This window comes from Rhamphochromis longiceps, linkage group LG5 (assembly GCF_057381845.1).
Source record: "Rhamphochromis longiceps isolate RC_006_pf linkage group LG5, R_longiceps_female_GT1.1, whole genome shotgun sequence".
Classification (NCBI taxonomy): domain Eukaryota; kingdom Metazoa; phylum Chordata; class Actinopteri; order Cichliformes; family Cichlidae; genus Rhamphochromis; species Rhamphochromis longiceps.
Genome location: NC_140561.1, coordinates 14,152,507 through 14,224,203, shown reverse-complemented (window position 1 = coordinate 14,224,203; position 71,697 = coordinate 14,152,507). Strand labels below are relative to the sequence as shown.

Here is a 71,697-nt window from a genome sequence, read left to right as displayed (position 1 = left end):
AAGAAAGACTGTAACCACAAAAAAGCAAAAATGATATTGGACGCATCGAGAGCAGTTCTATTAAAAAAAACAACAACAAAAAAACCTATCACTCAGTGTATGGTGCTTTGTCTTGACAATGGTGTCAAAGCATGTATGTAGAGTAAATCAAACATGGGAAAGATTTTGAATTGAAAAGGTTGCGGGATAGCGTGGCAGGTCTGAATGAAATTCAGTACACTATTGCTTTTCATGTGGTAAAAATGGTTCAAGCTAAAAAAAAAGAGGGCTGGTAAGTGTATACACGATTATGCCATCACTGCACACTCAGTGTACTTACCTGAAAGAAACTTACGAAACAATTTCTGCTGTACATGTAATTTATTTTTTCCTAGAAGGTTCTACATTTAGAACTTGCATAATTTCATCTTGGACAGCCACTACATAAAAATCCATTATTTGCTATATCAGTGTTTCCCAACCTTTTGGAGCCACGGCACATATTTCATTTTAGAAAAATCACACATGCTAGGGCCTTCATCTGGGTTGGAATTTTCTCCAGGACCCAGGTCAGATCGACTACTTTTCTTTTCAGATATTTATCGATTGCTATTCTCACAGCATGACTATTATGTAATTTCTTCTTGGTTTTCTTCTGTTTTATTCATAACACACGTGAAAAGACTCAGGAAAACAGAGTTAACAATAAAAACGATAACAAAATAACGCTGAAAACCGATAAAAACCCTGAAAACCATACATTTCACACCTGAGCCTCAAGTTTCGCGGCCCGGTACCAAACGACTCTCGGACCGGTACCGGTCCAAGGCCCGGGGGTTGGGGACCGCTGGCTTAGAGTACTAATCAGATGGAATCAGATCATCTTCCACGGCACACCTATGTGCCGCAGCACAGTAGTTGGAAAACACTGTGCTATATAAAGCATTAAGTTTCAATGAAAGATGTATTTTTTGGTGACATATCCAACAACAAAATAGTTAAGATAATTTAACCTTTACTGCCAACAATTTCAATTAACAGAGTGCGCTGGACAGTGCAGTCTCTCTTTATTTTAGTGCTTAAAACTCTTTGCCACTTTGAAGATGTGTCCAAAAGACAATACAATGTCAACAGATTGATAAAAAAAAGACACTCTGTGAAAATTAAAATGTCCACAGTATAGTTATTTAAAAAACAAACAAACAAAAACAAAAAAAAACTAAGAACACTGTCCCACCTTTCCTATTCATCCAAGCAAAGAGATGAACATGACCACACCCATGAACTGTGTGAAGAGGATGAGTGGAGTGAAGAAGGACCACACTGGCCATAATGCAATGTTAAAGCTGCAAGACAAATAATTGAGAAATGTTTGAGTATTGATCATTTGTAAAATATTAGTTGAATACAGATGCTCCCTGTTACAAAAAGATGTGAGAGGACAGGCAACAGAGCTGTTTCTCTATCAGATTCAGCTCCTCTGCCCCTTCATCATATACAGGCATTTTATTTTATTTTAGGTTTTAAACACCACATGCTATCAGTTGCTATAATGCAATATATCTGTCTTTAATAATAATAATAATAATAATAATAATAATAATAATCATCATCACCATTATCATCTTTTGAGAATAAAGACGTATGGGATAAATAAAGTATTATGATCTTTAATTTTTTTTGCACTCACAAACAAACAAAAAACTACTAAATAAATACTGTGCTGTATGCATTGTGGCAAAGTATTGAATCACCTCTTTTTTTCCTATTGAATCACATTTCTTTCTGTTTTTTCCTAAGGAAGCAACACGGTTTAAAAATGCTCCAGAGCAACATCTTTATGCATGCTCAATCATAGAGGTAAGGAAATCCCAAAAAGTTGATTCTGTTCATCTGGACGTGGTGTTTTCAGTGGGAGAAATGATTTGTCACTCATCCAAATGACTTCTTCAGTCTCAGCTGACTGCAGCTTTCCCCAACCTTTTAAACGGTACATTTGCATAATGAGTGAAAATACAACTGGACAAGTGGGTGAAAAATCTGTCTGACAGACAACTCACCCAAGCAGAGAAAAACATCCTTGCGAAAGGGTAGAGCTTTGCTGTGATACCGACACAAATATGGCTAGTGGAACCGATCACAGCCATAGAAACAGCAATTTGAAACAACAACATTGAAGATGTGGAAGCAGAGCAACTGCGGACAAAGGTTTCAGCCTGTCTAAACAATGCAAAGCTTTGAGGAGCATGGAGGAGAGCAAAGCACTCACATCCCTTAGTAATGACGAAAACAATATCATTCTTCCGGCAGACAAAGGTAGGTGCACAGTTTTGCTAAGCCAGAAAGACTATCATGAGAACATTTTGCCACAGTGACAAAAATACTTATGAGCCCCTGAAACGAGACCCAGGACGTGGTTACAGGAAGATGGTGTCTGAAGTAGTTAGAACAAGACAATGCCATTGACCAGACCTCATACCACAGGATATACCCAGGGGAAGCTACACCAAGTCCATGTGGTTTGCTAAAGATGCATAAACAGGGTGTACCTTTAAGACCAATTGTCTTTATGATCAACTCAGTCACCTATAACATCTCGGTTCTGGATTCGATCCTCAACCCGTTAGTAGGCACCTCTAAACACCACATCAAGAACACCTTGGATTTTGTTGAGAGATGTCATTATGTAGGCAGATGAAACCATGGTCTCGTACGATGTTACATCTCTCTTCACTTGCATCCCAGTCACTGAAGCAGTGGAGGTAGTTTGTAAGCGATTACAAGATGACCCCAACCTCAGCACCAGAACCAATCTCAGCACCAACCAGCTAGAGTAGGGCGATATGGCCAAAAATATTTATCACGATATATATTTGAAAATTTGCGATAATGATATAACTGACTTTACTAGTGCCAAAAAAAAACAAAAAAAACCATTCATGTATTGTCACTTAAACAAGCAGCTGTTTTTATGTGCATTAAAGCTATATAAATCCAGTGTGTAACCACTGAGAGCTAAAACTCAGGTGAGATTTCAAAGCTGTGCCGGTGATTGGACATCAGCCGCTGATCAAGTGGGTTCGCCTATAAAGTGCTCTGTAGGGAAAAAGCTCCAGCAGCTCTGTGCTCTGGAAAAAAACTGTATTTACTTATCTTTTGCAGAAAAATGCGCCAACATTGCGTTATATCGAACAACGACTGCCCAGCTAAACTGTGACTATCACCAGGTAACGTGTTTCTTGAATTAGCAGCAGGTGTTAAACAGCTGACATGTGAGGAGGGGGATGCATGCAGGTAAACTGAGGGCTTGTTGAACTGACTGATCGCTGGTGTCGTGAGAAAAATGTCAGCTCGTTCTGTATGTTACAGAAGCACAGAGACACAAGACCAGGCGGAAAGAGACGATCGTTCGGTGAAAATGAGAATCTGCAGATGCAACATGTGGAACACGGAGAGTGGAATATGTAAACAAACCGGTTAATGTAAAAAACAAACAAACAAACAAAATACAGTTACGATGGAACACCGGGGCTGTGAGCTCGGTGCACTCTGTCAGCTGACCGTTAGCAGAGCTAGTGACATCTCTGAAAACATGTCCTATGTTGACAACCTGACCAGACATGTAAAGATTAGGCCATGACATTCGCGGCTAAAACACTATTAAAAAAGTGTAGTTGGTGACAGAAAAATGGGGTATTTTAAAACTTTACACCACCACCATTGCTGCCTGAGATTTGAAATGCATTCTGGGATACCTGGCTGCCCCAAGTCCACACAAGCAATCGATTATCTAGGATCAACCTGTCTTGACTTACTTTGCACGGCAACCAAGAAAATGTTAGAGAAGCTGCAGTGGCAGCGTTAAACATTTGTTTAATTATATATTTCCAATTTTAATTAATTATTGCCACATTTAATTAATTATTTAATGGTGTATTTAATTATAAAACAGTGGGAACACCATCCCCACAGATACAGCGGCCAGGGAAGCTGAAGAACATATCGAGAATGCCCTGGACATTTATCAAAGCTGGGAAGACACCTAAAGGAAGCTCCAGGCGATCCAGGAGAGAAGAAGGACAAGAGCTTCCTCAGGAAAACCCCGTAGTGATCCCTTATGTGTCAGGAATATCAGAACAGCTGAGACGCATTTTCTCCTAACACCAGAAACACACTGCGTCACAAATTGGTCCACCCCAAGGATCGGATGTCCCGACACAGAGCAGTATAGTGTACGCTGTTAAGTGCCAGGAGGATAACCATGATTTATACATTGGGAAAACCAAACAACCTCTGGCTAAGCGGATGGCACAACACAGAAAAGTCAGGCCAGGAGTCTACTCACACCTACAGGCCAGTGACCACTCTTTCAATGATCCTCGACAGGGAGGAACACTGGTTTGAGCAGGGGGTCAAGGAGACCATTTACTTGAAAAGGGAAAGACCATCTCTTAATTGAAGAGGTGGACTATGGGTGCATCTTTCACCATCTTACAATGCTGTGACTGCAGCCGTTTCCCAACTCTCTGTGAATGGTACTCATAGCAACCACTGATCAATGGGCTTTGATCAATGGTTGTTGATTAGTGGTGATGAAAATTTGGATATTAATGATCAAGAAAGTGACCTCACGCCCATTGTTCGTCAGTGGTGCTAGTTTCAGTTATTGTGCAAATGTACTGTTTAAAAGGATGGCGAAACCTGCAGTCACCTGAGACTAAAGAAGTCACTTGGATGAATCAACTTTTTGGGGCTCTTGATCAATAGTTCTCAAGGTTCTCTGAAGGCCTTTCAAAGCTTTTCTTTGGACATTAGCTGCTTTTTCACTCAACTATTAGTCCAGTCCTTGTACCTGTCCATTTTCAAAGGATTTTGTTTTTGTTGTTTCTTGTCCACTTAACACTGACCTATGAATCATTGAAGCATAAAAAAGCACCCAAGTCAAGGGATGACCCAGTGTTGTGTCTACATATAACAGACAACTTAAAGAAAAAAACAAAACAAAAGCAGCCTGTCACAAAAAACACACAATTTATTTCTACTTCCTTCACTGGCCCTAGCTGTCAGGAAGGCATTCTCAAGGAAGAAAAATAGAGAGAGAGAAAAAAAAAAAAGCTGATTTATCCCAAATTAGACATGAACTGAAATGAAATATGTGGTAAGAGGTCTTATGGAACGATTAATCCAAATTTCAAATTTCTTGTTCAAATCATCACTTTCATGGTCAGAAGAGGTACAAAAATGAGTACCTACAGCCATTTGTAAAACTCGGTGAGGCTCTGGCATGGTTTGAGGCTACATTTCAGCCAATGGTGCTGGAAATTGTGTCGAAAATGATGGAATTATGAATGCAGAAAAACACTGGCAGATTTTGATCCACCATGCAATATGAACTGAAAGATGACTGACAGCTTTATTTTTCAGCATAACAATGATCCCAAACACACTGCCAATGAAGTAAAAACTTAACTGGATAGAGAAACCAAAAGTGCAACATTATCAGTTAGTGTTGTGCGATATGACCAAAAATCTCCTGATATAACCCATCTGTTATCCCGATAATGACACATATCACAATATAGTACATTTTCTGTAGATTTTGTGATTATATGTGTTGATTATATAAACAGAAGTAATATTTCTTGTTACATTTAAATTAAATCAAAAGTGAAACAAATATGACCCTCACATGGCGTTAACCACATGGCGTATTGACACAAACTAGATGACCCGTTGCACTCATGAAAGCGCTTCCCTGAGCCCTCCAGCTATCATTACTGTCCCTGTATGGTTGTCAAGAAACTAACCTCTGCAGACACTGACTGCAGAGTGTTCGGTTTCGGATGCAGTGCACCATTAAACTCTTACAAGGATGTGTTGTTCGGCTCACCCACATATCTGTTGTTCCAGCGTAGTATGCTACGTTGCTGATTTCCTCCAATACTTACCCGACACTCGTAATATAAAACAGGCAAATCGACTCGTGGTGAAGTGTTTTCGGCTGGGAGTTATGTACCTGGAATCGAATGTTTTGACCAGTGCACAAAATCATATAACGAGCTCCTAAATTTTTTTTGGCTGGTTCTTGTGTGGTGCCAATGAAAGAATATTTCAGTTAATACTGTGTTTTGTGATAGAGTATAAATATGAAACAATAAGCGTTTCGATATCATCCTCTAATATAATTCATCATATCGCACAGCCCAACTTTCAGTCATAGATTGGCCTCCCCAGTGCCCAGATCTCAACATTATTGAAGCAGTGTGGGATCATTTTGCCAGAGAATGGAACAAAAGTCAGCCAACATCCAAAGAAGAGCTTTAAATGTCCTTCAAGAAGCCTGGAGAACTATTCCTGAAGACTACTTAAATAAATGGTAAGAAGATTTGCCTAAGGGAGTTCAGACAGTGTTAAAAAATAAAAATGGTTATACAAATTCATTATACCATATTGATATTACCATATATACGCACGATATAGATTTTCCAGCTTTTGAGAACTGTACAAACTCTATTTTTGCCTTATATACTGCATTGCATATTGCAAATATGCAAGACAATATATAAAGAAAATAATTTGCTGCCCCTACTTTCAATTTCCCTAGAAAATTATAAAGAAATGAGGGTTGGTTCAACATCTTTTTTGCACAGTAGTATACACACAAACACCTGCAAGAAAATGTCTAAACCTGCTCCATTCCACTTTCACAAATAGCCTTGATTAAATACCAATATTTGTTTTTAACCTGCTATCAAAATGGCTGCCATTAAACAAGTCAATTATTACATATTTTAAATTGTGCTGAAATGCTAGGCACTTTTTACTGTTCATAACATTACACACATACTTTTAGATCAGTTTGAGTCAATAGAGGCTAGCTTTAGCAGCTTTCATTCCCTACAGATTAAGATCCACTTTGATTACAGTACATGCCACAGTAACATTTAAATCTTACTGGACAGTCAGTTGCCTACCATTATCTCTTACTATATACCCAAAAGAATATAAAATTGTTTATGCAAAAACATTTAAAGAAGAAAAGTACTATAGCCTTTGCTATACATGTTGTTGGCATATAAACCTATGGCTGCATTTTTTGTGTGAAAACAATGCTTTGGAGTTAACTTGTAATTACGCAGGATATGTCCCGTTTTACCTGCATGATGCAGCGATAAATGCTGCAGTGGTGATTGGAGGAATGGCAGGGTACTCTTGGTCATAGTGCTGGATGCCTTTGTACCACTCCAAGTACACAATGCAAAATGTGGCCAGAGACAAGCAGATCCCCAGGAGTAACAGACCAACGCTGAACCACCAACTGGCAAAACAGGTTAAAATGAGGATCAGTGTCAACATCTAAAGCTAGTCTATTCAAACAGAGAACATGCTGCATCATGAAAACATTCGCACGAGTATCATATAATCACAATGTCATTGAAAGAGAAGAAAAAAAAAACAAAAACAAAAAAAACACCTCTTGGGTTTTGATTTTCAAGCACCTTTCATAACGACAAAGTAGTGCTTGGTGATACAGTTAAAAAATAAAGAAAGAAAATGTAATGTTAAAAAAAGGTATTCCTTTATAACACCAACACTACAATTATGTAAGTAATATAAAAAAATTTTTAAACTGAAATACTGATTTGACAAAAATTATGTGAAATATATTAAAAAAAACAATGTGCACAGAGGAGGTGACGCCTTTAAGAAGATAATCCGTCACTTCTTATTGTGGGATGTTTTCTGTTATTGCAGTTATCAGCATCTAGCTATGATTAAGTTACAAAAGTATCTGAGTATGGCATTTGGTGGAATTGGTGCACCCCAGAAAAGAAAGACTCTTTTTATACAAGGGTATTGTGCTAATCTGCATCTCCTTATCACTGCATCATTAGAGTGCAGAGTAGAGAACAGTCACTCTATATGAGATAAGCTACAGTAAAGACATTAACAGCAGAAAATATACAAGCTAATGTCTGTGTGCACATGCACCAGCTAGTGAACCAAACAGCAGTACTGTTCTATAGTCCAGGCAAAATGCAACAACTAAGCGGACAGTAACCTGCTTAGCTAATAGAACTCATGTTGAGTATCATCACAAATTATGCATTTTCCACAAAATGCAATGAAATATACTGATGTTGATGATATTCAGAAAGAACTACAGCAAACACTTTAAAAGAACAATGTTTACTGTGATTATCTGAGAAATTTTAATAATAGTATAACGCGGAATGAGTGAGCAACAAAGCACATTCACCTTTTTATATCATCATTTTCCATGATGTGTCGGAGGAAGTCCACGTAGTATGTCACAACTACCGAAGCCACAATCCAGAAAACAGAGTGTTTATTGATGCGAGGGAGTGGTTTGACCTCTTTTTCCTCTTGACCTGAAAGATAAAAAAAAAAACAAAAACAAACAAACACAAAAGCACAAAAATTATTTGCATTAACTCAAGCCCTTTTTAAGAGCATACTTAATTACAGGACACCTCAGAAGAACAGACCGTACACTGTTACGATGTTTTACTATAAATTAGATGCTAAGTAAAGTTATTATATTAAACACCCTGCATTACTCAAAGAAAACTGAAGTTATAGCACCAGATGACATAAATCAAATCTAAGATTTGTCTCATCAGAAGGCATACGACAAATCTCTGTTGTACAAATTCCAGCCTTTAACGTTTAAGCAGCTTCTGAGGCAAAACTGATAGGTTTCCTTCAGACAATCTTCCCTCTCAGAGGGCTATTAATCTCTATAATTTAATGGTTGATTAAACGTATCAGAGATTGTTGTTGGCTGCTGAAGTGGCTTAGCGTGCTACTCCACTATACAAAGAGTTCACTATGAACTTGACGCCCTAGATAAGTAGCTGCTGTACATCTTAATCAAAGTTAAGCCTAATGGTTCATCCTTCATGTAACATTGGCATAGTACTATAATACATTATCTTGCCATAGAGACCCAGTGATGATAAGCAGGTATGGGTGTCATATACACAAAGCCATTCATAAGAAATCTCAATCTCGGTTATCTTACAGTTTACACTGGCAAAGGCACGACTGATAACTGTGTAGGGGTAGAGTGTCCCCTGTATTATGTTGCTGAGCTGACACAGAGTTTCTTCACAGTCTCACAGTCAAAACAATCAAGAATTGGTGGATTTCTGCCAGCTAAGGCCTCAGAGTTGGACAAGTGTCGGTTGTACAAGCTGCCTACAAGACACCATTACAATAAAAAGGCTGCAGTCACAATGACCAGCCGCTGTGTTACAGCTGAGGGAGTCTGCGTTTAATTACCTGTAGCTTAATACCACAACACCGGGACGAAGTAATGAAAAGAAAGAAAAACGTTAAATGGTTTAAAGAAAGACCAAAAAAAAGAAAGAAAGGTTACTTTTCTATCAACCTCTGCTCGGGTCAGCAGCTGTACCTGTGGCAGACAACCACCATTTGTACTCAAGTGACAGTTTGACACCTTTAAAGTCACAGACCGGGGTTAACTCTGTGGATAACAGTGACGGTGCTTCCAGCGTAAATGGTTCGTTCAGAAGAAGAAGACGAAGAAGAAATATTAGTTCAAACTGGCTAATAACGTTAGCCAGCATACATTTTCTAAACCTTACTCTTTTCATCTTCGGTACCCGAATCTGCTGGTCGCATAAGCAATTCTGCATCTCTTCTAAATCGATTCCGTAAGTTTGCAAGTTCACTGTCGTTCAGCATTTTACTGACGCTACCATTAACTTAACATGAACATTAAATGTTAGCTAGCTGTGTATCAGAAGGCACTTCCTGTGACACACTGAGTCGCTTTTTTATGACGCACTTGAACGAGACGGTTGTAGTTTTAAAACCCATTCTATAATAAAATGATAAGAATAACTAAATGTTTAATCATTTGACTTTAAAGCGATTATAAAATAGCTGAAGTAAAACGTAAAAACATAGAATACTTTCTGAAAGGTTAACGTCAGGTATATATTCAATTGGATCTTTCTAAGATAGAATGCTTAATTTAAAGTATTCTCAGTCTCTTCAATCTTTTAACTCAAGTGACAGATACGACTGTTTTTTCTTATATCTTTACACGTATAAAAATAGAATTTGGCAAAGAGGAATGGGCCGTTCAGAAATTTGTCGTTTTAAAAAGAATATCTATAAAAAACATTTTGTGCCCGTCTTTTATTAAGGAGCAGCTGGAAAGGTAGAGCAACAACCAAACTGGACCACTGGTCTGGAAAGAAATGCACGTCTAGTGTAACTGAGGATTAAGGGGAGGGTGGTCTGATGGGGTACTTCTGATGCCAACCCTCATAACATTTGCAGAATACATAGTCGCTGGCTTTACTCCAAGCCTAATCTTGAATGTGGATGTATACATTTACATAGCTCTGGCAGCAATCTGACACTTCTCTTATTGTTGCTTGTAATTGTGAGCCCTAATTTTTTTCTGTTGAGACTTGAGACAGATTTTTTTTTTATATACTTAATGGTTTGTCTATCACCCAGTTTAGCAGCTATAAATCCCAGAGTCCAGCTTTTTGTTGGAAGGTTTTTATTATTTTTGTAATATATGACGATTGGACTGACATGTTGCTAAAATTCTAATTATTTAAATCACATAACTGCACAACTCCTGCATTTCGTCATCTTTAGGGAAAATGAAATGACTCCTCTTATTAAAATACCTCACTGAAATAAAACTGTGTAACAGTGCTTAACTTCGTATAGATGTGACACTTACAGTGGGGCAAAAAAGTATTTAGTCAGCCACCGATTGTGCAAGTTCCCCCACCTAAAATGATGACAGAGGTCAGTAATTTGCACCAGAGGTACACTTCAACTGTGAGAGACAGAATGTGAAAAAAAAAATCCATGAATCCACATGGTAGGATTTGTAAAGAATTTATTCGTGAATCAGGGTGGAAAATAAGTATTTGGTCAATAACAAAAATACAACTCAATACTTTGTAACATAACCTTTGTTGGCAATAACAGAGGTCAAACGTTTACTATAGGTCTTTACCAGGTTTGCACACACAGTAGCTGGTATTTTGGCCCATTCCTCCATGCAGATCTTCTCGAGAGCAGTGATGTTTTGGGGCTGTCGCCGAGCAACACGGACTTTCAACTCCCGCCACAGATTTTCTATGGGGCTGAGGTCTGGAGACTGGCTAGGCCACTCCAGGACTTTCAAATGCTTCTTACGGAGCCACTCCTTTGTTGCCCGGGCGGTGTGTTTTGGATCATTGTCATGTTGGAAGACCCAGCCTCGTTTCATCTTCAAAGTTCTCACTGATGGAAGGAGGTTTTGGCTCAAAATCTCACGATACATGGCCCCATTCATTCTGTCCTTACCACGGATCAGTCGTCCTGTCCCCTTGGCAGAAAAACAGCCCCATAGCATGATGTTTCCACCCCCATGCTTCACAGTAGGTATGGTGTTCTTGGGATGCAACTCAGTATTCTTCTTCCTCCAAACACGACGAGTTGATACCAAAACGTTCTACTTTGGTTTCATCTGACCACATGACATTCTCCCAATCCTCTGCTGTATCATCCATGTGCTCTCTGGCAAACTTCAGACGGGCCTGGACATGCACTGGCTTCAGCAGCGGAACACGTCTGGCACTGCGGGATTTGATTCCCTGCCGTTGTAGTGTGTTACTGATGGTGACCTTTGTTACTTTGGTCCCAGCTCTCTGCAGGTCATTCACCAGGTCCCCCCGTGTGGTTCTGGGATCTTTGCTCACCGTTCTCATGATCATTTTGACCCCACGGGATGAGATCTTGCGTGGAGCCCCAGATCGAGGGAGATTATCAGTGGTCTTGTATGTCTTCCATTTTCTGATGATTGCTCCCACAGTTGATTTTTTCACACCAAGCTGCTTGCCTATTGTAGATTCACTCTTCCCAGTCTGGTGCAGGTCTACAATACTTTTCCTGGTGTCCTTCGAAAGCTCTTTGGTCTTGGCCATGGCGGAGTTTGGAGTCTGACTGTTTGAGGCTGTGGACAGGTGTCTTTTATACAGATGATGAGTTCAAACAGGTGCCATTCATACAGGTAACGAGTGGGGGACAGAAAAGCTTCTTACAGAAGACGTTACAGGTCTGTGAGAGCCAGAGATTTTCCTTGTTTGAGGTGACCAAATACTTATTTTCCACCCTGATTTACGAATAAATTCTTTACAAATCCTACCATGTGAATTCATGGATTTTTTTTTCACATTCTGTCTCTCACAGTTGAAGTGTACCTCTGGTGCAAATTACTGACCTCTGTCATCATTTTAAGTGGGGGAACTTGCACAATCGGTGGCTGACTAAAAACTTTTTTGCCCCACTGTATATCACAATTTTATGAACCAAAAATAAATAAGTTTAAAAAAAAAACTCTTGAGCCACCCAATCTATCTGAAGAGGCCAATCCATGACTGATAGTGTTTCACTGATTTTTGTTTTTTTCTTTCCCGGTCTGCTTTTACTGCATTGGCAGTGTGTCTGGGATCATTTTCATGCTGCAAAATTAAACCTTTTCTAATCAGATACTTTCCAAATTGTACTGCCTGGTGGATCAAAATCTGATGGTACTATTCTATGCTCTTAAATCCAATAATTTTAAACGATCTCCAAACAAGGCTGGCTGAAATGGAGCTCCAAATCATGACAGAGCCGTTTAGTGACCATTTGTGATGAGGCTTCAACAAAAACTACAAGGCCAGATGCATCTTTTCGCTCCTGTGTCAAGTCTTTGCTGGTTTTCACATCTGCAACAGATGCCATTTTCTTTTCTATTCCAGTATATTAAAATCCTTCAGCTACATCGCACACCATGTCAATCTATGCCAACTTTTCTTTTTGGCAAACACTTTATTCATGCAAAAATGTTATTTTGTCTTTGAAACCTTGTTATTTTCTGCATTTTGTAGATCACATAACCAGGAATGGATTATATTGGGTTTTTCTGGTCAGCCTGCTGATTACAAAGTCCCCAAAGACACAATATAAAAATCGGTTGTTTTTTAAGCTGCCTGTGCAGGCACAACATCTGGAAATTCCTTGAGTTAGGTAGCTTTTCTACGCTTGAATAATTCATAGATCAGTGAAAGAAAATGGAGAGCTATACAGACTAGACTGAAAATAAGTGAAATGCAGTGAATGTCCAAAGAAAAACTAAAATTGTAAGAACTATTGCTCAAGACCACTTAAAAAAAATATTTTTTTGAGGAAGTCTGGCTCTTTGTAAGTAAAATATAAATAACATTTTACACAGACTGTACGTTTCATAATTTCACTTTGATACCAACGGCATGTTATTAATCATATACAGCAGATTAAGGCTTGAATGAATGCATTCGTTTTGCAGTGAAGATGTAGTTTCAGCATTCTGGGGGGTCTGGATTAAATCAACAGAATTAAGTTCAGCTGAGCCCAGGTAGACTAGAAAACATCATTTTAATACTACCAAACTTCAGTTACAGCTTGACTAAAGCCCAAAGTATGTAATATACAATTACAAGGTAAGCAGTGTGATGAATGAGCATCAGTGTTAAACCTGCTGGGATTAGCTGAGCTTCATAAAGCTGGGCAGATTTCCTCCTGTTTGTGTGTGCGTCTGTGTGTCTGCGTGTGCGTACAGGGTAAAGAGACTGCTCATTCTAGTCGTGCAAAATCAGACAGCATTAAAACTTCACCTGAGGCTGACACCAAGCGTCTTGCCTCTATGGGGCTTCTGTATCCCTGGCCAAGTGAGCCCCGTTCGGGGTGCCGAGGAATGTGCATTAACTTCGTCCCGTGTGAGAGTCTAATTCACCTCAGGTGCACCTCTCCCGTTACCCTTCCCCCACTCGAACATCCAATCCCACAGATAAGGTGCCATTTCCCAGCCTTACCGCGAGCTTGGAATGCGTAACAGAGCAGCCATCTATCACAATTGTCATACATTAAACAGTACTAAAATTTTTAAGTCAAACAGGAACCGGACACTTAAATCGGTGGTAAAAGCATTTTATCTTCAACATCATGTCAACTGTATTAAAAGACAACAATAAGACAATGATGGCTTTGAAATTAAAAAAAATCTATGCAATATGTCAAAAGGAGTCTACTTTACAAGTCTAACTCTATCTTTCAAAACTCTAAGCTTTGGATTTTTGTTGATCTTGTTGTTGAAAAGTGCTAGCACTTCTTCCTCCTTCTTAAAATTCCTATCACCAGTGTAGGAATAGTAGGCAGCCAAAATCTGAAAAACATGAGCAAGCTTTTACTTTAGTGTTAATAAAAGATTATAGATCTTTGAAACTTTAAGAGTTTGATATACAAATAATGTGTGAATGTGTGTGTGAATGGGTGGATGACTGAATGTGTAACGCGCTTTGGGGTCCTGAGGGACTAGTAAAGCGCTATACAAATACAGGCCATTTACCATAAACAACTACATCCTCATTTCATATAGCAATGAAAACACTTCATGGCTCACCTTCTTTCTGAGTTTTTTCACTGACATTTCCTGGTCAGGTGACTCTCTCAGTACTGCCTTGATGTTCCCCTTCCAGTTAAATTTACCTGATGAGAAACAGAAATCAGCTTTCAGTACAGACACTAATCACCAAGGGTCACTTTCTCACTCTGAACAAAAGAGGCAACACTGACCTCTGCTGCCTAATCACTGACTAATCATTTAATAAAGGAGGGCAATCTTAGTCATTGCTAGCTCCACCGTACCTTTAGTAGCAGCTCGATCCTCAGTCTCCTCTTGATCATCAGCATCCTCAGTTTCTTCATCAACTGGAAAAGGATGATAACAGAGTTATCTAATAAATGTTGAAATACACACACACTTAAAAAAAAAAAACAAAACATAAATCTGACCAGACTTCACAAAGCTGCTGATGTAAACATCCCCAATGCTTGAGTGTTAGAGAATACCTAAACTCAGTTTAACCATGACAGTAACAGATAATGTCTAGCACTTCAGAAATCTTGACTCACCCTTTGTTTTCTTGCTTGATGTCTCATTTTCAGTGCCATAGCTGTTATCATCATCACTGGGTTCTTCAGAGAGCTGTTTTCTCTTTCTGTCCTTTTTCTTTTTGTCCACCATTTCTTTCTCCAGCTCTTGTGCGACTGTATTTTCAGCACCTTTTGTAGCTTTCCCATTCTTCTGCTGTCGGGCCTCTTTGCGTTCCCGTTTGTTCAGTTTTTTCTTCTTCTCTCCCTCATCACTTGGGTGGCCATTCGGCTCTTCTTTTCCATTAGTGTGTACTTTGACTTCAGCCTCTGTCTGCTGAGCTGGCTGTGGGGGCTCTGAAGCCTGTCAGACAGTGGCAGTTAAAGACAATCACTACAGCTATTGTAAACATGCTAGACTCTTTATTTTTATGGCAGACTTGATGTTAAAAGGAGCAGTTTGCTTCCACTCATTTCCTGGTAACATTCAAATTTAATAAGCACACATTCACAGAAAAAACTAAAAACATGAGAGCTAACAAGCCTAACTTACGTTATCAGCTGCAGCAAGTATATTCCACACTTCCTCCTGCAGACTGGGGTTTGGTATTTTGAGACTATTTTTCATCCAGTTCTGATGGGAAAAGAAAAATGTGACAGTGAATCAACATTAACGTGAAAACTGATTACTTTGTACAGTTTTAAGTAATACTAACCTGAAACTTAGCCTTCTTTCTCGGTACGTTATCGTAAGTACTGACTTGCTGGAGGACATCTCTTAGCTTTGCACTGACTCCAGGTTTGTTCATGGCTTCATGGACTTTCTTCAGTAAAAGGACATAAAGGCAGAACAGTTTAGTGATGGGTCGTTCGCGAACGAAATGGCTCTTAGAGCCGGCTCTTTGACGTGAACGACGCGAGCCGGCTCCTTATCGCGAGCCGTCACGTGGGTTTTTTTGTTTTGTTTTTTTTCCTTTCTCTCAGCCTCTCTCTCGCACTTTTTTTCCGCTTCACTCTGCACGCGAGCCTTGTGCTTTACGCTGGGCAGAGGGGGGAGGGGCGGTAGTTACACTCAGTAGCACAGGAACAGAGCCAGAGAGAGAGAAAGAGAGGCAGGGACAACAACATTAGAAAGGTATAGTAATCATCCACAACTATTTTCGGTTGCAGATGATAAAGGATTGAGAAAGTTTATTTATGCAGGTCCATATGACAGAGAATATGCATGTTCTTTTAGTTTTCATATTATAATTTATATTTAATTGTGTTGTGGTTTGCAGTGTTTTGTGTTCTTTTCACTTTAAATTTGTGAAAGGAAAAAGCTGAAAATTTAAATAGTTAAAACTTGAAATGTGAATAGTTGATTTTTGTATTATATGATTTATTTATTACATTTTATGTGGAGTGAATAAATAAAAGTATATTTACGGTGGCCCCTAGAGACAAAGCACATACAAACTTCAAATCACGTACGAACTCTGAAGCATGTACAAACTCCAAAACACGTAAAAACACGTACAAACTCCAAAACACGTAAAAACACGTACAAACTCCGAAGCACGTAAAAACTCAGAAGCATATAAAAACTCAGAAGCACATAAAAACTCAAAACACGTACAAAAGACAACAGAAGTGCTCCAGGATGCTGGGCGCAGTGTTGAGCCTTTGTTATCTTGTGGCTACACAAGCCAGCAAGTACCAACGACCGGATTTGGTGTGTGGTAATAACAGGTAAATGAACTTTTTTTTAAATTATTTGAATATATATATATATATATATATATATGAGTGCCTGTGTATAAATACACAAACAATACACACATGCTTTCAATTGTGTAATTTAAGTGATCTAGTAGCTCTGCTTTGGAAGTTCAGTTCATGCTAGAAATGTGTTTTGGAGTTTGTACGTGTTTTGTCTCTAGGGGCCACCGCATATATTTATATATAAACATATATAAATAAAACCACTTGTTTTTACGTTAGTAATTCCTTTTGTGCATAATTTTATATTATTGTTAATAATAAATAAATTAAAGCAACAAAACAACCTGAAGAGCCGGTTCGGAGCCGAAAGAGCCGGCTCTTTTTAGTGAGCCGAACCGAAAGAGCCGGAAATCCCATCACTAGAACAGTTGGCTTTCCTAAGTGATCCAAAAGCTTTACAGAGTTTTTCTTTTTCTTCCCTGAATCTTACCTGGATCCACTGCTGCTGTTTCACATCTCCTTTGTTTGTTTTCGCCTCGTAGCCTTTGCCTCCATACTTCTGATCTTCACTGATGCATTTAATGTGGGTTTTGTAGTCATCGCCCCTAGTAGACAAACACACACAAATCGTTAGCACCGAGGCTGATCTAGCGCCTGTTAGCCTGGGCTAGCAGTAAACAGTCATTAATTACCAGAAGTCTTTTCCACAGTCAATACAGGACAGGACCTGGCAGCCCCGGCAGATATTTACATGTTTATCAACCTGAGCTTTTTTCAGGGACTCCCCACAAGCGTTGCAGGTGAAAAACACCATATTCAAAGATTCTCTTGTTTGGCTAGAGTGCAGCGATAACGGTCAAAACTGAACCGGCCTAGACTCTGCGGCACCGACCTATAAACCGGAGTCGGTTAAACTCTCATGCGAAAGCTGAACGCATGTGACAGCGCTGATACGAGCTAACGTTAGCCAAAGAACGGCGGCAGACCCGGGTCCCCTAAAACTGTAAAACACTACAAAATCAAACCCTCTCCTGGGAAAAGTGGAGGTCAAAACGGTGTGAGCCGACGGATTAAATCAGTTGCCTCAAAATCGTATTTGAGCGCAAACGTTAAGCGGATTCGTTATATTCCAAACTTTTCCAAACACACATTAGGGTACCACTACCCGTACCGGAAACCTGATCGGTACCACGCATGTGCGAAAGGCTACTACTTCCGCTCGAAGCATTTTACGATAGCTACGGAATATATGTTAAGATGTTAACAATAATAAGTATCTTTTAAAATGTTTTCAGTGATGAAACATTTCGATATAATGTAGACAAAAACTAAAAAAAAAAGATAGTTACGGATCAGGACTCCCCGATCCGTACCGCGCATGTGCAGATGTTTTCTTCTTCTCCTGTTTCGTTTAATGGCAGTTTACTCCCCAGTGTACGAGGATACCGCCACTTGCTGACCGAGCGAATGAGCACTATTGTAAACTGAACCAGCGTCATTACAAATCGTGTTTGTGTACGGGTTAAATTTGATTTAGTGGTAGTCGAGTGTGTTTATGATTGTCTGTGTGGAGAGGATTGATTGGAATAGTGATGATGATGTCCGCCATCACTGTCAATTGTCAGTAAACAGTTAATCTGTCTGATTAATCTTCACGTGACATATTATTAAATCTGTATTATTAAGTATGTAATTAATTAGGCGCCATTCTTCTTATTTTACCGTGCTGTTATTCAAGAAAGGGAGAAAAGCAAGAATTTGTTTATATGCGGAGGTATCCATTGTTTAAATGTCCCGGGCAGTCCCGGGCTGTCTTTTTTCTTTTTTTAAAATGAACTTTATTTATAAACAGCAATATAACATGTGAAGCATCCAAATATCCTCGGTTGAGCGGTACAACGAGATAAGAGAAAACAATGAAGATAAAAGGAAATTTTTATTTTTTATTTTTTTTTAAAAAACTGTCATTGTAGGATTTGAAACCAAAGGCACAAATAATATGAATAAAAAAGGGGCAATCATGATCATTAAATAGGGAGGTATCCTTCTAACATACATTAAACTTTTTAAATAATACAACAATTTTACAGGCTTACTTGTTATTCACAAGTTTCAGCAACTTAGCCCAAAGTTTAATGTCACTCAGCCATCCGTTTATACATGGTTTAGCTTTAAAGCATCTGCATTTGTGAATAAAAAAAATTCCCAGTAACAAAACCGTTCTAATCATCAAGTCAAAATCTGCATTCTCAGCAAGCATTTCAAATTTTATTACGGTCACCGTCAAATGGGGTAACTGAATTCCCCTGGACTGTAGCCAGCTCCACATGTCATTCCAGAAGCAGTGCACTGATTCACAGTAGAAAAACAAGTGATCCAGACTTTCAGTGTCATTTCCACAAAATGTACACACATCTAAGTTAAATTTCCGTCTTAAAAATTCATTGGGTTGGGTAAATCTCATTTATGATTTTAAAGTTAACCTCTTTTACTTTAGCTTCCATGGTCTCAAATTCTATAAGAATATAATTTCTTTTAACTGGATTAGGACAATTTTCATTTATCAAAATATTCCTGATTACCTTATTTACAAACCTGCTGTCACCAGATTAAACTCCAGCTATTCAGAGCTGTCTCAGTCCAGGAGAGAACGAGGGATCAGAATCTCGAGTCGTGCACACTATTGTTTCATTTAGTGTGTATCCATGAGATTCGTACAGTAGGTCCAAGTTGTACCTTGAAAACAGGAACGTCGTCTTTAATAACTTTAATAGCAGACTTGTACAAAGTGAGGCTTTGTGCTCACATTTGCTGCAAACACTCGTTTTAATTCTGTCACCCTGTTTTGATAAAGAATTCAGTTAAAATCAGGCAACAACAGGACTTTCTTTTATAATGTGTTCTTGTGAATTGATTGTGTATCGCATACATTTGATTTGGGTTGCAGTTCTTATTTCTGCAAGACAACAGTCATCTGCTGGCCAAAAAAGTTTTCCAAATACCTCCACGTGATCAAGCCTGGATTTAGAAAAGAACAGCAAAAAAAATCTGCACCTCCTGCTTCAGATGGAATTTTTGTTTGTGTGTTCAGAGGCTGCGGCAGGAGGCGAGACCTTGGCTCAGCTGGAGAGCCTGACCAGGAGGAGTCGAACATTACCCTGGCTCTTCCAGGGCACCCTGCAGGCTCGGCTGCTGGCATTGTCGAGGGAGTGCAGCCGCTGCTGGGATGATGTGAACGCCAAACTGGAGTCCATCACAGGTCGACTGCAGGTATGTGAGTCAGACCTTCTGAGGAGTGTTTCACTTTTCTCTCTTCTTTTCATTGACTCTTTTCTCTCTCTCTCAACTCCTTGTCTCAAAGTGGGAGGGATTTGAAGCACAAAGAGAGGAGCTTGTCCTTTGGTTGGCTGATATGCATGACCACCTGAGTGAGGTTGACCAGCTGACAGGAAACACCTGTGAAAAACTGAGACAACTGCAGGTGTGGGGTTGTTTTGCTATGACATATGTTTGATATGATACATACGTCAGAGATATCCTAAACTGGACTAACAAAGGACCATGAGTCCAACATGAAACTTACCTTACATAAGGTGAGGCTGAAGTTCATTGATAATTTTAATCAAAAACTTGTTGTTGAAATATTTTTACTGAACATGCAAACATCTGCTGATGGAAATGTGTTGATTTATTGGTCTGTTATGAAGCTATTGCTATTTCTAAAGTGTTTTTATCACTTTCTGATGTTTTATTAATTAAAAATTACATGTATTAATTGTTGTGTTATCTTAGTATAGTTTTTATATGTATTTATTTATAGTCTAGTAAACATATATTTAATTATTACTGTTTAAATGACTAATATGTGACATGTATTAGTAGTGATGTTGTGCTGAGGTTTAAAATGCCTTTTTTGGTATACTATGAAATGGCAATAAACCACTAATATATGTCTATGTGCTCATATTTATTTTACCCTACTCAAATTTAATTTATCATACATTCTATTTTGAAAGATTTAAAATGGTTCATTAAAGAATTACTCAAAAACGGTTCCTTAAAATGTTTTTAAAAGAACCGTTTTTTAAAAAAAAGGTTCTTTGAAAAACCTTTAAATTGATGGAGTTACAAACTAAATCAGGTGATCTTTACCTTGAGAAAGCCCAGGGTGCCATTATAAGATCGAGAGCAAAATGGTTTGAGGCAGGTGAAAAAAAACTCATCATATTTTAGTAAGCTGGAAAAATGTAGACAGCAGAGAAATTTAATCACAAGCTTGTTGATAAATTGGACTGAATGTTAAGATTTCAGAGGGAATGAAAGGGAAGTCTTCACTTTCTATTCCGAGCTGTACTCCTCAGAATATTCAGCAGCTGATGCTGATAGTTTCTTTAATAAGATTCATAAGCTTATCCCATGTATTGACAAACCTTTTAAAGATCTGTGTGATTCAGAGCTTAAAATTGAGGAACTGGATTTAGTGGTCATGAAAATAGCATTAAAAAAAGTCCCCAGGGACAGATGGACTCACTGCCAATTTTTATCAATTCTTCTGGAAGGACCTAAGAACCTTATTATTTGATGCATTAAAAGAATCTATAGAGAAGAAAGAACTGATGCCAAGCATGAAACAAGGGTTGATTACCCTGGTCCCTAAATCGGGTAAGGACAAAAGAATTTTAGACAATTTAAGACCCATCACCTTACTAAACACTGACTATAAGATCCTGTCTGGAGCTGTATCTGAGAGGCTAAAGAAAGGCATCTCAAACATTATCAGTGAAACACAATTAGGTCTTTTGAAAGGAAGACTAATTCATAATAATATTAGCCTGGTTTTGGACCTCCTTGAGTAAAGTGAAAAAATCCAAGAGAGGGGATACATCCTGTTCTTGGATTTTTATAAAGTATTTGACTCAGTTGAACCTATGTTCATATTAAAAAAGCAGTCTTTTTGGTTTTGGAGAGGAATTTATGAATGTTATAGAGATGTTATATAATGACAACAACAACTCTGTTTTGCTAGAACATGGTACGTGTTCAATGTTTGAGGTCAATAGAGGAATAAGGCAGGGATGTAGCAGCTCACCACTTCTGTTCATCATGGTTGCTGAACTGTTGTCTATTCTGATTAAAACAGTCACATTGACGGGTTAACTGTGATGGGTGAACAGATAATAATCAGTCAGGTGGCAGATGATACCACCCTGTTTTAAAAAAATGAGGACTAGATTCCTTTAGCCTTACAGCTTCTCCAAAGCTTCTGGCCTACAGATGAATATTTATAAATGTGAGATACTGGCTCTGCATGAGTGTCCCCTGCAGTCAACAAGTAATATACAGATCAAAAAAGAGGTGAAGTATCTGGGCATCGTAATTTCCAAGGATACGTTATTAACAGAAAATAAGAATATCTGTACCAATATAGAAAAACGTAAGTCAATTTTAAACAGGTGGTTGCAGAGGGACATAACTTTGTTCGGGAGGATTCTGCTAACCAAAATGGACAGTCTACCCATCCTAATCTATTCAGCCTTTTCTCTGTCCACATCTCCAAAAAGAATTAAATCTATAAATCTTAATTTTAGGTTCATATGGAGGAACAAATGTCATTATATAAAGAAAAATGATATGATTAAAAACTATGAAAAGGGTGGGGCTAATGCCATTGACTTTGATGTTATGAATGGTGTACTAAAATTGAAATGGTTAAGATCTTTCATTGGGAACAAAAATTCCTTTTGGAACATTATACCCAATATGATTTTTGGCGAAATGGGTGGAACAGACTTTTTGTTACATTATGACTTTGTTTGCAGTTCGTTACCTGTTAAACTCTCAGCTTTCCTTCAGCAGGTCCTTCTTTATTGGAAATTAATTTATAAACATAACTTTACTCACAATACCCTTATATGGAACAACAGGTCTGTCTGTGTAGGAAATCTGTGTACATGGATGAATGGAGCTCCAAAGGGATTTGGGCTGTAGCTCATTTTATGGTTGAGAAACATGAGACGTTCTGTGAGAAGTTTGACGTAAGATGCACTGCTAAGAGATATAAATCACTAATAAAAGCCATCCCAGCCCCTATGAGATCAATGATCAAAGAAAATATTGTGCACTCTAAAATTTTTACTGGACTGAGTTGAATTTGGTGACAGCAGGTTTACAAACAAGGTGATCAGGAATGTTTTGATAAATGAAATTTGTCCTAATCTGGTTAACCCTTGTATGGTGTTCGGGTCTGTGAGACCCGTTTTCAGTTTTTCTCAAAAGAAAAATGAAACAATTAATTATTTTTTCAACCTGAAATTCATTGGCTTTGGCTTATTTTCTGTGAAGAACATAAATCCGGACTAATTTTCAATGACCTCATACTGTACCTCCCCCCACGCATTTACATTACATACAAGGTGTTCGGGTCCACTGGACCCAGGTCTAATAAAAGTGTTGAAAGTGCAGGTCCTGTGTTCCCACACTCTGTCTTCCTCCTTTCTGGTGCTGCTGATAGTGTTTTCTTCCCCTCCTGCTCTCGCACAAAGTTGCAACATTGTTGAAAATTCAACTATCAACACCGTCTGCTCTTACATTCCCGCACATTTTACCCTCTTTCTTGAGGGATCCAAATTTTATTTTCTCATACCCTGTCCCTCCTGCAAATTAGGGGCATAATACTATAAAAAGGAATTTGCCAGTGTGGTTCTTTATCACAACTGATCAAGATGGCAAAAGATTATCTGCTGCGAGGGCCATCCAATTGATTTTGGAAGAGAGAGGGGCTTTGGATGATGATGTTGACAAAGAGGTTTCAGAATATTTCACATTTCTGAAAATTCAGAGTCTGACAGTGACTTTGAAGAAGAGGATGAGGTTGAGCACCGTTTAGTAACAAAACGAAGACGAGCACCCCATCAGCAGCCAGCTCCAGGACCAGAACAAGCCCACCAGACAGCAAGTGAAGAAATATGGATGTCAATAACTGGTGAAATTGAATGGTCTTCTTGCCCAAGAAATGAGCCACCCTGCAGAGCTGTTACTGTGATAAGCCAGGGCCAACACGACTGACAGTTACTCATGTGCAGGACATCAAGTCTTCATTGAGCTTTTCATCACAGATTCCATCCAGAAAATGATTCTGGTCTGGTTTACAGACCGATACCGATTGCAGCACGATCAAGCATGATACCGATTTGCAGACCGATACCGATACGTAATATCGGATCGGTCCATCTCTAGTTTGCAGTAATCTAGAATGAAGGTGTGTTTTTGGAGAGAGGTGGAAGGAGATGGACCAAATTGATCTACAGGCCTACTTTGGGGTTCTTATCCTTGCAGGAGTTTTCAGGTCCAAAGGGGAATCCACAGAATCTTGTGGGATGCAGAAACCGGCACGAACCTTTCCATGCATCAATGTCTCTGGAAAACTTCAACAAAATTTCCAGGATTATCCGTTTTGATAACCGAGATGACAGACCAGCTCGACGGCAGAGAGGCAAGCTAGCTGCCATCAGGACAGTGTGGGATAAGTGTGTGCACCGCCTCCCCCTGTTTTACAACCCTGGGCCTAATATCACCATTGATGTGCAGCTGATGTCATTTAGTTGTGAAACATGTTGCTTCACGTGTAAATGTGTTGTGTCTTTCCACTCACTTCACTTGATTATAACTGATTTATTTTTTTATAACATTTTATAAAAAAAAACGAGAAGCACATTAATTCATAAATGTGATCTAACAAAGGTAAAGGGAAAAAATTAACCATGTTTGCTGTTCATATGGCTTGTAATTGGGATGAAGTAAACATCTGTTGAGTAATTTAACATAAAATTGTTTGATAGAGTTAATTTGGAAAGCCAAAACTCTAGCGGGTCCACCAGACCCATGAACACTGGCTGAGTAACAAAAATATGAACACCACACAAGGGTTAAAAGAAATTATATTCTTAAAGAATTTGAGACCATGGAGGTTAAGGCGATAAGAAGAAAGTATGTCTCACTTCCTCTTTCCCCTAAGTAAAAGAGGTTAACTTTAAAATCATAAATGAGATTTACCCAACCAATGAATTTTTAAGACGGAAATTTAACTTAGATGTGTGTACATTTTGTGGAAATAACATTGAAAAGCTGGATCACTTGTTTTTCTACTGTGAATCAGTGCACTGCTTCTGGATTGACATGTGGAGCTGGCTACAGTCCTGTCGGTGTGCGGGGCAAGCCATGTGGCGTTGTGAGAAAAGGACCCAAGATGCAGGTACTGGCTGAGATGCGAGTGAGCTTTATTTACAGAAGGTGAAAGCAAACAAAAGCAAGGATGGCGAGGACAGAACTAAGACATTACCTAAACTGGGGCAATTAATAAACAAACCTGAAATGATAACATGCAGGGAGAAGCATGGGATGTGAAGCAGGGAGATGCAGAGAACGCCAACTAATGGAGACAGACTGACAACCAGCAAAGGCAACCCCACACTAGGCTGTGTCCCAATTCAGGGTCTGCACGTTTGAAGTACGCGCACCAGAAGACTAAAAAGATGGCTAAGGTCCACCAGGAGAGACTGGACAGTATAGATGCAAAACCAATATGCCAGCAGTTTATCTCAGTTAACGAGAGGAGAAGGCATGTGTTTGGCTCCTTTAGTGGACATTGAGTTATTGTGTGGGACACCAGTAGTCCATGTCTGTTGCTGTAACAGTAGTTCATGTTTAGAATAAAAAATCCCAGCTCACTGATTTGATCGGGGCAATAGTGCGGCTAAAATGTTGCATAATTTTGCTGAGAGATCTTTTACTTTGTGGTAATCTTAGATGAGTAGTTTTATGGACAAAAACCACCAGGTCATTCAGTGTTCCCATAGTGCCAAAGTATAACAGATGTCGGTGTACTATAACTGAACTAATGTTGTTAAGTCCTTGAAGTCTTATTCTTTTATTGTCATGACTGTATTTGAAGCTATTTTTATTTTTGTATGATACCTGATTTATATGGAATATGGCTGAAGTAAACTAAAGCTTAGTCAGTCATTTGTTTAATAGTAATTTAACATTATATAATTCACATATAAAACTATGAATTGTAATTTTAAATGGTTTAAAAGCATGTAGAATAGCATATGTAGGCAAGTATATTTCTCCTTTTTTGTTATCAAGAAGCAAAGACAAAAAGGAAAAAAAAAAAAAAACAGGGCAGGGTTCGGTCCCCACCAATGCCAAAACCAAATCTACGCCCTTGTCCTGACTGATGACCTGGCCTGATTCCTTTACAACTCACATAACAAGTGCTTCCACACAGATTTCCACCGAAAATCTGTATGTTTCTTTCTGTTGATGCGATTCTAGTTGATCGATATCTTTTTTTTTTTTTGTGTCCCGTTTGGATCTTTAGCCATCAGAATTGTTGTCTTAAGGCCAAGAAAGATGCCAAGCGGATTTATTTTACCAAGTGGATCATCATGGCCTTGCCATATTGGTCCATTTGATTGACCTTTATTATAATTATGAATTTATTTTATTTTCAGTTGCTACAAACGGGACAGACATGACTGGGGGATAGGACAGGGAGAAAGAATGAAAGAAAGAGAGGGAGAGAAAGAAAACCAAAGGGGAGAAGAGACGGTGAGAAGGGGGGAAGAAAGAAAAAAAAAAAAACCAAACAACAAAAAAAACAAAACACCTGGGTCACCTGTATGGAGAAAAAAAACAGAAGAGAAAACAAACAACAAAGAGCAACATAATTAAAAAAAAAACGGCACCATCACAATAAACTAGCTAGCAGTAGATATCAGTAGATACTAAATAATATACGATATTGTGCAGCACGCAAGATAGACAGCGCACAATGTGCTTTGAGGCAGCAGCCAAGAAAGCTGTAGTCCGCGTCTGTGAATACCTGTGTGTACACCTGTGTGGATCAGCATGCTTGCATTCCAAAGGTTTCTCCATGTAACGATCTGCTAGGGAGTGTGGGGAGCCACAGCCCCGTCCTCCAGGGCATGAAGCAGGTATGGAGGAGATCAAAACTCCAGACATCCAGAGGCCCCCAGAACACAAGAGACCAAGGAAAACCAACAGAGGGGCAGCCGCGCCACTGTCCCAGTAAGAGCTGAGGAGAGTCCCAGATGAGGGCTCACTCAGCAGCCGCGGAGCAGAAGCCAGGGGGAGTTGCAGTGACGTGCCCGTGAGCTCCGCCGGCAGCCAGCTGTGCCTGAGTGACCGAGCCCCAGGCCGAGAGGCCGGGGACACCCCACCTCCGAAGTGGCCCGAGCGAGCCCCAGGCTCCAGGCCCCGATAAGCGGCCGCCAAGGAGTGAGCCGGTGTGTACCTGGATGCCCACCCCCAGACACAAAGAACCACCAACGCACCGACACCTGAGGGAGTCCGCCACTGGCAGGGAAAGTGGTGGTGGGTGGAGATAGGCCTCCAAACCTTGGAGGGCCTGAGATGTCCCCAGAGAGGTGGCGTCTGATACCCAACCTGACATATAGACACAGACATACAGGCACACACAGACACAAACATCCATTCCCACCCTCATGCTCTCATATGCACTTACTCCACACTCAACCAACGTGGAGACAGACATAAAGAGACGCTGTACACACGATCACACTCCCCAAGCGTACTCTACGAACCGGGTCTAGGTACCCTTGCCCCTGGAGGAGGGAACTGCACCCAGACCCAGGTGGTGTTACCCTTTTCCCTGCGGTGGGGAGAGGCAGACCGCCCCGGCTCCGCAGCAGCAGGGAGGCCCTACACTCCAGACCGCAGTCGGACGGCCAACTCCTCCTGGCCCCCCGCTCCAGCAGGCCGCAGAGAACGGGGGTGAGAGAAGACTCCAAACCTCCCTCCACCCGCTCATTGTAGTGTTGATGCATGTGTGTTCTAAGGTGCAATTGATCAATATTAAATTGATTAACCATTTCTTTATTCACAATGATCGATCCCCCATATTTCATGTTTTCTGCTGTGATTTCTGTAAAGGTTGCTGTGTCATCACTGCTGACAGTATCTGGATTTCTCGTGTTATTGTCTTTTTTGGTTTCTTGGTGGATTTCTATGGAAATCAGGCTCCAATTGTTAAGGCAAGACAATTTCTTAATCACCTTATATTTTTGGAGCATTTTTTTTCCTTGCAGCAACAAGTTTTAGCAGGGAGGGCGTCGCTGTCTGAGCAATCTGCCTGAAATTGCTCCCCCTCCTCTTTTTGGTTTTGTTTTTTGCCTAGTTTTGTTTTTTGGTGTTTTCGTATGGAAATCAGGCTCCAGTTGTTAAAGCAGGACAATTTCCTAATGGCCTTATATTTTTGGGGCATTTGTTCCTTGCAGCTGCAAGTTTTAGCAGGGAAGGCCACTGATTTTTTTTTCCTGGGCAGGCCTCAGTGCTACACCTGCCAAATCCGAACACAGGTCCAACATGTTGCATATAGACTCTATAGTGGTGCGATCTGGGTGACCTGCCTGAAATTTCTCCCACTGTTCTTTTGTAATGTTTTTTTTTGTACTGTTCAAGGAGTTGCCACACAGTGTTTGCTGTGGCATTTTTCGGATTACTCGTGGCTGTGTAATCTTCCATTATGTTTGAATTTGTGCTTCTGTGTTGAGAATTTAGAGTCGCTTTGTTAAAGATAAAGGTTTTTGAACTTCTGTTCAGAGCCATATATGCTATCCCAAAGGCGTTTTGCCTTGTCTATATGAGAATATAGGCTCTGCCTTGTCTTTTGATCGTAACAGATCTTTATGTGCAGGTGAATGAATTTACCCTGACTAAAAGGACCATCTATTTGTTTTTGTTTTTTTCAATTTTATACAAATCTTTTGGTTGGATTTTCATGCCTGGCTTCAATCGAGTGGGATTCAAATTACCCCATTTACCTTAAATATGATATTGTTTGGAATGTTTCTGAAGGAAAAGAAAGTCAATTGTGGTGTTAATGTTCTATTAATCTTGTGTAAGCAATATATACATAAATGTCATTTTTTAAGACCAAACCAACCTTACTTCACTGGAAAAACGACCTGAACCTGTTATCTAAATCTTTGACTTTCGTTAAAAAGAAAAAGGCTGCATTTTTTGTTTCCTTTTTGGAAGATTTTGATTTAGTGAGTTAATATTCTGTTAACTTTTATGACCCCGTCTTTATGTCTTCTTTTTCTTCTTAAAAAGGTTGAAAATTGTATTTTCTGAATGTATAATATATGGTGCATTTTGTTTGTATGTTGATTTTGCTAATAAAAAAAAAAAAAAAAAGGACCGTTTGGTCGCTACATTATTAGTCTTCCCTGTGCAAATGCAACCAAAGAAAAGTTCCGAGCAGGCTGGAAACGAGCCTCATGTAACCTTTTTTTACAAGTATGAACCACGTGGTTACTTTTAGCATGTCCTCTCCTTACAGTGACTTTACCCGTTCCATTATTTAACACGGTATATCTGTATAATGGTTAACGGTATTTATTAGCGTTTAGCAACTCGAAATGCAAGCTACACCAGGAAGTGACGTATTATCATGCCTGTCGAAAAGTGACCTATCATCCAAATAAAAGTTGGGATCCTTTAATGTAAGTTTGACCCCCATCTTTATGGGCTAAGATAATATATAAGTCACAGTACCGAGGAGCAGTTCTCGGTTGCAAATGTAATGCATTCGGGATTTTGTGCTCAATCGATTTACGCCGCTTAATAACATGGGTGGCTAGCGTAGCTTTGTAAAGCTTAGCAGTTTGTGTCCAATTTTTGCATGGGTGGTCTTGCTGCAGAGACACACTGGATTCTGCGCGGCTGTTGAATCCCATATGTTCGAAACTGCTCTTAGCGCTTCCTGGCTCGCTGGCAGGAGAAATGACATCTCTGGTTAATCACTCGTTGTTGTTTTTAAACTTGTGTCACCTTAGCTCGCTTTTTGATGAAGACTTGAGTGAGTGGTGGAGCCGCTGAGTAACCATGGACAGTTTGTCCAGCCACAGCTCCTACCTCCTCCAGCAGCTTCAGGAGCAGAGGATTCAGGGTCTGCTCTGTGACTGCATGCTGGTGGTCAAAGGGGTTTGCTTCAAAGCCCACAAAAACGTCCTGGCCGCCTTCAGCTCCTATTTCAGGTGCCATTATCTCGTTTGTAATAAACGTTAATCATACCGAGTTGCTTCAAGGTTTCCAGATGCATTAAGTATTACTCTGATCTTTTCAGGTCCTTGTTCCAAAATTCCCCCAGTCAGAAGAATGACGTGTTCAACCTAGTTATCCAGGATGTCAGTGGCATTGGCCAGATATTGGACTACATGTATACCTCCCATCTTGATATTAACCAAGATAATGTGCAAGCACTCCTAGATATCGCACAGTGTTTGCAGGTTCCGAATGTGCAGAGCATGTGCAATGCTTTCCTCAAGCCCTGTCCTCCACCAGTGGAAATGCCTTCGTTTTCGCTCTCAGGCATGTTGGGTTCAGAGCATGACTGCCTGCTTGGAAGCAATCTTCCTAACGATGTTGACCTGCCCTGTCCCTCTGAATCCCAGAGGCCTGGCTTCAGCAGTGACATGGACCACACCAGAAGGATGCCAATTTCTGTGCCTAACAGCAGCTCACACTGTGAAATGGGTAGCAGCTCTCAGGCACCAGTAGAAAAGCAGCTAGTTCATGGGTACAAGCTCCGCAACTTCTACAGTAAGCAGTACTTTAAACAAAGTGCAATACAGAGCAATAGTGCAAATTCAAGCCAGGGCCCTTCAGTGGTGGAAGAGCAGCAGTGTCAACTTGTGATAAACCAGGCAGGCAACAGCACCCCCGTGAACTCAGGAAACACAGTTCAGCCTAATCAGTCTTCCATATCAGTGAGTGTGGACAGGAACCCTGACTCTTCTCTCACACCCTCAGATAATCTAAACACTCCTAACCCAGACTCCTCAATGAACAAGCCAATGCGCCCAAAGAAGGCCGTCTACCTGAAGAAATATAACTATCTTCGGTCTCAGAAGGCTTTGGAGGAGATGTGCACTGAATCAGTTATTGAACCTGTCCTTAGCTGTTCAAAGGAGAGCCTTCAAGGAGAGACAGTGGTCCAGGTTCAAGCACCAGAAGCTCCTGTAGAAGATAGCACTGCAGCCAGAGATGAGGTTGCAGACACAGCTGCAGATGCACAGCTTCCCAGTCCACCTGTGAATGAAGAGGAGCAAAATCTAAAGCCTGTGCCGGAGACAGCTCAGCAATCGGGACACAAGCAGTACTGCTGTGAGGTGTGTGGGAAGATCTTCAAACACCCGAGCAACCTGGAGCTGCACAAGCGCTCGCATACCGGTATTTCCTGATTTTAACGGCTCTAGAATCACACATTTAAGGTTGAATTATAGGAATGAATTATAATGCTCTTAGGCATAAACTGATCTGTTCTGTTATAGGCGAGAAGCCCTTTCAGTGCAACGTTTGTGGAAGAAACTTCTCACAGGTATTTTCTTTTGTGCTCTTCTAATGTAATAGTTATTCTTAGATGTTCATATTAAACTCAGATGTCAGACGGATTCTGTCTTACAGGCTGGAAATTTACAGACACATTTGCGGCGTCATTCTGGGGAAAAACCATACATCTGTGAGCTGTGCGGGAAAAGGTAAAGTGACTTGGATTGATTTTCATTTGTCTTCTTTTGCCATCTCCCTGTCTCTACTTTAAGCATTTTCTTGGTTTAACTGAGTTTGCCTTTACTAAGACAAAAAGTGCTTCCAAAGTTTTCCCAGGCTTGTTAATATTATTCTATCACTTGTTCAACTTCACACATAAATAATTGTAGTTGCATAATAACACACTAATGAGGAACTGCTGTGAGTAATTAACAAAGTGAAAGAAAATATAATTTTCTTGCCTAGCACATAATATACTATAATATCCAATAAATATATGATATGATATTTTCCACTTACCATATAGAGATATAGAGATATCAAAACTGATGATTTCTTTACTGTCCTTTATTATTCATCTGTGTTTTCCAGCTTTACTGCATCAGGGGATGTCCAACGTCACAAAGTGGTGCACACAGGAGAGAAGCCACATCTGTGTGACATATGTGGCCGAGGTTTGTGGCATCTCTCAGCACGAGCAATAATCTCAGTCAGTCATTTGATAATACAACAATCTGAGAATTTGTAATGTCTTGCTGCTAAAGTGAGCTCCTGCTGATGTTTAATAGTAGCTTGAACTGCTTTTATTGAGAAATGCATTTCTTGTTCCTTGTTAATTGTTCAGGATTTAACAACTTGAGCAATCTAAAGGAGCACAAAAGGACTCACGCGACAGACAAGACGTTCACCTGTGACCAGTGTGGAAAGTCCTTCAACACGCACAGAAAGCTTCTGAAGCACAAGGCCCGGCATGCTGGGGAAAAACCTCATAGCTGCGCCACCTGTGGTAAGTTATAATGTCACAATCTATTTAAAAAAATATTTTTAAGAGTCTACAACAGGCCCAGTTATTTAACATAACTTTCAGCAGTATTTTAGTAATGGAAAATCAAATCTATTCTCAGGTTGGAATAATAAAAAATCTGGATTAGAAACTTCCTAGCAGCCAAACTGTTAGGTGGAGCTCGACACTGGTTGGTTAAATAGTTCCCATTTTTGAAAACAAAAAACAGCAAAATGCACAAAAAAGAAAAAGAATATTCAACTGCTAGTATTGTATTTTGAATACTTTGTAAAGTCACTTTAAGTACTTTTAGTGCAGTTAAATCAACACATTTTAGGGTCAACGTGACAGAAATGCAGATGTGATATGTGAATGTGAGATCAGAGGTCTAATTTGACACCATATTTGGTTGCAAACTTTAATGTGATATTTAGAATCCCCATTTACCCGTATGATTTCCTAAATATCATCAATACAAACAATGGCTGTAAGAAACATCGTTTTAAGTAGCTCTACATACAGTAGCCTTATTATTATCACTTTGACCTTTGACGTAGATTAATCTTTTGACCTTAAAGGAGAGGTCAGAGGTCAGCTATGATATGATATTTTTAATACTGTTATTGTTCATCTATATGCTGACTATACCCACCAAACTAGTTATAAGTCTTTTTATACATTTTCAACCAACAAATCATTCAGTTGACCTTAAAGACCTTTGTGGAAGTAAGCATAATTTTAATGCATAACATAACGTAGGTTCCTTGATGGATGTAATTACCATTAACAATGTACAGTTTTGCCACAAAGGTAGACCCAACACCAAAACAGCAGCTGTCTGTTTCCTTCACAGACATTGTTTCAGTCTTATAGAGCCACATTTTACAACAATTTGTACTGACACACTCGGAATCGACACTACAACCAAGGTTGTTGCAATATTATTACATTAGCTAACAAGTCCAGCTGGTCTTGGAATGCAATGGAAAGCCAAAAGTGTAAATGGCATTTACCTGCATATTCTTTAAGGCTCTTAAAGCTTGTTTTTCTATGACAGCATTTTTTTCCCCATGTTGTCATTGTTTAAACATGATGTGCACACGGTGTTATTCATTTGAGATTTCTTATGAATTAATACAGGGAAGTGTTTCATTGGCTCAGGAGACCTACAGCGTCACATACGGTCACACACTGGTGAGAAACCTTACATCTGCAATACCTGTGGAAAGAGCTTCACCCGGTCTGCCATGTTGAGAAGACATAGCAACATGCACTGCAAGGGGCCTCCAGTTGAGAGTCAGGTCACTGTCAACTCTGAGCAGACACATAGCGCAGATGGCGGCACGTCATTACCCAAAGCTGTCAGCCACAGTAAACCTGCTGCTGCTAGTGAGCAGCATTTCTCTGCTATGATGCCCCACACAGAGTTAGAGAAATCCTCAGCGCCGGCTCCTTCGCCATCACAAGCAACACCACATATAGAGACTTCACCTCCCAGCATTCAACTGAGCCCAGGATCTACCCCGCTTCCAGAGCTGCGCTCCCTGGTTCCCCATCACCTCCTTTCATCCGGCCACCAGGAAAGAACTGCAACCCTATCTGCCACAGATCGTACGAAGCTGGCCAAACCCCACGTATTGCAGGAAGCGCCATATGGTCCGTATGTCGAGAACGGGAACATGCCAATGGATAGAGGCCCAGCGGGGAGGCCCTACCTGCCTCCTACAGACAATTACTGCAGTTCCCTCACAGGGACAAGCAGGCCCTATAGGTCCAGTGAAGGCCAGTTTATCTCTAGTGTAACTCTGTGGGGCCTAGCAATGAAAACGCTCCAGAATGATAATGACATGGAGCAGTAAGCATGTCATGTCACACAGCATTGCCGGATCAGCTACCCAGTGAACTTAAGTGACTTTTACTCAACTGAATCATATTTCTACCACCTGGATCATGAGGGACATCAAATCAGAAAGGACGGGGCCTTCTCTCTCGCTAGTCTGCTAAGTAGAGTAGACCGGAGAGCAGCTAGAACAGCAGCTTGCTTGAGACAAATGATAAGCTGAGGGGCTGTACAAGACCCAGTATAAGATATTATCCTGAACTCTAAATCATGCAAAACTGAGGTCTGCAAGGCACCAACGTCACAGTGCAGCGGGTATTTTCAGGGCTCTGTGATTCAGTGGGGTTTATCGTTTGAAACTTTATTGTTCCAAATCTAAACATCCCAGGATGCATCATGCATCAGCTACATTCTTTCATTTGGTTTGTACTGCGCTGCACTTTAAGATGTAAAGAAATGAGCTTGTTACTGATTAAATATTTGTGCAAGATCTCTCTGTGATATATTTATGTAAGAATTAAAGACCTACCCTTTCTGTATTGTAATGTCTCAGTGTTATTTAAAAGGAAGACATTAACTTACACAGCATTTTAGTTTTTCCAGTGTTCACTGTGTAGCAGGCGAGTAGCTATATGGGGAAGATATATTAAATTTAAAGTTTAGGGTCAGCTAAGCAAATACTCTTTTGTTTTTTCTTCTTGTTTGTATAAAATGAAATATTAAATTGATCAAAAACACCACATGGAATAGCCTCCATCCCACGATTCTAAGAACAATAAGATCCATTCACATGAATAAGCAAATTTTAAGCTGTGCTAATATTACTGGAAAACTGAATTTCTAGTGCTGTCAGCATTAGGTTACTCAGTGTGCCACTGGAACACACAATTCAGTTATCATTCACTCATGAATGTTTGCTTTATGATGTAAACTAAACACCAATTAGCAGATCCTCACTGTGATAGAATAATACTTCAGCTGGTCAAGCTTCGACTTCAAATGATAAATGTTTGTAACGGCAATGACAAAAGTCATCCTGGTCATCCGTCTGTTTCATAGTCATCTGTCCCTATAAATAACCCATTATATATGTGTATATAATTCTTTTTAGATTATAATGTCAACTGTAAAATTTGTGTATAACTAAGCTCTGCCCAAGTAGAAATGTATAAAGGTGCTTCATCCACAGCAGCAGCTTTACTATGAAGCAAAAGCCTGCAGTTGCAAGGTGCAATGCTTAAAGAGGACAACAGAGGGAGCTGTAAGATATATAACACCGGTGTTCTGAGAAACCATCCTACTCTGACAAATCGTCCTACCCGTTTTATAATTTTACGGTGACTTGTGACTAAACCTAACCCTACCCCTAACCATAACCATAACTATGGGCTCAAATTGTGGTCATAAATATTTTGTACTTGTAAATCAGGATCTGTATGTGTAAAAGTAATTTGTGTGTGTGTAAAAAAGATTTGTGTGTGGACTTAGCCAAAATATACGTGTGAAACTCTGCACTCAAGTTTCAAGTTACAAGTACGAATTTTGACCCCGTTTTTCTTCCATCTGATTGGCAAATGTCATGTCAATCACAAATTTAATTATCCAATCAGAGAACAGATGAGTTTGGCTGTCGGAGGGGCAGTTGAAAACATTGGGTAGGATGTTTTTTGAGGTAGGATGGATTCCCAGAACACCGGCCCACTCTGCTCTCACGCACTGAGGTATGGGGTATGCTTAAAGGGATTGATTTGGTGTTATGGATCCTGTCGGTGAATGTTGAAGAGGAGGCATTCAAAAAGTGATATTTCCACTCACCACACACCCAGTGAACACCAAGCATCAGTAAACATTGTGCAAATGCACTGCAGCATGTCGGGTAAAAAGTGCACTGAGCTTTCTTTACAAGATAGGCAGCTGATAATTGGCTGTCATTGCCACAGTATACAGCCCCCGTTACTCCATGCCTGCTAGATAGGTTGCCTAGCAACACATAGGATCAATCTGTTATCATGTTGTTCATTTGTTGCCTTTACTCCAACTACGATGGGAAAGGGGGCAGGCACTCTGGGTAGAGAGGTGTGCCTAACCGTGATGCACCTCTTACATCCTGAGTGTGGTGTCATGCCACAAAAATTAACACCTCACAGTATCCTTGTATCTCTCATGTAGCTGTGATATTAATAATTAAGCTTAGGATAGTGGTGTTTTTTAAATAACTCACTTTGCTTTGCTGAAAGCGGTTACATTTCACTACACAGAGAAGTTATTTAAACCCTGGTCAGCTTGAGTGCATTCTCACTTTACAGCAGATACCAAAGTGTGAGAGCGTGAAGAAATCCCGTCTGTCCTTGGCAACAGCAGACTGACCCTTTTTCCTAGTCTATCAAAGTCTCCCAAACCTCCCAGTTGTTATTAGCGGGGAAATGGAAATTATATTTATACAGAAATGTTTTATGTTTATAAGCAGAACGGTAAACAATCAGAAAATCTTTACAATGATGATGACTGAGCTCATATAATGATCATATCCAACAAGTGCAATTTATTGTCGCTCATGTGTCCTCTGCCTTCAGCAGAAAATTCAACAAAAATGGCACAAAAATATAAAACACGGATTACGTTTTGGATGTTTCTTTTTGCCTGGATGTTTACACAAGGGAAACACTTATGTGCACCTAAACCACCGTTCCCATAGAAACCTTGCTTTTCATATATTCATTATATGGCAATAACTACACCAGTTTGACTCTCTGCCAGCTAAACGAGTGACTTTGAGGGTGAATCCTCTCTGCTCATGACCCCCATTTCTCACTCTGTGTCGCTGCTTCCCTCTCCCCTCGTGCTAAAGTTAATCCTGATTATGTACGCCATCTAACTGGTGCAAAATGAGACCCAGCCTAATGCCATTTTACACAGAAACGCTTCCAAAGCCTGTCTTTTGTTCCAGCATCTAATCACGTTTCACTGCTTTGTGTTGTCACAGGCATATGAGGATAGGTTTAATTAACAAGTGAGTGTGAAATATATAAATCCAACCAAATTTGGCTGACTGGGACATTTCACCGCAGAAACTGAGCAGTCAGCTTTAACCTCAGGCGAACAACTCAGTTTTTTTCTTTTCTTTATTTTGCTGTTTTTTTGTCTGTATTTGTAGTGACTGTTATCCCCAAATTTTTAGCATTTTTATTGGATTTTTGTTTGTCTAAATAAAAAAAAAAACCCATATATCTCTTCATACTCTTCAGATGAAAATCAACAAATTTCCTCTATTACCTTTCAAAAGTCATGAATGTTTTCACCTGCTGTGCACCACAGCTTTATTATCGCGCTTATGTCTGCATCAGCACCAGAGATGTGAATGTGTTCTGGCAGCAGTTTCAGCCAAGTAGTAATTGCTGTGGAGCTGCGGCTTGTTGCTGTGTTGGATGAGATGGATAAGTGGCTGACCTAGTCTCTGCGCTATAATTCCTCTGTGTGTCACAATATGAAAGAGGCTTAAGCAGAGGAGAAGAATGGTGATTGTTCCTACTGTTGCTTTGCTGCTTCTCTCTGCTGTTTCGCACTGCTTTTCTCTTCTCCTCAGACAGCAGCTACCTGCTTAGCTCCATCCGTTTCACTCCAATCCGGCCAATACATAACTACACAGGCGTTATCATAGCACAGACCGATGCACACAGTGCTACCAGATTAATGTGAAGTTGTCAGGGTCACCTGTTAAGTGGTGCTGTAACCATCAAATGTGTACAGAAATGTGCAGTCTGTGGTTTTAACTCACTCACTTGTTCAAGGAGGTTTGTAGTTAAATGCACACTGTGGATATGCCATTTCACATTTATGCTGTCATACCCCCAATTCTTTCTCTACAATCATTATCTTCCTCCATGTCCTGCTTTCTCTGGCACACACACCCACACACACTAAATACACACACGCTGGCCTTTAGCTACTGTACCCAGGTGTGTTTTCTCTCTGGGTCTGCACAATATACTTCCAGTTTCCTAAGATGCGTTTAGACACCTGTCAGTGTGTGTGACAGGTTATTCTTTGTTTTCCCCCCTCAGGCAATGAAATGAGGTTGTTTCAGCACACATACAGTAAAGCTCACGATGGGAAGGAATGAAGAGCTGATTTTATAGCCAACCATGTGGCTGGTTGTCCACGCTAATGCTACCAGTTCTAATTTGTAACTCTATTCCAAATATTACAGTGACATGCTGTGAGAAAATTGAGAGATGATTGGCTACATCTGGGATCCCCTCGGGTACTGTGTGTCTATTTGTAGGTTGTTGTGTCCCTGCATGTTTAAAGACAGCAGCAGTTCTTCAACATGGGTGTGCTGTCAGTAACTAGAGCTTCAAGAAGACTGAACCGTTCCAGGCAGGTCAAAATGTCTGCTCCAGTTGATGAGAATAGAGAAGTTGTTTCACATTAAAAAAAAAAAACCCCAAACACATTTACCAGAAGATTCTGTATAGTAATCAGGGTGAGAAAGCTTGAGATATAAGCTGAGCACAAACACTTACAATAAATACATATACTTGAGATATATGTTGTTTAGTGGTGAATTTCAGGGGCGTCCGTTTATGAATTTATTTACCTTAGACAGTTTGTCTTTGTGCTTTGCGGAGCTAATCTCAGCAGCTGTGGCCTAATATGGCAATATCTTTCATATTACTGTAGCAAGACAGCAAAACAGTTTTGTGAAAAAAGAGAATACACTATAAGGACTGAATTAAATATCATCTAGTCCTTACCAGGCCTTCCAATTAAGTAAATCCAACAGTGTCACATGGTACTACACAGTTTCATTATTCACTCTATTTATATAGCACCAAATCACAACAGCACACACCTTAAGGTACTTAATATTTTAAAGTAACTGCAATTATACAGAGAAAACAACAACAAACCAACGACCCCCATATGTTCAAGCACTTGGCAACAGTGGGAAGGAAAAACTCTGTGGAGGGAGAACCCTCCACAAAAAAAATTTTTGTATCTGTTTATGTATTTAACATATGCATAAGAGCTGGGGGGCAATTGCAGTTGCTGCCCCATGCCCCCCTGTAGCTCCTCCCCTGCCCCTCTACCACTGCTTGGGTTTCCCTAAATATGCTTCTTTTTGCAGTCAAACATCACCACTTTGGTCTTTTCTGTCCAAATGACATTCTTTCAAAAGTCTTGTGGTTTGTGCACATGCAACTTTGCAAGACGTGCTGCCATGTTTTTTTGTTTGTTGGTTTGAGAAGAGACTTTCTCTTGGCAGTTGTTCCAAACAAGCCATGTATGTTATCCCATAATACATTTGATGGTGAAATTTCCAAATACTTCTAACTTAAAATATATATTTATTGATATTGCTGCTATTGTGTCACTCCTTTTCTGTATGTGAAGGCTGTAATGTAATGGTTTTACAAAGGTCTGTTTCAACCTTAACTAGGGGTGGGAATCAAGAACCGGTTCTTGTAAAGAATTGGTTCCCAGTAGTCCAATTCCTTGGAATTGTTAGTCTGCCTGCCTATCGATCCTACCTATCGGTTCTTGCACTCGCGCTACAATCAGCTGATTTCAGGTTGCATGTCCAAGGAGGAAAATAGCAACGCAGTCTAATGGATATGGACATTTATTTTTACTGCACAAAAGGACGAGATAAACAGTAAAGTGGAAAACTGCATCCAGGGCAGAGACAACCGCATTGTGCTGCTAACACAACTTTGGTTCTTTGCAAGCATCCACAGAGAGCATGCTAATGCTAAACTAGTCAAGAACCCAGGATGAAAGTGTTGGCAATTTCTCAGATTTATATTGTTAAATGATGATTATGAATGTGTTTCAGCTATTTTTTGAGTAATGATCACAACAAAGAGGAGAAATACCTCAGCAAACAAGCACAAACATTTGACCCAAAGCATACAATTAATTTGCATGAATGTAATTTTTTTTATTTCTGCTTAGCACTAGTGGTTAATCTCAAAGAGCCGATGAGAATCTAAAAAAGACTTGATAAATAATCAATTCGATAAGTGATATCAATAATGGAAATGGAATTGTTAAATCTTATCAATATCCATCCCTAACCCTAGCCATGGTCTTTTCCTAAATCTTTCCAAATTATCCTATGTTGTACCAGACTGGAATCCTACACTGAAAAAATTTACTTTATTTACTTAATTCAATAATGGACATTGGTTGCACACAACTGTTTTGCTTTGGCAGAAACTTAAACAACTGAGTTAAATCAACACAACTTTTTCATATTGAAACATGTTTAGATGAAGTAAAGTGAGCTCTTGGAATATTTTAATCCTTCGCAATTTTGTCATTTTATTTCAACACTATTCAATAACTTTTAGCCCAGTACTTCTTGGTCACTTAATTACTACATGTTGTCTTTATATTACATAATGTTCAACAAAGTTTATAGTCCGGTTAACATGAGAATTGAATGGATCTATTGAACAACTACCATCCTCCTATCTTTGCAGGGGGGCTGGGGCATAACCCAGAAGTGATAGGTTACAAGGCAGAGTAAACCCTGTACAGCTCACCAGTCTATCACATAGAGACAAAAACCACTTGCACTTAGATTCATGGGTAGTTTAGAATCACCAATTAACCTAACTTAACTCTAACAACTGCAGGACTTTTAACTGTGGGAGGAAATCAGAATACCCAGAGAGAAACCAGTGCAAACTAGCCAAATTGTGGATTTGAACCCAAGACATTCTTGCTGTGAGGCAACAGCGCTAACCACCATGCCACCAATCCAGGCTTAACCAAAGTAGGAAAGCTACGATTTCAAGGCTTGATGCAGAATTTTCTATACGTTTTTGTCCTTGACAGATTAAACCACAATAGAAAGCAATAGCATCCTTTTTTCCTGCAGATCTGTTATATTATATTTCATTAAATACTAACATTAAGAACAATAAAGATTATTTAGCTGCTCATGTAATCAGATACTTTGTTGAAACATGGTAGCAAAATAAAAATGTATGTAAAAAAGTGTAGTTAGCTAGGTACATTGTGGGTTAAATCACACTGCCGAAACTGCCTCAAATTGTTGATGTGAGACTCTCTTGCTGTCTTTGTTTAACTAGAGTCCATGGTTCCAAGTAATAATTCTGTGATCACACACTCTGCAGTGAAATAGCAAGCCTTCATGAAAGCCCATAGCATTAGCTTGCTATATCAAACAGATCTTAACTACAAGGATAAAGTACACATGGGAGACTTCATTCCTCTTGTTCAGATTTTTTTGATTTCCTATGGTGAGAATATTAGCCAATCAGATCCAGCGATTCCCCAATCGCAAGGACAGAACCCTTGAGGCAGAGTGTGCGTGTGCGCGAGTGTGTGTTTAGCTATGTGGATGTTGGCGAGAGAAGAAGAGGGAGAAAGAGACAGTGGAGGGAGAAAATGAAAGGGGAAGGGACGATAGAAGAGATGTTGTAAAATTAGCCACGCTGTCAGAGCAGTTTGCACTTGGTTTTAAAGGAAATGTCATCAGTGTAGCAGACTCAGGGAAGTCCCCCTTGCTCTCGATCATCTTGCCTGCAGGGGGACTCTGGCTTTCTCCCTCACTTTTCCCTCTCTCTGCTGTGGCAAACTCATTAATGACAAACTGCTCCAGCTTCTCATGGAGTTGAACAAAATGGCATTCAGACAGCCGAAGGAAATCGCACAAAGTCACCTGCATGCGCGCGTATGAAAGAAAACTCGCATGAATGATGCCCTGGTTTGTGCCTGGTTATCTCGGATTACATAATGTCCACAATCTCTAAACAGTGAGTCACGTTTCCAGTGGATAAGTGATGTGACTTTATTTTATGGGACTACAGCTTCTGAACAATTATTCCAAAGTCTGGGAGATATCAAGTGGACCTGCAAACAGTTGTATTTGTTTGCTTTTATTTTGTTTTGTTTCAGGACATTATAGTTTTTCATTTCTCTTCAAAGGTTAGACCATGAAATTTTACTGTGCCGGCACACTTAATATTGGTCTCCCCCTATAGACAGCTGGGACCGACTCCAGTCCCCCAATGACCCTGAACTGTATCAGCACTTAAGAAAATGGATGGCATGGAGTTAAAATCAAGCTAGACCTAGAAAAAAATTAGCCTATTGCATAAGACATCCAGGTGTTAACTACCAGCATTTCAAAGCCAAGCAGCAACCTCCATGTGTGACAAATAAAGCCAATGCAGAAGTGCCAAAAACCGCAGTTCCTCTACTGGCCACTTGACGCTGGCATTAAAAAAGTATTAAAAAGTATGTTTACAGTCTAGTTCAAGAAAATAGCTCTCCGGGTCTCCATGGATTTCCCTTCATAACAATGCTACATTGTATAACTTATTATTTTTTTTAATTTCAGAGTGATGCGGGTGAGACTTAAAGTTAGGGGAGTGAGTGCTTTGCTTGACAAATGTACTGACGCACGGAGCTATGGACAATTGCTGTCTGCTCACTGCCACTATTTCAGCTAAGTAAAGTGGAACATTTTAACAATGTTTGTGCCATTGGTGTCTTTAAAAGCAGTAACAGGAAAATAAGTGCAGCACAAAAAAATGCACTGCTGTGTTGTTTAGCTCATCAAAGGCATGGCTGGTATTTTGTCTGTTACTTAGCACTAATTAGCAGATATTTGTATCTGTGCTGGGCTTCAGTTTATAAATGCAGCGCGGTAATCATGCTCATGGTAGATGGTAGCTTGAGTAACTGAAAACTTCACATCACTTTAAGAACTGTGGCACCTGGTGTAGAAATTAATATTATTATTATTATTATTATTATTATTATTACTACTACTACTACTACTAATAATAATAATAATAATAATAATAATAATAATAATAATATGTACCTTTTAATTATGTCAGGTTTGTCAGTTGACAATACTACTGCATACATTAACAATGCACTTTTTGGCGTTTTGTTGTTTGTCTGTATTCTTAAGTCAATTAATTTCATGAACTGTGGATGATTTGTCCCATAAAAGTTTAAAATGACTTTACCTAGAGAGCTTTTTTTTTTTTTTTTTTTTTTTTGCTACTAGCTCATTTATTTAGGAAAAATCGTCTTTCAGCTTGTTCACTGCCCTTGCTGTAATTTATTCCCATTAATGCGCGATTAATGGAAATTCATACATCGAGAGGAATTTGCAAAAATATCGATAAACTTCCAGCCAATGACAAAAACAAAGGAAACGCTCTTCTTTCCGGGGGCCAATCCCTGCTTGTCTCCATGGCAAAAGGAAAAGAAAAATCCTCGACTGTGGGTCGGTTTTTTCCGGTCGGACTCGGAATCAGAGCTCAGAGCGCCTCACTGTTATCGCCACAGACGCATCAATCGGGTCCTGGTTCTCGGTTCTCGGTTGCTCATATACTCACGCTAGTAGAAAAACAAAAACAAAAAGAGCCCAAAGTACCCTGATTTTGAAATGGACACCGCCAACCAGGTGAGTAAATTAAAGCCACAGGAATGTGTTTGACTGCTGCTCAGCTGCTCAGTGTGTGTTTAATTGATGATGGAAATTGGAATCTTTTTATTCTCCCGCCTTGTCTTCGCGCAGCTCGTTTCTGCGGGGACGTTTCAAGTACTTAAATTACCTCTGGGATTTATCCGTGTTTTGGAATGGGTGAGTTGGATCCATTTTTTTTTTTGCACTACTTACATTAACCCCCTTTTGGCCATTTCAATTAGAAAAAAAACATGATTAGTTACATAATGTAGGGTTTGTGAGCTTTATCGCTAAAGCCCACATTTTTCTACACTCAGTAAACATCTGGTTGTGAAGAAATTCCTGCATCTGTAGGACGGAACTTAAACTTCACCGCATTTGTTAAGTGTTCCTGTGTGAATGCTGCTGTTTTTCATGTCTCCCACACCTTACTCGCAATCTACTCTGCTATGATGCTTTCCACTGTGACTAAAAGGCTTAAGTTTATGTGAGGATTTATAGCTCCGTGAGAACTACATGCCAGGGGAAACCACTATCTTTTCAATTATGCCTACTTGGTGCCAGCCCTGTGCATTTTGCGCTAGTCCCTGCAAAAAACCAAACAAACAAAAAATGCCCCATTTTACCCAAAGTGAGATGATATAACAGAAATCCACAATACCAATGGGGTGTCCTAGCTCTGACTGAATTAAAGCTTTACCCTTTTCTGTCTAGGCGCCGGTTGTAGCTTCTTTTATTTGTTGTACAGTGCAGTGAAGCCCAGAGCCACAAAGAAAGAAAGGAGAAAAAAAGGATTAAGTGAATTTCTTTGATGTGAGTTTGGAGAAATTACTGTAGCCATAAGGGTATTCAGCTTTTGCTCAGATAGGATATGTGCGTGCGGAAGCTTGTCTTTCTTAATTTTGCAAATGCCATCAAAAGTGCAGAGAGTCCTCGAGCAGCAGTCTTCACTCTAGAAAAAAATAAAATACAAGCTGTTTTTCTTTTGCATGCAAATAAAGTAAACTCACTTTCAAGAGACACTTAAGCTGAGATAACACAGATGTCTGTCAGTGAGGTGAGTTTTCAAGTGCATCCCTTTCGGCTGTTTGTAGTGACCTAACTGTGATATTTGGGGGCCAGAGCCAAAGCACCATCTGTATGATGAAGATAGCGCACTGTCATAGTTCCCCGTGTGGGTCTTTGTGTAACTGTTTGCGTGTGTGGGTGTCTGTGTGTGGAAGGAATCACGTGTTGTTTTGTGAGCATGACTGCACACATTTTTGTTGCATCCATACATGCTGACATATTGATCCACTGGCTACCTGGTTATGTTTGCTTAGATGTATTAACCATCTTACGCAAGCCACAGTAAATCTTTGCATTTCACACACATACACACACACATACACCCCATGACAACATTATAAAAGTGACCTTTTCTCTCCTGCACCTTTTTTTTTCTCTTTCTCTTTAGCTGAGCACGTGAGAGCTGTTTTGAGGGCAGTTTTTCCAGTGTTTCTGTTGGCCAGTGGGCTCATAAACATGCAAACAATTCAAATTATGACCTGAGTATTCTGATTTATTCTGCAGCACCTACAGTTCACTACCAGGTCTTATTCCCATAGTAAGTTTTTCATCGTACTGCAGGGAGTCCTTATAAATGTGTAAAGATCTTGCCACCCTTTTCCAACTACTCAGAGAAAGTCTTAATATAAAAAAAGCCACCACATCATGGTAACCAAAAAATATAAGTATTGTTTAATTAAGTGTATTTATTCTCATATTTTTAAAGAAAATAGTGACTGTATTTGCAAAATATGTAAACTAGTATATGCAACTAGTAGCGATTTATCCGAGGTCCCAGTTGGATGTAAGAAGTGAGAAGCCTGCAGGGACTGTTTCCCACTGTCGCCCACCAAGTGACTTCCAGCTGAGACATGATGCTGCTCAGCATCACTGGATTATACAGGTATAAACAATGGGATGAGTATTATCACATGGAAATAAATAAATAGTGCATTGTGGATGCCTTTCAACCTCTTAGTGTGCTGATATCACACTATATTATTTTAGCTGACCAGCACATTGTTGTTATGGTGTTGCTACTTGGTCATGCTTGGCATTTGTAACAGCAACTGCTAAGGCAGCTGTGCAGTGGAAATGAAGCCATTTATATGTTTGCGCAGACAAATGCACATCCTTAACGTGTTTGTTCAATATTTCCATGTCTTTGCAAATCACTGTAATGCTCACCAGGCATAGAATTTGAGCAGTTAACCAAGATTTTTTTGTGTGTGTACAACTGTAACCAAAGTACTTAAAGTCTTACTTTCAACAACTGCAATGTTAAGGTCATGTAAAGGCAGTGTCTATGGCCACAGTACTGTGGGTGTGTTTGGGGTTGAGTGACTGAAAGCATTTGCTAAGGTTAGGGACGTAGTAACACTGAAGCTCGCTTTAAGTGCAGGTCTGAGATGGGAAGTAAATTCTGGTTTTCCACATATGATAATGCACCCCGTTAGATGCAGTATTGTCCAGTAAGCATGAAATTCCTGGATGCTGAGCTGTTTTTGCCCTCAGGTTGAAGCATGGAAGCATCTGCAAAACCACAAGAATATTGGCAACCGCAGTACTTTTCTGTGTTTGATAATCATGCGTCATCATCTAAAAGCTTCTTTTAAATTTCTTCCCACACTATTTATGATACCAGCAGAAACATGTGCGTCACTTTGATTTGTTTACACACCCCAAGGCACTGAAGCCATTCTGCTGGGCAGAAATTGACATTTACTTAGTGAATGATAAACCTTTGACAAATAGAGGGTTGTATAAAGGATAAGTTAACCTTAGTTGCAGGATACTCGTATGTTTACCATATTATTAGTCTGTGCTGGATCTGCACAAGATTAAGCATTTATAATCAGTCATGGCTTCAGGATGGTTTTACCACTCTGTGTGCGTCTGTGCATGCAGGCTCTTGGCCCGTTTGGCACACTGTCAGGGGCTGGCATATTCTGCTCCAAACAGCTGTAAGGTCCCCTCCTCTCCACCGTGGACCAACTCATGCAGAAGCTGTCCTTTGAGATGTGCCCAAACTCTTCACTGTGTGCGTCTTCATGCTTATGTGTATGCATTTGGTGGAGAGACGAGAGGATGCCAAGAGAGAGCAAAATTGTACAGTTGCTTGAGCACATGATGTAAATGGTAAATGTGTGTTTTGCAACGCACTGAAGCGTCGATGGGTTGTTGTGCCACTGAACACAGAGCAGTTTTACCAGTATTCTGTTAACTCATTGGTTTCCTTTACTGTAGAAAAAACTAAACTCATGCTGATGAGTAGCCTGCAGCATGATTTTAATTTATTAAGAAGGATTGTCCTCTCATCCAAAAACATTGACTGACCCACTGTTCTATGATGCCATCATTAGTACCTTACAGTAGGCAGTTTAGTTTGCCTTGAGTGGTCAGTGCACATGTGTGTGCGTGCGTGCGTGCGTGCGTGCGTGTGTGTGTGTGTGTGTGTGTGTGTGTGTGTGTGTGTGTGTGTGTGTGCGCGCACGCAGGAAGAGAACAATTCAATTCAATTCACTTTTATTTATATAGCGCCAAATCACAACAACAGTCGCCTCAAGGCACTTTGGATCTCATTTTTATGTTACAGTTGGCTCAACACTCCGCCACTTTCAAGTACTTTATTCACAATAAGGTCATTTTCTTCTTTAAAAAAATCATTTTTAATATACAACACAATTTTTGACGAGAAAATTTCATTTACAGCTAAATTTGAGCTTTTGAATTCCAGCTTCTCTCATGACCAGAACAAGCACGATGTCAAAGAGAGGAAGTGAAAAGTATACAACAGAGTACCTTCAAAATAAAACAGTAAAAGCTAAAACCTACACTGAAAAAACTGGATGACACAAAAAGAGGATGTTACGGTTGGAAGGAGGACTCAAGCGCAGGACTCCGGTACTGATGCTTACAAGAAGAGTTTATTTACAAGTCACCAGGTGTATATACAAGAATGTGCAGGGGGGTGTTATATACAGCTGAGTGGGGGAAGAAGGGGTCTCCAGGGAAGTCCAAGGGAAAGCATACGTTCTTCAGAATATCCACTCACACAATCACAGGTTCACACTCCAACACTGCCACACGGGAAACACACGGGGAAAAATCCAAGAGGTTCTGTAGACAGGGAGACAGGGTTAAGGACGATGCACAGAGGAAAACACTCTTCACTAAACTTGCTGTAGCTTTGACTTTACTAACGCGTGGTAGACAACGATCCAGCGACGAACAGCAGTCACCTCCTGGCTTAAATGCTGCTCCCCTTAATGAGACACCTGGGTCTCATCTCCCGAGGGCGTGGGCCAAGGGCATGAACCCACAGTGAGTTCCGCCCCGGCGAGAGAGAAGAGGAAGAGAAACAGAGAGGGCTGATCAGCGTGCAGCTGATCCGCCTGGCCGTGACAGAGGAACTTAAAAAAAGGAAACAAGAAGAGAAAAATAAGAAATAGGTGCATGTGGAATCAGTGTTTGTTAAAAAATAAAATACAGCACATAAAATTCTTGAAAAAAGTGGGCATGATTTTCAAGCTTAATTAACTAAAAGTCATTATCTTACTTATGTAATTTAATAGTAATAACCACTGATAATTAAGGCACATATACATCACATTGGGTCAAAACTGTTGATTCCTTTGTCAGAGCTGGAGATGAATTTAATTACTTGCATATTTCCGAGTATCTTTATGTAAAATAATAATAATAATAATACAGCATAGAGGAAGACTGACAAATAACAGGTTGCTTAAGGTAAACATACTGTAAGTGATAATTAGTACATACAGTGGGGCAAAAAAGTATTTAGTCAGCCACCGATTGTGCAAGTTCCCCCACTTAAAATGATGACAGAGGTCAGTAATTTGCACCAGAGGTACACTTCAACTGTGAGAGACAGAATGTGAAAAAAAAATCCATGAATCCACATGGTAGGATTTGTAAAGAATTTATTCGTAAATCAGGGTGGAAAATAAGTATTTGGTCACCTCAAACAAGGAAAATCTCTGGCTCTCACAGACCTGTAACGTCTTCTGTAAGACGCTTTTCTGTCCCCCACTCGTTACCTGTATGAATGGCACCTGTTTGAACTCATCATCTGTATAAAAGACACCTGTCCACAGCCTCAAACAGTCAGACTCCAAACTCCGCCATGGCCAAGACCAAAGAGCTTTCGAAGGACACCAGGAAAAGTATTGTAGACCTGCACCAGACTGGGAAGAGTGAATCTACAATAGGCAAGCAGCTTGGTGTGAAAAAATCAACTGTGGGAGCAATCATCAGAAAATGGAAGACATACAAGACCACTGATAATCTCCCTCGATCTGGGGCTCCACGCAAGATCTCATCCCGTGGGGTCAAAATGATCATGAGAACGGTGAGCAAAGATCCCAGAACCACACGGGGGGACCTGGTGAATGACCTGCAGAGAGCTGGGACCAAAGTAACAAAGGTCACCATCAGTAAATGGCCTGTAAATGGCCTGTATTTATATAGCGCTTTTCTAGTCCCTAAGGACCCCAAAGCGCTTTACATATCCAGTCATCCACCCATTCACGCACACATTCACACACTGGTGATGGTAAGCTACATTGTAGCCACAGCCACCCTGGGGCGCACTGACAGTAACACACTACAACGGCAGGGAATCAAATCCCGCAGTGCCAGACGTGTTCCGCTGCTGAAGCCAGTGCATGTCCAGGCCCGTCTGAAGTTTGCCAGAGAGCACATGGATGATACAGCAGAGGATTGGGAGAATGTCATGTGGTCAGATGAAACCAAAGTAGAACTTTTTGGTATAAACTCAACTCGTCGTGTTTGGAGGAAGAAGAATACTGAGTTGCATCCCAAGAACACCATACCTACTGTGGAGCACGGGGGTGGAAACATCATGCTATGGGGCTGTTTTTCTGCCAAGGGGACAGGACGACTGATCCGTGTTAAGGACAGAATGAATGGGGCCATGTATCGTGAGATTTTGAGCCAAAACCTCCTTCCATCAGTGAGAACTTTGAAGATGAAACGAGGCTGGGTCTTCCAACATGACAATGATCCAAAACACACCGCCCGGGCAACAAAGGAGTGGCTCCGTAAGAAGCATTTGAAAGTCCTGGAGTGGCCTAGCCAGTCTCCAGACCTCAACCCCATAGAAAATCTGTGGCGGGAGTTGAAAGTCCGTGTTGCTCGGCGACAGCCCCAAAACATCACTGCTCTCGAGAAGATCTGCATGGAGGAATGGGCCAAAATACCAGCTACTGTGTGTGCAAACCTGGTAAAGACCTATAGTAAACGTTTGACCTCTGTTATTGCCAACAAAGGTTATGTTACAAAGTATTGAGTTGTATTTTTGTTATTGACCAAATACTTATTTTCCACCCTGATTCACGAATAAATTCTTTACAAATCCTACCATGTGGATTCATGGATTTTTTTTTCACATTCTGTCTCTCACAGTTGAAGTGTACCTCTGGTGCAAATTACTGACCTCTGTCATCATTTTAAGTGGGGGAACTTGCACAATCGGTGGCTGACTAAATACTTTTTTGCCCCACTGTATTTGTACAGCAAGTATATAGAAGTTTAGAGCAGTAACAGAAATACATCCATTACATTGCACTTCACTGAAGTGTTTGGGTAAATACAACACGTTGCATCCACCTGGTCCACTGTAGCCCTGTAGCATTAGTGTTGGGATCACCAGGCAGTGCAATCATATTTTGGGGGTCAACAGTACCACCCTAATTTATCCTTTGGACCAACTCAGTATCACAGTAAAGTGTGTAATAGACAGGTCCACTTTGTCCATTTAACACTTCATTCACTCCATTTTAGCCACCCAGCTTAATCATTTTTGCAGATTAAGGACCCTGGAATATACTACTTACCTTTCTGCTCACTACCGAGTTCTCACCTTTAAATATATTATCTCCCCCTGCTGGGAAAGCAACTTCAGCATGTATGTCCATTTCACACTTTGCCTCATTAAAACGTGAAATGGACACTGTTAAATCAAATTGTTGAATGTTGTCATTGTGTTTCTTAAATTTGTAAAGTCTTAGTTCAAACAGTAGGATCAAAGCCATTCCTTTGATCCTGACCACCTCTCCAGCCAATTTGGTGCTTGGGGAGGCTGACATGGGTTTTATTGTAGATACACTCTATCTGAAAGATCTGTTTCTTGTGTTGTAAGCGTCCTGCTTTTATGATCCTTGTACTGAGCAGGAGGTCACACAAACGCACCCCCATAACACACACACACGCGCACGCACGCACGCACGCACGCACGCACGCACGCACGCACGCATGCACACACACACACATAGTGCCTTGCCTTTTGTAACCACTGGGGTTTTTTACAGTGTTCTGTTGTATTGTGTAAACTGTAACTGTCATGGGAATAAATTGCTGCGAGGAGAGCTGCTCGTTGAAGGATTTGGGCTTGAGACAGGTCATGAGCATTATTCTCCACCGCCTGGTTCTGACCAAAGCTTCCCTCGTTAGCGAGTAAAATACCGGTTGAAGATGTTCTGTCTTGGTTTCGTTCTTCATGACGAAAAAGTCTCTAAACTAGCGGGGCCTGTGGAAACACAGACCCAACAGACACACATGCAGAAATGGTGGCACGGCATGTTTGTTACATGTTTTGCAATGAAATTGTGTTGTTTGGACACACCCTGTACAACAGAAACCATGACAACATGTAAATAAAGTAGTAGTACTAAAAGGAGGGAGGTATTCTACAGCAGATGGATTATAGATAAACGGTACAATATTTATCTGAAACCAGCCAACATAAATTTAATTGTTGAACTGTCAAAAAGCTGAATTTGGCTATAAGAGACAATGCTGACTTGAGTGCAGTGTAGCAAAGGATAACATACCACAGTCTGGGGGTTTGATTGTTCATATTAACATTTAATACCAAAAACCAAGAAAAAGCAAGTTTTGGTGTTTGTTTAATTGTTAATGCCAGTGCTTGGTTTGTTTCAGCACTGCAGCTGAAAAGCCAAAACCAGCAAGGTGGAAATAGAGGTTATTACATATAATTACTTTTTAAATGGAAATCTGCTAATTTACAGGCCAAATTTACCAGCGATATAATTGGTTCCCAGAGTCTGAGCTGTCATGTATATACAGTGTGCTGGCCATTGTAAGAATTCTCATCTTCAGATGATGCCAACTGAACACTTGAGATTAGCTAGGATTTATGTTGTAATGCAAATCCCCATATGAGTAAAACGCATGTGACTAAACAGAGTTGGGACAAAATTAGATGCATCACACATTTCAGTATCTCTCTTTTTCTCTAATCGTTCATTCTTTGTTGACCTGTCACATCAGTAATATGTCACAAGGAAGGCCTTGACAGACAGTTGTACAATCCTCAGGACAAACATTTTTGCAGGGTCATAAGTTCTCTCACACACTGTGTCTGTAATTTCAGAGAGCATTACAGCAACTCAAAGAATGTCCTGGAGACTCAACGTTTTCACATTACAATCAAATAATTTACATTGTAAGGATTTGAGGGTATGTCTCCACAAAGTAACATTGTAAAAGCACCCCCCCCCCCCCCCCCCCACACACACACACACACACACACATACATACCTCAAAGGAAAATATATGAATGTGAGATGGAGTGAGATTGGTGACAGCTGCTGACAGTTATCACTAGAGATTTGCCAGGTCAAAGATCTGTTTTTCAGCACTAAAAAACTCAGTTGCTTTTGACAAGGGGACACAAGGCTACGAGAAAAAATGTGTCCACTTGGATTATGATGTATAATATAGTAGTAAGAAATGTATGCATGGAAAACTCAGTGGTTCCACACAGATAATTGTATAAGCTGATGACCAACATTAGCCCATAACAGCCACAGTGCGGTTAAATGTGAAAGTTTGTAGGCCAGATTTTGCCTGAGGACTTAAAGGTGAGACGGGACTGACATTTTCATTGGAGTAGAGAGTGACTGATAACAAGCTGGACTGCTCTTTTGTTGGGTCTGTGTACTCTCTGGAGAAGTGAAATGAGTGAAAATTTCTTAACTTTTATGTGTGTTGATATGTTGACATAAGATTGGCACCATTAGCATTAAGTAGTTATGCAAAATTAGGGTTTTTTTAAAGTTTTTTTTTTCTCTTTTATTTATGTTGGTCAGTGAAGCTATACCCGAGCACCTGATTTCAATTAGGAGAGATCATTTGAAAGAACTGAACATGCTTTAGTTATGTACAGGCCCCCAGTGGTGATGGGGATTAAAGCAGGACCCCATCAGGGTATCTATAGAAAATGTTTTGTTTTGCTTTTACTTTGGGAAATAAAACTATAAATCTCATCTTTAGTTTTGAAACATCTTCTGTCAAATTCAATATTAAACAGATTTCATAGGGAAAAGGTTTAACCTGAATATTTCATGTGCCGATACATCCACATAGAACAAAACAAGAATAAGAAAAAAAACGTTACAACGTATGATTATATCTGAAAGACACTGTAATTATGAAGTGATCTTAATTAAAGCTCATTGGGTTGTAAGATTTGGGGAGCTTTTAGATATGATGTGGCCTTTTCTAACCCATCAGGTCGGAGCTGGACCGCTGTACTCTTTAACCCTGTGAAGGTGGTCTGCCATCTGTGACTCAGACAGGAAAAGGTTAACCTGTCGTCTCCTGTAGCCAGACATGCCTGTTCAAATATGACTTCACACACACACACACACACACACACACACACACACACACACACACACACACACACACACACACACACACACACACACACACACAGTGCATGTAAGATCACAGGTACTGAGACAGTATGTATACGAATACAAATGTCACAAAGCCACTTTGTATTATAAAGACTAACTTCTGCCTCTCTGGGATGCTCTGTTTTTCCTTCCCTTGTAATTAGTGACCTCATGACAATAAACAAAGTAGTTGTGTACAACCAAGTTTTTTTTTCAGCATTGCTTGTCTTTTTAATGCTGTTGCCAGAAGCCAAAATTAGCATATAATTGAAAAAAGATAGTATGACATTTCACAGTTTTTGATTTGTTGTCTAATTTTTAACGTGACATATTAATTTAAGACTTCCGATCCACTGCTTTAATTAACATTTTACGTAGAGTACCAGTGTTCTTTTAAACAGTGCAGTATGCCAAACCATAAACTACTGAACTATGCCTAATTCTTCCTCTGTTCTCCTGATACCTGACCCACCATCGTTTTTAGCACTGATCTTCACCTGTAACCTACATTTGTAGGTTGTTATAATGTCCAGCTGAATCTTATGGCCACCTTCATAATCTATCCTTTGACCATGTTCGACCTGAAGACCACTGCCACAGGCACTTATGAGGTGCTGTTTGTTTCATAAATCTAGGCTGAAATTGAGCTTGCGTTTTTAGAGACTCACCAAGTTTATCAGCAGGCTTATATTAGCTGTTTTCCAATATGTTATTATTTGCATTTATAAAAACTGATAACTGAAAATCCAAAAGGACAAGAGAAACACCCTGTTATAAGTGATGACTGCCTGATATCTGAGAATATTGGATTTTTTAAAATCACCAATCATCAATATCTTTAAAAAAAATCTTATATGGGTCTAACTCTGCATGTTACTCTGTTTGTTGTTGGGTATAGTGTTGTCCTAACCCCTCAGAGGGGAATAACGTTAACAAAGAAGCTGCCATTACAGTTGTTAGGAGCTAACTACATGTGTTAAGGCTGGACAATATGACTTCAAATCCAAATCCTGATTAATTAAACTACATTTTTATACGCCCACATACACATATAAATATATGTTCTTCTTGCCCTAATAGGTCACAAGGTTTGCACTGATTGATTGTCTGACCCTTATTTCCCCCAACAGGCTTTTCTCTGTGCCATGAAGTATGGCCATTGAAAACATCTCTGCCTTGTAGTGTAATTGGATGCTTTGAAGAAGTCAGTTTCATAAGGTTGTAATCCCTGGTCCTACTCACTTTAATCATATAGGGCTACCATAATATTTGAAGACAGAATCAAACTGTGGGTTTATGATACATTTTCATTGGGCAACCCCGTTTTCAAAGGGACAGTAAGTGTCGCCCTAGGATACGGCACCAGGTACCAGTTGATCACCTGACTGAGTAGCCATGGAGAGACACGAAGAACACCACGAAGAGACATTGTTAAAAAAAAAAAAAAGAAATTTTCTTGTGGTCAGTCAAGCTTACAGAGCCGGAGAGGAGAGAGATAAAAAGAAAGATGAATCTGGGTGGATCTGTGGTTGGCACAAAGCACTCCCTGTGCAGGAGGGGGATCGGCCACTGCTAAATGAGCTACTGATTTTGTTCTGTGGTGCTGCTATTGAAGATCAGACAGTGATTCACTGAGGGCTTGCAGTCTTTGCTTCTTAGTGTGACCTGATCCTTAGTAAGTGAAGAAGGTGGGTCTTTTTTGTAATGCAGTTGTGAAAATCACAATAAATGAAGTATAATCACGTGTGTTTCTGTTGGTAGAAAAAAGCATGTATGTATGTAATGTGATAGAAAACATTCAGCTCTGCTCTGCAGCATTTATAGTGCTCAAGTCACACATCAGTGCCATCAACCGAAAAGTCTTATTAGAGAGAGAGAGTCTTTGTTGCAAATTAAAAACAAATAAATCAGAAAAATTAGATTTATGTTACCTTTTTGCACTGAAATGTCATTTTGAGTGATAGCCATCATCAAGTGTTGCGTAAAAGTTCACACATGTGTCTGTCTGCTTCCTCAAATGTGCTTCTATTTTTGTTACATCTTTGTAATTTTGTTTTGTACTTAACTAGCTGCCATAAAATTGCTCATGTTTGCACACTGGCAAACTGCAGTACTGAGAGCAAGTGAAAGTATGTGTGTTTGTGTTGGTGTGTGCGTAGATGCTAACCAATGCTTCTGCCTGACTGGAGAGAGTGAGATATTTTTACTCTGTGTTAACATAGATACACATTGCATGCTCACATCTAGACCCATCTAGGCAAACACTCTGACACACATGCGCATGGAGCGATTATGCTAATTTGGAGTCACATGTGGAACCATGCACATGCAGACATGGAGTTCTAAATAACTGGAAATACTGTATAAATACACAGAAAATAGAAAACAGATGAGAAAGTCAGACCTGTGGATAGATTTGGAGACTTCCTGATTGTCTGGGACATTCTGGAACAGGTTACACGATGTAATTGGTGTTTCAGCTCTCAGATCCAAAACATTTTTGCTGCCATCTCTTCAAATGGTCTTTGATCCAGTACATTTTTCCAACTATATTTAAAGGAAAAACCATTAGTTACATTAGCTGAACTAGCTTTTGTACTAGCTAGCTTAACGATAGCTGAACTAGCTAACGCCACTGGGAATAACTTTCAAGGAAACTTGTCACATAAGCAATTGGCTATTCATTTGCACATGCTGTTTTGTTTACATGGATGAGGCTAACTTTGGTTTGACTCAAAGATAAGCAAATGATATTATTAGTGAGAAGTATAACTTTCATTTGAAAGTGTTATATTTGTCCCAGATACATTTCTATGATTGAAATATAAAATATAATACTGAAATCTCTTAGGCAAACTTTCTTCTTATTTCTTAAAGTAGTCTTCAGGGATAGTTCTGCAGGCTTCTCGAAGGACATTCAAAGCTCTTCTTTGGATGTTGACTGCCTTTGTTTGGTGCTCTGTCAACATGATCTAACACTTCAATAATGTTGAGGTCTGGGCTCTGGGGACGCTTATCCATGATGGAAACTGTTCCATTTCATTTCAAATCACATGCTTTCCATAAGGTGTATCGTGTTGGATTAAAATTGGACTTCCGTGTTCATAATTCCATCAATTTTGATAAGATTTCCAACACCACTGGCTGAAATGCAGCCTCCACTGTGTTTCACAGATGGCTGTAGACACTCACTGTTGTATCTTTCTCCTGGCATTCTCTGCACATAGTTACAATGATTTGAACCAAAAAAAAATTCCGTTTCCTTTTCTTTTCGACAGCCACCCTACAACTAAGACTACTTCTGTAAATGGAGGGCCAGATGCATTTTTCAGGTTCTGTCAGGTCTTTGGTGGACTATTTCTTTTTTCTTAAGGACATGGCTTCCAGCACTGGACTAAAAATAAGTGGAAAAAGCCCCCAAAGAAAGATTTTGAAAGTTCTTATTGTCACGGCTGGCGGAGGGAGCCGTGTGGTGTGGAGGAAAAGGAGGACCCAAGATGCAGCGAACTGATGACAGAGTGATGTTTATTTACAAGGTGGTGGTGGTGGCAAAAACAGGCAACTCAACATGAGCAATTACAAACCTAAACTGGGAGAAACTAAAGACAAACCTGAGACCATACAAAAGGGGTGCGGGGCAGAGAGACGCAGAGACAGGAACGAAACACCATAGAATGCAGAGCTAACCGGAGGAACGCAGTGATACATGGATGAACACAGACGAGCCGACAACAAACACAGACCGACACCCACTAAATATACACACACACACACACACACACACGGTAATCAGGTAATCGTACACAAGAGGGAAGAACAGCTGATCTGAATACACATGATGACTGGAGGACACAAGCTGAACACAATGACAACAGACACAGACTTTCAGAACAAAACAGGAAATCTAGAACCCGAACCGGACACAAGGGGGGAGGACACAGAATAACTAGACAGAGGGAAATAATCACAAAACAAAACGCTGGGTCAACGACCCAGGACCATGACACTTATGATATCTTAGAGGAGCAGCGCTCCCCAACCTCCCAACCCACCAACCCACTGGTCCGTAAATCATTTGGTACCGGGCCACAAGAGTTGAGGCTCATGTGTGAAATTTATGGTTTTCAGGGTTTTTATCATTTTTATCGTTAACTCAGTTTCCCTGGGCCTTTTCCCGTTATGAATAAATCTTCTTTTTTTGGTACTGGTTTTATTTTGTTGTATTTATCTGCGACATCTTAAAGGCCTGAAAATATTGTCGGACATAAACCGGTCCCTGTCGCAAGAAAGGTTGGGGACCGCTGTCTTAGAGAATTACTGTTCAAGACTACTTTAAAAATAAAGTCTGGCTGCTTGAAAGCAAAATTTCAAGAAATGAGTGGTGGCTTAAGACGTTTTTACTGTACTCTTAGGACGTATCAAACTGTCCCGACTTTGAACCCAAACTCCACTGTATTTTATTTCATCATTTCGTTTTTCCTCCTCCTGAGGCAGCCACTTTACACTGCACCGACTCCTATTGACTTGAATGGAGCAGGTGGATTGTGTATGACTGTATGTGTTGCATCTGTGCCGAGGTTTGTGAAAATGTCAAGTGCAGCTCATCAGCGAACTCATGTTTCAGCTCATTTTTCCGATCCTCACCTCCCCCACTCAGTGTCACTTCCTCTGCCGCTCTTATCAGGTCCTTGTGTTGAAGCAGCTCCTCCATTTTCTCACGTGATTCTCCTCATTTTTTTCATTTGCATCCACAGATACCATTCTTTAAAATATTATCCACCCCTGATTTCGTTGCATGTTTGGTTCATCTTTTTGCTGCTCCCTAGTTATTTTCCTGTTTTTCACAACGGAGAGTGTGTCTACTGGACAGTGGGTCGAATTGCTGGTGGTCAAGCCTGAAGCCAGTGTATCAGTTTCATAATCCTCAGCCAGCCTACGCTCCTTCACAGTGCTTGCTCACATCTCCATTTAAGCCCCCAACACTGCTCGAGCTACACTCTCAGACAAAACCATTGCACTCTTATCCACTACCGCTCGTTTAAAACTGTAGATAATATCACAGTTGCTTTTTCTTAATTCTTATTTGAAGTGCAAATATGTCTTAACACTGGTTTGAATGCAAATTAAAATATTCACATTAGTGCTTTTCAGTACCTTTTTGGGTAGAGGAGATGGCGGCAAACACGGAGATGTTTAAAGGCTTTGTTTGCATTGCAGGCGGGTTTCATTCCGGCGCCCTGGCTTTTCTCTCTTCTTCTCTTTGTATCCGTCTCTCCCTTTTTGCTTTCCCTCTCTCCCCTCCTCTCTCATTCCCCTTCTCTCTATCTCTTGTTCCCTGAGGAGCCCAGCTGGGAGAGGCAGATAAACACATGGGAGCGCGAGGCTTAGCATCCACCCTACTTCCACAATGCCACGCTCTCCTGTTCAAAGGCCCCAGCCAGAAATGAGAGGGGCTAAACCCGAGCTGAAAATCACAAGCAGGGGAGGCAGCTGTAGGAGTACGTATATACACAAGCAGAGAGACAGGCAGAGAGTGATGTTTATCTGGGGCTGTCTTTGATAATTACGATGGAGCATTTACTCTCTCTCTCCCCTGGTCACTTGTTTTTTCTACTGTTTGTTTACCCAGAAATGCACATACGCTACTCAGCAAGTACAATATCTGTCAACACTTTGAGGTGCATATGATTAAGCAGCACATGTACATTAGTTAAACGTGTGTTTGTTTGTTTGGTTGTTTTTTGTTTTTGTTTTTTTTTGGGGGGGGGCATGTTTGTTTATAGGCCGGCAAATTTCAGAACAGAACAAAGCTAAAGACAGTGATGCACTAACAAATACTTCAGTGGAGGGATTTCCAAGAGAGGTTGCAGCTGTGCACCATGACAGCTAGGTAAGCAGCAGTCAGCCATCACCTGAGGCCTGAGGCTGCAAGTGGAAATTGGAGTCCCCTGTTTATCATCTGGCTGTAATCTCGGTTCACCTGAACCTGCCAAACCAAGCTGGGTCCTTTGTGACCCTGATTAGCTTGGCAAAGCAGCATCTAGTATTGTGCATTTATGCCCCTGTGAGCTCACTGTTGCCACTTAGCCTTAAAGATCAGATTATACAACTAGGGAAACTTGGAGAATAACTTCACTTTTCTGCAATTTCATTGAATCTATTGATGGTTTTCATCAGGGATGTCAGCATACTAGAAATGTAGTAAATACCAATACCATTAAAATAACGGAATTCTCGACATCAAATTTGCTACCAGAAAAAGATGATCCAGTATACTTGTTATTCGTAAACATGTTAACGTCTGTTGACAGGTATAAAGGTATAACATTAGATACATTATGTTGGTGTACATTTATATCAATACATTTATATAAATGATAGTAGAAAGCTTTCTACAGTCAGTGGTTTATTTAATGTTAGCTATTGCAAATGGAATATCATTCACACCACCATGGCAATGGCCGCTTTTTTAAACAAATGATAATGTGTTTTTCAGGATAACATAACAGGGATAACACTTTGGATATTGAACTGAAAACTCAGTCAGTCAGTCACTCAGTCATTGAACAGACCTGGATGCCGCTCTTTTGTATTTCCTCGCTTGCTCTGAAAAGCACAATTTGCATATTGCCTTCTGCAAGTCAGCTATCACTTGACTCTTTTGCCTTAAACAAGCATGTCCGACACAGGGATAACAACAAAACAGACAATCCACCAAAGGCTGCAGTGAAGAGAAGACTTTTATACACATCAGAGGGTTGGACACAGGAGCATAACCAGACACAGATGTAAACAAGGACAATCAGCCGGGGGCAGAAGTAAAGGTAAATACAAGACGCTAAAGATACCTGATTACAAAAATGAGAACTAGCTCGACAGAGGGAAACACTTTTTTAGAATTATGAACAGTAATGGGAAGGAAAAGGGACAAGAATTAAATTCAAGTACCAAACGATAAAACTAACGAGAACTCAATTACAACATATACATAAAGAATAAAACACAGGTTGTGAATAACAATAGAAACAGAAAAACACCAGAAATGACAAACCACTTGGCAGCAGTTGTGGAGGAACTGCAGCCTTGGTAAGATACACTCCCTACAGTACATACGGTGCTACCAACACTGTAACTGTTGCATTTCAGAGTTATGATATCAAAAGGTATCATAACGACTGGTTCTGGTTCTAGTTTACGTTGCTGCCACTGTCAGCTGTAATGTTTCTGGACTGGAGTGTGTTAGGGACCTTTTGTAAGAAACTGCCCATTAATGAGTTCCCTCCTATACTACGTGCATTAAAGGGCTTATTCCTATTTATTTTCAAACAACCAAAATATAATAATAAAATGATACAGTAACCCAGTGTTTGATATAACAACTGCTAAATAGACAACAATGCGACCAGTGGTTTGTAGGGCTATTCACCCAATATCACGCTAGCTGTGTGCCACGTGTGGACAGCGGAGCATTGTCGGTGTAGCTCTTCTCTCACACTGTGTGATCTTTAACTTCCCCATATCCATATTTCATTTTCCTTTTGATTACTCATGCCGCAACAGTATAAGCTTGTGTCTAAATGACTCACAGTGCACTTACAGTGGGGCAAAAAAGTATTTAGTCAGCCACCGATTGTGCAAGTTCCCCTACTTAAAATGATGACAGAGGTCAGTAATTTGCACCAGAGGTACACTTCAACTGTGAGAGACAGAATGTGAAAAAAAAATCCATGAATCCACATGGTAGGATTTGTAAGGAATTTATTCGTAAATCAGGGTGGAAAATAAGTATTTGGTCAATAACAAAAATACAACTCAGTACTTTGTAACATAACCTTTGTTGGCAATAACAGAGGTCAAACGTTTACTATAGGTCTTTACCAGGTTTGCACACACAGTAGCTGGTATTTTGGCCCATTCCTCCATGCAGATCTTCTCGAGAGCAGTGATGTTTTGGGGCTGTCGCCGAGCAACACGGACTTTCAACTCCCGCCACAGATTTTCTATGGGGTTGAGGTCTGGAGACTGGCTAGGCCACTCCAGGACTTTCAAATGCTTCTTACGGAGCCACTCCTTTGTTGCCCGGGCGGTGTGTTTTGGATCATTGTCATGTTGGAAGACCCAGCCTCGTTTCATCTTCAAAGTTCTCACTGATGGAAGGAGGTTTTGGCTCAAAATCTCACGATACATGGCCCCATTCATTCTGTCCTTAACACGGATCAGTCGTCCTGTCCCCTTGGCAGAAAAACAGCCCCATAGCATGATGTTTCCACCCCCATGCTTCACAGTAGGTATGGTGTTCTTGGGATGCAACTCAGTATTCTTCTTCCTCCAAACACGACGAGTTGAGTTTATACCAAAAAGTTCTACTTTGGTTTCATCTGACCACATGACATTCTCCCAATCCTCTGCTGTATCATCCATGTGCTCTCTGGCAAACTTCAGACGGGCCTGGACATGCACTGGCTTCAGCAGCGGAACACGTCTGGCACTGCGGGATTTGTTTTATCAGGCTTATATTATATTATAGTATTTTTTTTAATGAGTGTACGTGATGTGTTGGTTGTATGTTTGTTGTTTGTTTTGACATACTGCGAATCAATTTCCCATCAGGGACAATAAAGTTACCATTGACCATTGATTGATTCCCTGCCGTTGTAGTGTGTTCCTGATGGTGACCTTTGTTACTTTGGTCCCAGCTCTCTGCAGGTCATTCACCAGGTCCCCCCGTGTGGTTCTGGGATCTTTGCTCACCGTTCTCATGATCATTTTGACCCCACGGGATGAGATCTTGCGTGGAGCCCCAGATCGAGGGAGATTATCATTGGTCTTGTATGTCTTCCATTTTCTGATGATTGCTCCCACAGTTGATTTTTTCACACCAAGCTGCTTGCCTATTGTAGATTCACTCTTCCCAGTCTGGTGCAGGTCTACAATACTTTTCCTGGTGTCCTTCGAAAGCTCTTTGGTCTTGGCCATGGCGGAGTTTGGAGTCTGACTGTTTGAGGCTGTGGACAGGTGTCTTTTATACAGATGATGAGTTCAAACAGGTGCCATTCATACAGGTAACGAGTGGGGGACAGAAAAGCTTCTTACAGAAGACGTTACAGGTCTGTGAGAGCCAGAGATTTTCCTTGTTTGAGGTGACCAAATACTTATTTTCCACCCTAATTTACGAATAAATTCTTTACAAATCCTACCATGTGGATTCATGGATTTTTTTTTCACATTCTGTCTCTCACAGTTGAAGTGTACCTCTGGTGCAAATTACTGACCTCTGTCATCATTTTAAGTGGGGGAACTTGCACAATCGGTGGCTGACTAAATACTTTTTTGCCCCACTGTATGTCACTCAAAGGTTCTTGTGTTGAAGAATACCTAAACTTAAGTAGATGCTGAAATAGACCCCAAAACGGGTTTCCAGGAACTGTAGCCGTCCCCAGTTTTGCTGTGCAGAACCACAGGAAGGACTTCCTCCAAGGACTATGAAAAAAGTTCTTCTTAAGAAAAAGAAGGTCAAGTCTCGCTGTATCAGTTTATGATCAGTAAATGTGTTTATTCATGACTTATAAGTAAATATAACTCCACCTGTAACTGCATTCTGGTGTATAAACAGAAAATTAATGTTGAAAAATGCAAAAAGAAGAAAATGATACTAAAAATCTTGTTGTTTTTTTTAAAGCATTATGACACAAAAATTTAGCCTATCAAACGGTCTCAGTGCTACTCAGTTTTGTTACTTCAGTTTCTACTGGTAGAAAATGATAAATAGCTGCTTATAAACTACAAACCAAATGAAAGAAATGAAGCTTATGGCTACATTATAAATTTGAACAATAACACAGCAGAAGCAGTGAATGAAGGGTGGGGGTGTAAATGAAATGTAAAATAAAATTCATACAACTTTTCTAGTACTTATAAAGTTAGGGGGACTCAGAAATACTAAAAAAATGACATCAATTAAAACATTTTGACACCTTCATTTAATGTCTACAGTTTCATTTGCAAATATCTGCTGAATTTTAGCGGCTCATCTGGGACGCACTCACTGATTTCTCATTGCATGACCCATAAATCTTTTCTTTGCAAGATGACATATGTGTGCTTAGCCCCTGTTCCCTTCACGAACATGAAAGCATCCATTCAGTGTGGCATAGTCCAGCTCAGTGATCTGATAGTGCCCTCCAGAGGCTGACATTCTTTCAGACAAGCAGAGATGCTGCAAAACCTCCACAGCTGCTGGCAAGCTGCATGTCCAGCTGCCTGTAATATGGGAGAGAGGAGGCTAATGCTAACCAGGCGTCAGGTCTGATTATGGTGATTATGGTTGTGAGAACTCTTGAGGCTATGAGAGCTTTATATGGACAACTGGGCTAGGGGAGGAAAGATGTTAAGGGCAGGGGAAGTGTGTGACTATGATTATGTGCTCGCTGCACGTTCATGTTTGGTGACTGTAATGAGCAGCTTGTTTTCACTTCATGTGTGTTCTATGCATTTGGACTTATTCACAATGGAAGCGGTGTCGTGTCAGCAACCTTTTTTAATCCCCAGCCATGAAAGCCCCAGGCACATAGAGCAGAACCACTGAGGTACTGTAGTAAGTGGAATTTGACACAATTCAATTCAATTCAATTTTTTTTATAAAGCGCCAAATCACAACTACAGTCGCCTCAAGGCGCTTTATATTGTAAGGTAGACCCTACAATAATACATAAAGAGAAAAACCCAACAATCATATGACCCCCTATTAGCAAGCACTTTGGTGACAGTGGGAAGGAAAAACTCCCTTTTAACAGGAAGAAACTTCCAGCAGAACCAGGCTCAGGGAGGGGCGGGGCCATCTGCTGCGACCAGTTGGGGTGAGAGAAGGAAAACAGGATAGAGGACATGCTGTGGAAGAGAGACAGAGATTAATAAACAAGTATGATTCGATGCAGAGAGGTCTATTGACACATAGTGAGTGAAAAAGGTGACTGGAAAGGAGACGCCGGACATAGAAGAGGGGCCTGAAAACTGAATGTTCTCCCTCCAATTCTACTTTTAAATACTCTAGGAACAACAAGTAAGCCTGCAGTGTGAGAGCAAAGTGCTCTAATGATATGATACCTTATATGGTACTATAAGGTCATTAAGATAAGATGGGGCCTGATTATTCAAGACCTTGTATGTAAGGAGCAGGATTTTGAATTCAATTCTGGATTTAACAGGAAGCCAATGAAGGGAAGCCAATACAGGAGAAATATGCTCTCTCTTGCTAGTCCCTGTCAGTACTCTTGCTGCAGCATTTTGGATTAACTGAAGGCTTTTCAGGGAGTTTTTAGGACTTCCTGATAATAATGAATTGCAGTTGTCCGGCCTGGAAGTAATAAATGCATGAACTAATTTTTCAGCGTCACTCTGAGACAGGATATTTCTAATTTTAGAGATGTTGCGCAAATGGAAGAAAGCAGTCTTACATATTTGTTTAATATGTGCGTTGAAGGACATGTCCTGGTCAAAAATGACTCCAAGGTTCCTCACAGCGTTACTGGAGGCCAAGGTAATGCCATCCAGAGTAAGAATCTGGTTAGATACCATATTTCTAAGATTTTCAGGGCCGAGTACAATAACCTCAGTTTTATCTGTGCTAAGGAGCAGAAAGTTAGAATGTCTTTAAGACATTCCTGCAGTTTAACTAATTGGTGTGTGTTATCTGGCTTCATAGATACAGTGGGGCAAAAAAGTATTTAGTCAGCCACCGATTGTGCCCCTGTTTGAACTCATCATCTGTATAAAAGACACCTGTCCACAGCCTCAAACAGTCAGACTCCAAACTCCGCCATGGCCAAGACCAAAGAGCTTTCGAAGGACACCAGGAAAAGTATTGTAGACCTGCACCAGACTGGGAAGAGTGAATCTACAATAGGCAAGCAGCTTGGTGTGAAAAAATCAACTGTGGGAGCAATCATCAGAAAATGGAAGACATACAAGACCAATGATAATCTCCCTCGATCTGGGGCTCCACGCAAGATCTCATCCCGTGGGGTCAAAATGATCATGAGAACGGTGAGCAAAGATCCCAGAACCACACGGGGGGACCTGGTGAATGACCTGCAGAGAGCTGGGACCAAAGTAACAAAGGTCACCATCAGTAACACACTACAACGGCAGGGAATCAAATCCCGCAGTGCCAGACGTGTTCCGCTGCTGAAGCCAGTGCATGTCCAGGCCCGTCTGAAGTTTGCCAGAGAGCACATGGATGATACAGCAGAGGATTGGGAGAATGTCATGTGGTCAGATGAAACCAAAGTAGAACTTTTTGGTATAAACTCAACTCGTCGTGTTTGGAGGACGAAGAATACTGAGTTGCATCCCAAGAACACCATACCTACTGTGAAGCATGGGGGTGGAAACATCATGCTATGGGGCTGTTTTTCTGCCAAGGGGACAGGACGACTGATCCGTGTTAAGGACAGAATGAATGGGGCCATGTATCGTGAGATTTTGAGCCAAAACCTCCTTCCATCAGTGAGAACTTTGAAGATGAAACGAGGCTGGGTCTTCCAACATGACAATGATCCAAAACACACCGCCCGGGCAACAAAGGAGTGGATCCGTAAGAAGCATTTGAAAGTCCTGGAGTGGCCTAGCCAGTCTCCAGACCTCAACCCCATAGAAAATCTGTGGCGGGAGTTGAAAGTCCGTGTTGCTCAGCGACAGCCCCAAAACATCACTGCTCTCGAGAAGATCTGCATGGAGGAATGGGCCAAAATACCAGCTACTGTGTGTGCAAACCTGGTAAAGACCTATAGTAAATGTTTGACCTCTGTTATTGCCAACAAAGGTTATGTTACAAAGTATTGAGTTGTATTTTTGTTATTGACCAAATACTTATTTTCCACCCTGATTTACGAATAAATTCTTTACAAATCCTACCATGTGGATTCATGGATTTTTTTTTCACATTCTGTCTCTCACAGTTGAAGTGTACCTCTGGTGCAAATTACTGACCTCTGACATCATTTTAGGTGGGGAAACTTGCACAATCGGTGGCTGACTAAATACTTTTTTGCCCCACTGTAGATAGAGCTGGGTGTCATCTGCATAGCAGTGAAAATGTGTACAATGTCTTCTGATGATTCTGCCTAAGGGAAGCATGTATAATGTAAACAGAATTGGTCCTAGCACTGAACCCTGTGTAACTCCATAATTAACCTCAGTGTATGAAGAGGACTCTCCATTTACATGAACAAATTGGAGTCTATTAGATAGATATGATGCAAACCACTGCAGTGCAGTACCTGTAATACCTACAGCATGTTCTAATCGCTCTAATAGGATATTATGGTCAACAGTATCGAATGCTGCACTGAGGTCTAGCAGGACAAGCACAGAGAAGAGTCCACTGTCAGAGGCCATAAAAAGATCATTTGTAACCTTCACTAAAGCTGTTTCTGTGCTGTGATGAGCTCTGAAACCTGACTGAAACTCTTCAGGAGTATTTAGTGAAAGAAACTTGTAAGAAAGACTAGCCCCTCAAATATTCAAGATGATAAACTGTAGTATTATCCATCCATTTATTAATTTCTTTAGCCTTTTATTGATCTCATTGTACGCAAGGGACTTGAGCTGGTCCCAGCTGACATAGTGCGAGAGTTTGCCAGTTCTATGGCTTCCTAAAAATATCAGTATGACTTGTGGTTTAACATTTTCGTAGTAAATTTTTTTGTCAAGTACCACATTTGCTTCTTGTTAATTCTGTATCCTTTCGAGAGGGCCATTCCTTATAAAATTGTCCCTTCCTTGTACAAAAGTTCGACATTTTGGAATATTGTTTTCCACCATCATCTAGAGAAAAGTGGAGGAAACTTACATACTTTATTTTTGCTATAATGACTTATAACTCACAAATACTTTTTCTGCACAGAAATATAACTTTAGGTTTAGATTAGGTTTAGCGAAACATCTGAGTTTAGATTTAAAGAGAAAACTTGTTATAAGTCTGATTTTTTTTTCCTCTCTATGCATGTTTTGTGACTATATATGTATAACTATATATGTATCACTCTGTCACAATTTTCTTGTGTTTCTCAGGGCCTAATGCCATTCAACACCTGTTCCTGTCATGCTGTTAACACAAGTGTCCAGCCAACTACAGATTTTTTCTTGCGTCTTATGGCACAGGCATGTGCTGAGGAAGGCAACTTCTGTCCTGTTGTGTTCAGATCATCCTCTCTTTAACGATTTTCAACTGCTTCCATCAGGTCGTCGTTATAAAATGACTGCAGTGAAGACAAAGCGACACAAATTGTCGTTTGTACCTAGTGCTCTTATCTTAATTAACAACACTAAATTGTAAGTGTTGTTGCCATTGCACATTGCACTTTTTTCGATGGAATATCTAGGTTGTTTTATCAGGCTTATATTATATTATAGTATTTTTTTAATGAGTGTACGTGATGTGTTGGTTGTATGTTTGTTGTTTGTTTTGACATACTGCGAATCAATTTCCCATCAGGGACAATAAAGTTACCATTGACCATTGACCATTGACTACCACTAAAAGATCAAAGGGCTGCCAGCACAATTATGCAATTAATCTGTTTGCTAGACAGGACACCTGAAGAACAAAAGAAAATGTTATATATGACTCATATATACATATCCATAAGACAAAGTCATTTGCACTGATCAACTACTTTTCTGTTTTTGAGGGACACATTTCACACACAATAGCATTTCACTATAAAGGATATTCAAATGCTTCCCAAACCATCTTTGAGTGGATTTTCCTTTGTCCACTTGTTTGAATGCATGTAGTTTTTTTTTTTGTTGTTTTTTTTTCCCCAGTGGAATTAAAGTTAATTTAGATAATGCTTCTTCTAACCCTGATTCCCCAGATAGGTATCTGCAGGCATTATGAGATAGTGGTGAGATTATAAAATATGTCTAAACAGACAGCAGACCATAAAGTGATGATACAGTCTCTGGTACTTAAATGGTGTTCTGCTGCCCCCAAATGGCAAACAAATTAAAAATAAAATCCTAACAAATCTGCAATGTGGCTTTTCCCCAGCCATGATTTCAATTACTGCTAATCAGTGTTAACCTGTGTAAAGTTTAGCTGGACTTGAGTCACACAATAGCCTGCAAAGTAAAAACAACAGTAGTGTGGAGTGAGGGAATGCAGCAGATGAGTCAAACTGAGTCTCCTTCACATTGGAACTTTCTTCTATGTAAAACTGTAACTTTAAGTTTTTGGTAAATGATTGTTATCGAGCTGAGAAGGAAAAAGTAAACGTTACCCAACCGTCCATCCATTTTCTACTGCTTGGGGGGTTGGGCCGTGGTGGCAGCACCCTGAGTGGAGCCCAGAACTCCCTCTCCTCAGCCACTTCCTCCAGCTCATCCGGGTGAGCCTGCTCATCTGCCCAACCCTGTACTGAGGCCTTTGTTAATGTGTTTGAAGAAAACTGATTGTTCTCTTCTCAGAGTGTCCACTTTATATTACTTGTAGTATCTTTTTTGGATGAGCATGTGATGCTTTTTTCTTTGTGTTTCTGCAGCTCTTTTCCATCTTCGCATTTGCAACATGTGGCGGTTATACTGGGCAGCTGCAGGTTAGCGTGGACTGCATGGAGAAGGCCAGCAGCAACCTCAGCATTGGCATTGACTTTGGTTATCCTTTCAGGTGATTGGCCTTCATGTGTCTGACAGCCTGCTGACATTTTGGGATCTAAGAGCTTTATATGAAATGTATGAACTGCTGACAGTGAAAGTTAATTGTTCATTGCTTTTGTACTTGACCCGTGCATGCGTGCGTGTGTGCACCAGGTTGCACCAGGTGTCCTTTGAAGCACCCATGTGTGAAGCCATGAGGAGGGAGCGTGTTTTCCTGACCGGAGACTATTCATCCTCTGCTGAGTTCTTTGTCACCATTGCAGTCTTCGCCTTCCTTTATTCCCTCACGGCTGCCATTATCTACATCTTCTTTTTAAACAAGTACCACGAAAACAGCCGAGCACCACTCATTGTGAGTACAGTCGATGAAACACTTTCTCAGTCCTTATTAGGTAGTTTATCAAGAGTACGTTATGCACATAGTCTGACCCTCTATTCTTCCAGGTTGACGTCTTCCATTGACTCACAAACTAACTATTCACTCATTTAAAGTAAGCATTTAAAGTAATGCTATAGTTTTATTGCTGAATTCTCATGGACATGATCGCTCTCGTTTCTTCCAGGATTTTGTAGTGACAGTAGTGTTCTCCTTCTTGTGGCTGGTCAGTTCCTCCGCTTGGGCCAAGGCCCTGTCCGATGTCAAAGTGGCCACCGATCCAGATGAGGTGCAGCTCCTCATCTCTGCCTGCAAAGACCAGACCAACAAATGTGGCTCTTTGCATGGACCTCGCTGGTCTGGACTCAACACCTCAGTGGTAGGTACAAAAGATGTGGAAATGCATGAAAAGATCAACTAGAAAAGCTCAGTTTTCTGAACATGTTTAAACTGATGTGTGGAACCTGAAATAGCTGAACAGTGTGAACGACTGATGTTATGGTAGTGTATGGGAGATGTAACCAGTGAAAAAGGCAGAAATTGTGGTTCAAGCTGAATGAATATGTGGGGGCAGTTATGCCAAGATTATTTGAATGTTTTGATGTTTATTGTAAATTTGTTTCTTTCACTGTCTCTTCAGGTTTTTGGGTTTCTCAACTTTGTTCTATGGGCTGGAAACATCTGGTTTGTCTTCAAGGAGACCGGCTGGCACAAGGGTGCTTCAAGATTTGCAGCCGGGGCGTCTGAGAAGCAGGGCGGCACATTTAGCCAGCAGTCATACAACCAGGGAAGTTTTGACCAGTCAGGGAGCTACAACACCCAGGGAAATATGGGTCAGCCATCTGAGTATAGCCAGGTGGGAGGGCCCACTTCCTACCCAAGTCAAATGTAATTGTCTCTTTTCATTTTGCAAGTAGCACCTCAGCGTCTTTAAGCAGGGCAATCAGGCGTGATAGAAGAAGACGGAAGTGAAGTTTGTCTGTGCAGAATGCAAAACGGTGGTCATAAAACCAATGTCGGTGTGTCCAAGTACACTCATTGTAGATACAAGTGTTGTTGGGTAAAGTTATTAGATATAGTCTTTTACTCCTTCTCTTTCAGAGGTGTTGTTTGCTGAATGCTGTATTTCTTGTAGTCTGAAACACATTAGTAACAGTTTCTCTCTCTCTCTGTGCTCAGTAATTGACATACAATGTTTTGATTGGATGTCTTTTCCAAAGTGGTTTGCATTCTGTCGTGGAAGGAAAAAGTACTCCGTGTTTGTATACTCCAAAGTTTCCAAGTGCATGATGTTTTATGTGTTCTAATACGCTTTCTGTGAAACAAAGGGGGGTGGGGGAGACATGCATTTTATCTCTGAAAGTTTACACCCTGACTGATTACTAGACGTTCATCAGTTAAGTATTACTACAAGTGTAATTTCTTTTTAATCTAATAAGAAATATATTTTGATAATGGGAATTCACATATCAATTCAGAATAAATTCAGTGATTTGTCTGTGACACAAACACATTCCAGCTTCATTCTAACACTGGCTACTGACGATGTCAAAAAAGTCTTCAAAAACTAAGGCAATAACTTCATAACTTCATTCTGCAAAACATACAGGGAATGTGCAAGAAAACCAAATTGTATATGCAACCATTGCAGCATGTAGTTTCTGTTCCTTTCATTTTCATTTCTTCTGCACAGGCAGCATCACATTGGCATTTTATTTGTAAAGAGGGAGTTTGTCTCCCCTTATTGTTTGCAAGTGGCTGCTCCTGCTACAAATGCCTGGGACTGCTTCCTATGCCATCGTCAGACTGATGAGTAATTCCATATCCAAGTTCCACCTCTCTAAAGCATGACCAGAGCATCCACACACACTAATAAAGCCCAGCAAAAAAGCTATAGTGACAACAGAAGACTAGTGAATATTAGATTCATCTGTATATAACGGCTACTGAGCTTTAGTTTACTTTAAAAATCACAGTTCCTTTCTGCACCACAGAGGTGTGACTGTGTGTATGGTAAAGTCAAAATCAAAGGATAATGCGTGGTTGCTGTTTGTTTACATTAATGAGACTTGTGCAACCCTGTTCTTTGAACTTCTAAGCATGTGGCTTGCATCAGTGTAATAAAGTAGACTGAACATCCATGCACTGTATAATAATCTGGCATCCTTGATGACTGTGTACAGGTCAGGAATTCAGGAATTCATCCTAATAAAAATGTATAAATTTGTCCATAAACGACTTCTTCATCTGTTCTGATATCTTGATTTGATCTGTAACCTCTGACCCTTTTCCTTGATTTCCCAAGAACAAAGCAAGGACACACGGCTGTCTTTCTGTTTGATATAAGAAACGCAAACTGAGACACAAATGTATGTGGTGTCTCTGCGTGTAGGTTTTGGAGTGTAACAGTTCATCTTTTACCGTACCTTATTCACTTTCTGAACTACACTATAGAAAATAAAGCAAAGAGCAATAAACACATACATGGATTTCATCATACCACTCTGAAATTCCTAGAAATTGATTTCTGAATGTTTTGGTGTCTTCATA

The 71,697-nt window shown here is 40.3% G+C and overlaps 4 protein-coding genes across 7 annotated transcripts in view; 2 read left to right on the top strand and 2 right to left on the bottom strand.

Moving 5' to 3' along the window:
* Positions 1 to 9,808, bottom strand: part of tmem128 (transmembrane protein 128) — a 13,830-nt gene extending 4,022 nt beyond the window's left edge. Inside the window, exons 1-4 of one of the 2 annotated variants that reach the window (XM_085405999.1) lie at positions 9,612 to 9,806; positions 8,240 to 8,372; positions 7,136 to 7,297; positions 1,217 to 1,325 (exon numbers count right to left, since the gene is read on the bottom strand). In XM_085405999.1, coding sequence (XP_085262125.1) covers positions 1,226 to 1,325; positions 7,136 to 7,297; positions 8,240 to 8,372; positions 9,612 to 9,711 — 495 coding nt within the window. In that variant the 5' untranslated portion in view covers positions 9,712 to 9,806 and the 3' untranslated portion in view covers positions 1,217 to 1,225. Of the gene's footprint in view, positions 1 to 1,216; positions 1,326 to 7,135; positions 7,298 to 8,239; positions 8,373 to 9,611 lie in introns of both variants that reach the window. The other variant, XM_085406000.1, reaches the window with a different exon arrangement.
* Positions 9,809 to 13,976: 4,168 nt separating this feature from the next.
* Positions 13,977 to 17,862, bottom strand: lyar (Ly1 antibody reactive homolog (mouse)). Its single transcript, XM_085405998.1, has 8 exons — positions 17,331 to 17,862; positions 17,129 to 17,243; positions 15,651 to 15,758; positions 15,488 to 15,568; positions 14,977 to 15,298; positions 14,710 to 14,772; positions 14,465 to 14,550; positions 13,977 to 14,227 (listed from the first exon to the last, which is right to left on the bottom strand). The coding sequence occupies exons 1-8, from the start codon at positions 17,450 to 17,452 to the stop codon at positions 14,090 to 14,092; spliced, it is 1,035 nt and encodes a 344-aa protein (XP_085262124.1). The 5' UTR covers positions 17,453 to 17,862; the 3' UTR covers positions 13,977 to 14,089.
* An 11,098-nt stretch (positions 17,863 to 28,960) lies between these two features.
* zbtb49 (zinc finger and BTB domain containing 49) lies at positions 28,961 to 34,475 on the top strand. Of its 3 annotated transcripts, XM_085405996.1 has the most exons (8): positions 28,961 to 29,189; positions 29,523 to 29,723; positions 29,813 to 30,918; positions 31,020 to 31,066; positions 31,135 to 31,226; positions 31,609 to 31,691; positions 31,862 to 32,023; positions 33,161 to 34,475. In XM_085405996.1, exons 2-8 carry the CDS (start codon positions 29,572 to 29,574, stop codon positions 33,877 to 33,879), a joined length of 2,361 nt encoding a protein of 786 aa, XP_085262122.1. In that variant the 5' UTR covers positions 28,961 to 29,189; positions 29,523 to 29,571; the 3' UTR covers positions 33,880 to 34,475. The 3 variants fall into 3 exon arrangements, with proteins under 3 accessions (XP_085262122.1, XP_085262121.1, XP_085262123.1); XM_085405995.1 differs by lacking the exon at positions 28,961 to 29,189 and having other exon boundaries at positions 29,197 to 29,723; XM_085405997.1 differs by lacking the exon at positions 28,961 to 29,189 and having other exon boundaries at positions 29,198 to 29,723; positions 31,153 to 31,226; positions 33,161 to 34,473.
* An 8,734-nt stretch (positions 34,476 to 43,209) lies between these two features.
* synpra (synaptoporin a) lies at positions 43,210 to 71,341 on the top strand. The gene is made up of 6 exons (XM_085407875.1): positions 43,210 to 43,317; positions 43,432 to 43,497; positions 68,657 to 68,781; positions 68,925 to 69,123; positions 69,335 to 69,526; positions 69,788 to 71,341. The coding sequence occupies exons 1-6, from the start codon at positions 43,300 to 43,302 to the stop codon at positions 70,037 to 70,039; spliced, it is 852 nt and encodes a 283-aa protein (XP_085264001.1). The 5' UTR covers positions 43,210 to 43,299; the 3' UTR covers positions 70,040 to 71,341.
* The last annotated feature ends 356 nt before the right edge of the window (positions 71,342 to 71,697 follow it).

Excerpts from the sequence above, each read along its gene's own strand:
- lyar (XM_085405998.1), bottom strand. The coding sequence starts at position 17,452 with ATGGTGTTTTTCACCTGCAACGCTTGTGGGGAGTCCCTGAAAAAAGCT. Across the intron at positions 14,551-14,709 it reads GGATCGAGCTGCTACTAAAG|GTAAATTTAACTGGAAGGGG; the intron begins GTACGGTGGAGC and ends GTTTCTCATCAG. Across the intron at positions 14,228-14,464 it reads TGAAAAAACTCAGAAAGAAG|ATTTTGGCTGCCTACTATTC; the intron begins GTGAGCCATGAA and ends CATGTTTTTCAG.
- zbtb49 (XM_085405996.1), top strand. The coding sequence starts at position 29,572 with ATGGACAGTTTGTCCAGCCACAGCTCCTACCTCCTCCAGCAGCTTCAG. Across the intron at positions 31,067-31,134 it reads GTGGAAGAAACTTCTCACAG|ACGGATTCTGTCTTACAGGC; the intron begins GTATTTTCTTTT and ends CTCAGATGTCAG. Across the intron at positions 31,692-31,861 it reads GTGTGACATATGTGGCCGAG|GATTTAACAACTTGAGCAAT; the intron begins GTTTGTGGCATC and ends TTAATTGTTCAG.
- synpra (XM_085407875.1), top strand. Across the intron at positions 43,498-68,656 it reads TTATCCGTGTTTTGGAATGG|CTCTTTTCCATCTTCGCATT; the intron begins GTGAGTTGGATC and ends GTGTTTCTGCAG. Across the intron at positions 69,527-69,787 it reads CTGGACTCAACACCTCAGTG|GTTTTTGGGTTTCTCAACTT; the intron begins GTAGGTACAAAA and ends CTGTCTCTTCAG.